Consider the following 72,089-nt stretch of genomic DNA (forward strand, 5'->3'; position numbering starts at 1 on the left):
AAAAGCGGAGGCCCGGTTCCCACGCCCGTGGCCTCGGACACCCCTGACAACTGACACATTGCCCTGGCTCATGATATATAAGATTGATGTACGTCCTATAACGACTTGATTATAATTTCTACTCTGGCGTGTCTTTATTTATTCCTACAATTAAATGAGGTATATTAGTGTTGAGAAGTGAGTTCACTACTTTATAAAGAAATAAATTATTTTTGGGATATTCTACATGGTACCCCTCAATTTTTCGACTTTCTACATGATACTCCTACACTTTTTAAAACATATATGGTACCCCTAATTGTTATCATTATCACCAAGTGTACCCCTAAACTTTATTTTCCATCAATTAAACTCGGTTTTAGGCGTTATGTAATGACTTGGACGCGTAATCAAACTTGTCATTTATTATCCCATGACATAAGGACCCTATTAGGCTCAATATGCATTTCAATCCTAATATTTATTGATATATATAGGCTAAAAAAATTTTGACGGAAAATTTATTGATTCCTTGCCAAATTATCACGTCCAAAGATGGATATTGAGCCTAATAGAGTCCTTATGTCATGGGATGATAAATGACAAGCTTGGTTATGCGTCCAAGTAATCACTTAACGCCTAAAACTGAGTTTAATTGACGGAAAATAAAGTTTAGGGGTACACTTAGTGATAAAGACAACAATTAGGGGTACCATGTATGTTTTAAAAAATGTAGAGGTACCATGTAGAAAGTCGAAAAATTGAGGGGTACCATATAGAATATCCCATTATTTTTTCTATCATCGATTGGTTTTAGGCTGAAACTTTTGTAAACTCTAATGGTCTTAAATGAGACTAAGTCATCTTGAACCTAGTGCGTAATGTGTTTTGATCTTATATTCTTAAATAACATAGCATAGAAATCTTTGCATTATGAGTTTAAGGAGGAGGGATTATTATTTAGTAGTAATAGATTTTACATGAACACATTTGTAAGGCAAATGGCATGACCCTCCCTTTATAACCAGCAAAAGATAGCTGGCTAATTAATTAGAAAACCAGACAAACACGAGGGATCTGCCCTGAGCACGCTGAATTTCAGCATACGCCTTTCCTCCATATTCCGGATCCACGGACTCACTCTGGGATCCGGATTCATTTAGCTTATCTTCAACCTCTTCCCATTTAGTGGGGCTTCTCCGTCCGGCTTCCACATAAACCTGTCATTAATTTGATGTTCATATCATCTCAAATTAACATATGTACGCAGCCAAAGTTTGGTACTCAATTCGCTATGGTCAATAGTTTACACTTTTTTATTTAAGATAAGATATATATAAGTCAATAGTTTACCCTTCTCTCTTTTCTTGTAACAACAATTCTCATTGAAAACGGGCTGTGAAATGGGCACTATCCGTGTTGAGCTTACGACGGATAGTGAAACGAATAGTGTCCGTCACAGGTAAGACACTTTGTTCTTGTAAATAAATCAACTCATGTGGGTGGACCATTACTTTCCTTCTAATTTTAAGTTGGATTTGATTTTTTTTAATAATTATAAACTTATTCATCTCTTCCTACCTAAATAATGAGTTTTTCTAATATGTGCCCAATAGAAAAACCCTAATAATAATCATGTATAATAAAACAATTGTAAACTATTGACTGGAAAGGAGAGTATATATAAGACAGAAAAATGAAGAGTATAATTAATAATTAATAGTGTTTACCTTGTCAGCAGTGCCGTCGAAGGCGAGAAGCCACTGGCGATCGGTGTTCTCTATGCCATCGGCATACACCACTCCTCCCTTGGAGCCGTTTGGGCCTTCAAGAATAAAAATGGAAGGCTGTCCTTGCCTTGAATAAACCAATGGGTTAGGGTATGCCCTGGTCAGCTCTCCTGACCAAATGTGCTGGTCAATCAACACCAAGTTCTTCTGATGCCTGTTGTTGTTCCACATTAGACCTTGTGTTATTGATTGCCCTTGAGGTAAGGACGCGTCGAAAGTCGCTTTTCCGACAGCCCCATTGATCAGTGATTTTACAGCAGCATGGTCTTCCTTGCTTAGCTTTGTTACTGATACTGATGCCATTGTTTTTGCTTAATTAATGCCTGTTAGCAATAACGTACAGTAATTGACAAGAAATTAGTTTCTTACGGAGTATTACATAAAGGTGTGTATAGTGTATTAATAAGCAACGATAAAATATTAGCTGCTACAATGGAAATGGTACTAAATATAACGATTAGCTCTATATTACAAGAACCGAAAAGGTTTTAGCTTAGTGGTTATTCAAACCGACCTATCGTGACATGTACTATTGTGTGTTACGCCTTAATGAAATTTTAGAAGGAGGACGAGTAAATTGCAAAGATGGAGTTACCTTAATGGTACTTGGTGTCGCAAAGAAATAATGGTTTAGGGCATTTAGGCCCATATTTTATAGACGGTCATGTCTCAATAGTTCAAGTTGAGATACTTTGCGTATTTTTCAGGCAGAATCTTATATATATATATATATATATATATATATATATATATATATATATATATATAGAGATTGGATTTGGTGATTTGGGTTCTTATGGTGAGTTGTGAGTTTGGAAAATCTCAGCCACTTGTGAGTTTGGAAAATCTCAGCCACTAGATTATATTAGAGATGAATGACCAAGATCTAATCTTACATGTCATATAAAATCACTGTCATTTACTTATTTTCTCTTTTTTTCTAGAATTCTAGTGTTACTCTTTTTTTTTTAAAAAAAAAAAAAATTTATCTCCTTTTGTACCTCGTGTTATTATGCTTTTTTTTTTTTACAACTTTGATTTTTTTTTTCTCTTATGTTTTTCTCTAATTTTCTCATTATGTTACCTTTTTTTCTTTTTCTTTTTGTACCAAATTTTTTTTCCTTGAATTTTTTTTACTCTTATTTTTTTTACCTCGTGTTATTATGCTGTTATTGTGCTTTTTTTACTTTGATTTTTTTTATGACTTTGATTTTTGTTCTCTTTTTTTTTTACCACATGTTATTGTTATTCCGCTGTTATTGTGATGTTATTCTGCTGTTACTTTGATTTTTTTTCCCGACTTTGATTTTTTTTTTTTTTTTTTTACCACGTGTTATTGTCTTTGTTACTCTCTTGTTATTCTCATTGTTATTGTGATGTTATTAAGGTGTCACTTTGATTTTTTTACTACTTTGATTTTTTTAACTACTTTGATTTTTTTTTACTCTTTTTTTTACTGCATGTTATTGTGTTGTTATTCCGGTGCCACTTTGATTTTTTTTACGACCTTGATTTTTTTTTTTTTTTTACCACGTGTTATTGTGCTGTTATTCTGCTGTTATTGTGATGTTATTCTGGTGTCACTTTGATTTTTTTTACGACTTTGATTTTTTTTTTCCACGTGCTATTATGCTGTTATTCTACTGTTATTGTGATGTTATTCCGGTGTTACTTTGATTTTTTTTACTACTTTGATTTTTTTTACTAATTTGATTTTTTCACTTTTTTTTTACCGCATGTTATTGTGCTGTTATTGTGATGTTATTCCGGTGTCACTTTGATTTTTTTTACTACTATTATTTTTTTTCACTCTTATAACATGGACCACTACTTAACCAGTGGACTATATCAAATTAATGTAATAATAGTTAACATGTTATTTACTTACATTCTTGAAAACTAAAATCAGTAAACAGAGCATTTAGTGCTCTTCAATCAATGAGTATATACAAGTATATATAATGTAATCAATAAACAATGAAATGACGAGTAGGAAGACAAAAGCAAGAGTAAAACCGAAAAAATCAACCTTCACCACCTATGTGATTTTCCACTTTATTTTAGTTTCAATCTCGGATGCCAACGTGTCATCAAACAGGGAAGCAGAGGAAGTTGACACGGTAGACGATATTGAGCAGATCGAGAGAGAATTTTCCGCCTCTCCCAAATGCAACTAGGCTTGGATGAACCCAATAATCAGGAAATATATGTTTGATGACAGATTCACACATCTCTGGAGGTAAAATGGGCCACTTCATCTCAGACGATGTTTTTGTAGTAGCTCAGTTTTAATAAAATGTGATAAGCTCATTCAATACTTCAATTTGATACCAAATGCACTCAACTACAGTGTCATACAACAGCAACAATTCTACATTCCTATTTCTACTTTAAAAGGCTTGGACTTAGAGGACCATCAAGCATAACAAAATGTCCTATCATTATTAGCAGAAACCTGAGCACAAATTCCGTGGGAAATTAAATTCGTTTATTTTTGGGTTTGGAATGCAATAAAATAAAGCAAGATGATTGATTTAGCTGTATGTGCTTCTAAATGTTAGGAAGTACAGAAGTAGTAGTTAGTTGATAGAGTTTCAAGGCGAGCAAAGTACGTGCTATATCAGACTACTCAATACGGATTAATGAGCAAACTGTGACAGCGTATGTCATTTGAGCATCCATCGCTTTTCTGGATATGGAACATATTTCAAAATTAAAGCATTCTTGTTTTGAAAATCAACACCACCAAAACCCCAAAAATAGTTTGAATCCCATAAAAATAAATACAGTCTTCAATCAACAACACCAATTACAACTGCACATACATCACCATCACCATTTCGTCAGCCACAACCACCAATTCACATACATCACCATCAACCCAATTTGAACTTTGTCACACCCCAACTACCATTGTCCATTAATAAAAGTCTCACATTGAATCTGAGCTCGGAACAGCAAACTCGAGCTCATCTGCTCTCCACCGTGACCAGACCCGAGCCACCAGACCACCGAATGGTTTCACGGTCAGCAACTAGACTCTGTCGTCCCTTTCCACCTACCTGCAACACTACAAAACCACCGTCGCCCGTTGATCGATGACAACGAATAGAAATTGAGGAATCGATTGTTAATTGTTGATATTGGGAAGAAATTATTGCGCTACTTATTTTCCCCCAAATTTTAGGGTTCGTCTGATGGAATTTTTGGTAATCGAACCTTGATTTCGCGAGCGAGGTAAACTCGGCTGAATTTACCCTTGCCGAGAGGTTTACCGATCTCGAAATCAGCGAGGGACCAATTGCGCTTGATGCTAGGATTTGGAGGAATTTGGGGCTTTTGTGGTTGTTGATTTTGAGGTTAGGGATCTTTGAGAAAGTTTGTAGATGTGACGCCATTTCCACTGTGATACGGAGTTTTGAGAAAACAATGGAGGAAGTGTTTTATGGCTGAGTGTTTTATGGCTGAGTTTTTTTTGTGTTTTGAGTTAATCTAAGCCGTGTATTATTCTTAATCTAATGGCCCAGATTTTCCAAACTCACAACTCACCGTAAGAACCAAACTCACGAGATCCCGCCTCTCTCTATATATATATCTATCTATCTATCTATATTAATAAAGGAAGCTTTTTTCGAGCGATTACGTAGTCTCCAACTTTTCCGAACTTCTTAAAATATTAAAAAAAAAAAAAAAGTTTATCCTAATAATCAGAGTAAATCTAGAAACATATTATATTAGAATTTTGGAAATAATAAATTTAATTGTATAAACTTAATTTTACTGTAAGTAGTATTCAACCTTCACACGGATTCCCCAATCTCACCTATATATAGAGGTCAGAAAGTTGTAGAACGTAAATCACATAAGGTGTTGGTGCAAGCTTGCTAGAGATGCTCCAACTATTATGTTTTAGTTTAAAAAATTTATTTATTTTATTATATAGATTACTTTTGTATAGGGTATATATCAATTTGTTGATAGTAGTGATTTTATTATTGGTATAAATTCCATGCATCATTGAATTAGTTTGTTGCTTTATGAATTATGATAATCTTTTGTCGTATTTAATTGCAGTAAAATTGATTGTGCATGGGTCTCTCAACACAAAATGTCATTGCATTGCTTCAGTGATAAATTTGCCGCAAAGTTAATAACAACAATAATTGTAAGGTGTGTAAATTAGAGAGATCAAAATTAAAGTATGGAGAAAGAAATATCACTTTGATAGCCGATTTCGTAATCAGCCGCCATCTCCACAACCTTATCCACCGGCCATGGAAACTTTATGGTTACAACTATGAATATGAGTACATTCATCATATTTGGTAAACAATTATTTGAACAACCTTTGGTGAACATTCATCCATTATAGCCGTCGTATATTTGTACATATAACTACTTTATTAAAAAAAATTATGGCTATACTATATAAATTTAATGTAATAGACACTTTGAGACCGTCTCACACAATTGAGTAGATTATACAACCTGTTGTATGCAGTTGTATGATGCAGAATCTGAGCTGTGTACTAAAGTTTTCGAGTTTTGTTTAGAAGAATCTGAGTTATGCGGTAAAGTTTTTGAACTCACACACTTAAACAAAAATAAATAAACTCCTACAAAACTCAGAAAAATTACATATAAACTCAGATTTGTGGTCTCACACAACTAACCCTTTAGAATTTCATATATACATACTTATGTCCATTTTGTCGTGTTTGGTTTTTGTATATATGTTTTATCTTTTGATGTTACATTTATCGACAATATTTTGGTTCGATGTTGCTTATATGACGGAAACGGTAGGCCATATTTTTTTTTTCATGTTTTTATAACTTTTATCATATTCTTTGTGACTGACGGCCTCAATATTTTAAAGTTAATTTTATTATTTCCTTTTGGAGTAAGGAAAAATAAGTTGAAGGTTTAGGAGTTGGGATGTACAATCTATCTAAATTAAACTAATACAGTAACAAAGTAAATGAGTAAGTAGAAGGTTGGGAGGATTTGACAATGATAGGAATTTTATTCAAAGCTATAATTTTTTTTATATAAAAATACTCTACTGACTCTCCGCGACATAAATAACATCATGTACGTGAGGTGAGGTTACTGAATTGCATTTGCATACATATTGAATACAAAGACACTATTTGTGATTTATAAAAGAGCATAATCTATTATAAACTACTGATGTGCAACCAAGATACCATGCATCATCATCAACAATAAGCCAAGAATATCCTATAATAAGTAATAAAAGATAATGGTCATAATTAAGAATTAATTTACATTGAGATGAAATAAATCTACTTATCTTATTTTTTTCCATCACCAAGTTTAGTGTCACAAAACCTCATTACAAGTCCAAATTTTGATAACTACTTTCAAGCAATGTGAGTCTCCAACATTCGCAATAACACACTTAAAATAAATAAATTATAAATAATGCAAAAATAAATACGGGTAGAAGATATCTTACGTACAAGCAATACATTAACTACGTTAAACTATCCTAGGTGGGAGTCAGCACTATTCAATTCACTTCAGTTTATCTTAGCTATATTCAGTTCAGCTTAATATCTTCACAAATTAACTCTTACTTCACCTTCATTAAATTCAGTTTAGGTCAGCTCCATTCAATTCAGTTCGGCTCCTATTAGCCAAAGAATTTGGACTTAATTTAAGTTCTAATAAGTCCGATCAGTCCAGTTGAGTTAACTTCAGTTCAGTTCAGATCAGTTCGGTACAATTTTGTATTGCATATAAGTTTAGTTCAGCTCCATTAAATTCATTTCAGATCAATTTAGCCAATTTCTGTCCAAAACAACATGGCCTAGAGTATTATACATCATATTAAGTTCTGTTCAATTCAGTTGAGAAAAGTTAAGCTACTACAAGTTCAATGTTAAGAAAAGTTAAGCTACTACAAGTTTAATTACTCCTATAAATTCAGTTCAAAAAAGTTAAGCTCACCAATTTCTACCCATTTTTTTATAAACTAAGTTATAAATAATGTGACAAAATAGATGATTGTGATTATATGCTCACTTAATTGTACGAAACCTGTCAAATTTGAGGAGTTTTCTACTTCTAATCGTCTACGTATTTAGTTTAATTATAGATAAATAAACCATTTGTTCCGTAATGATAAAGTATATGTTAGTAGTGATTTACGTACACATAATTGTTTGCAACCTCAAATAGGGATCGATCCCGATCCCAAAAACAATAAGGATAGAGATAACATTTGATCTTATATTTATTTGGAGATAACATATGTTGGCTTGGGTCGGATATATATGCACTTTTTCCCGATCGAACAAACGGCTAAAGGGTTTCGGGCAATAAAATGAATCAAGCTTTTGCATTTTTAAAAATGTGTTGTTCATAAAATTCTTTATTTTATTTTAGAAACTCAAACGGGTTTATTTCAATGGACAGGCGAGAGCCCTCGAACAAATAAATGGAATAAAGCATTGTTGATTGTCTGGAAAAATCGATTTGGACATGTTTGAAATAAAAAATGTATGTTCTCTTAGACAAATAAGAACATTTTCTTATATAACTTAGGTGCGATAACTTAGAAATTTAAAACGCTCAAAAATCATACACAAGCTCATCTGATATGATTGTACAATTATATTATACCTCGCATAATCCTTTTAGTTATATATCGAGGGATCAATTATATACAAGCACATAGTCTATAGAATTATACAATTAGGCCCGTGCATCGCACGGGCATTAAATCTAGTATATCTATATATATTAATAAAGGAAGCTTTTTTCGAGCGATTATAGAGTCTCCAACTTTCGTGAACTACCTAAAATTAATTAAAATTTTTAATTAAGATAGATTATACAATTTAAAACACTATCTTCTTATACATGTACGTTCCATATCAACTCAAATACAAATATGTATTTGAGTTGTTTGCAAACTAAAATTTTGTAGGAATTACACCTCTAATCAAACGCAATTACCTCCGTGTTATTAGTGTGTATATATACAATTCCTTACGTTCATCAAAACCAATGATTAGTCTGCATGTTTTTGGTTCTTTTTCTTATTTTTTTTGTTCTCTAATTACGTATTTACGTACTTATTTCGTTTATGGTATTAATTGGAATATTGTTATGTTAATCGTGTGTTTGCTTATATACGGCCATACAAATATACTGATAGTGTAATTTGGTAAAAATTTCAGGTTCAATATGAAGTTGAGTGTATTAACACGGTTTTTCAATTCGCTGCGGAACAAATCTTCTGACGATACTGTTGGAAAAGGTAAGCATTCAATAGCCATCATTTAAACTTTCATCGTCGACAATAACACGGTAATTGCAGCAAGACAGATGGAGGTTCGTTCATTAGAATCCGAATTTCAACAACTGATCCAAATGGTTATGGCAATTATATGAGAAATTAAGTAGAGATAATTCTATGCTGACAAATCCAAGAATCCTAATTTTTATCATACTCTATGATTGTGTTGGTGTACATACGGGACTGATTGCATATGATTTGTTGTGTGTACATTATTTTTCTTCGCGTCTCACAATTGGGTACTACAAAAAGTTCATTAACTTATTATTTTTTACATTGTGTCGAATTATATACGGTTGAGTTCGGTGACAACAACCTCCCTTCCTTTACTATGTGCACCATCTAAATTATTACAGTAGTTATAAGAATTTTTACAAATATAATTTGTTATGCCCAATTTATTGTATGATTTTCATAGTTGATTTGGATGAACTATCAAATACGACTTGATCAAGGTGGAACTCTTTTAAGAGTTGTAATCCAGGTAGATTTGATGCGTATTCGACATTGAGTACAAGTGACGAGAGAATTTCGACATTAATAATAGTACAACTACAACTTGAAACCTAGATAACGAATTTGAAATATTCTACCCGAGGTCGAATATAAGGATGAGTATTCCGCTAGATGTTGATTGAATAGAAACCCTAAAGTAATTATTGAGATTAAAGATAGAAATAAATAAATAGAATTTGTGGTCTATTAAAGTAATTAGACCATAATCCAAAACCCTAAAAAAAGCATCATGGAGAATAAAACTATTAGTATATATGGTATAAGATTAGATACAGATTGAATAGAAAACAGCGAATTAATGACCAATAGTCTTTGTATCATTGTAACATTACATTATGTTAATTTAAAATATATAAAGTAGGACTTAGAAAACTTTAGTTCATGCTAATTGTGTCAATAAAAATAAAGAGTTTGGCAATTCGTAATAGATTATAGTTTCTGTATTTTTGTAGGCACGCAAACAACCACATTTGCGAGTTATATTATTGCTATATACGCCCAGCCGTAAAATAATTTAAATAAGATGGAGATGAATTCGATTGCGCAATACTACGGTGTTGTCAACCTAAACGTTGATGGCTTGCCTTAATTCATTTTCTGTTTTTGATATTTTAATTTGTTTAAATTTGATTGTTATATTTATATATTTCCAGGATTGATATGTTCATTAGCGAATAGGTTTTGAAGCCTTGCGCATACTGGAGCTCATATAATGTGCCCTATCATGAGATTCGTTATAATGGCCTCGCCACTAATATTTTATCGTGACATGATTTCCGAGAATTTTGGTGAGAAAGCTTTTCGATTTATTACTTCGTTAATGGATAGGTAAATGGTTGTTGTAAGCAGTTCTAACAACCGCCGTGCTTCGGATATGTCTAGATTGTAAGGATAAAATAAGCGGAACAATTTTGCATTGATGGTGATGATAATGGTGATGGTAATGGTGTAAATTGTAATGGTGTTATGGAGTAATGGAGATATGTAGTAGACCAGTGCTATGAAGGAGATTAGGAAGTCGTAAAGAAAGAAAGAAAGAAAGGTGAACAGAGAAGAAAGGTGAGTCCAAAATAACTATAGGGGTAATATGGTAATCAATGCGAGAGATTTTATGGAAATCAAAATTTTTTGGTTATCTCATGTGTTTTGGGAAGAATTTATTCAAATTATTTAGAAAAACCTTTTAGCATGATAGAAAAACCCGGTATTTATTACTCCCTCCGTCCCCTTTATTTGTTTACTTTTTTATTTGTAGTGAGAAGTACTTTATTTAAAGGTAGACAAATGATTGAGACGGAGAGAGTAATAATAAATGAACATTTTTTTTCCATAACAATGGACCGTCCTATATCGTCAAACGATCTTACGCTATAATTTTATGTTTTTTTAATGGGATCAATAACCCCACAACTCAAAAAGCTACGTACGTCACAATTGACAATGTATGCTTTAAGACAATCATAAGTAGTCCGTAGATTGATTTACGATGGGATTAGGAGATAATAATATCAATCTAAGAAGACAATTGCACTTAGTACAACTATTCTACGCAAAAAGAAGTCAATTTGATCCTATATACGTACAAACCTTTCTTAGTGTATATATACTCCTTAATTAACCCTTGCCATCACTTATAAGTTTTTTACATTATAACAAAAGTGGTGTTGTGCATGTGTACCAATTAATGAGTAATACAACGACTTCAAGAGGTTTGAACAAAATTATCTTACTCAAAAGGTTTGAACAAAATTATCACCCATCACAGAAAATTCCTCCTCCTCCAACTAGACCTGGGTTTCCCTTAGAAGTTTAGTCGGTGTTGAGTAGAATCCGTTCATGAGTTATATTCTATTTTTTGCCTAACTGGTAAATGTATGATGTATCAAACATGCAGAAAAGGTTAAATATTCTTTACAAGAGTTTTAAATTATGCAGTATACCTTGAATGTTTTTTAAAATCTACATTATGTACGATAAAATAGTACATATAGGCCCGTGCATCGCACGGGCATTAAATCTAGTATATATATAAAACTGGGTTGGGAAGCTGTAGATTCGACATTTGGCATCTTCTAATTGGCTTGATAGAATTAAACAAATAAGTCAAAATAAAAATTATCTCGAAAATATATGTACAGTGTACAAATACATTGAGTATGAGCTTTTTTTTTTTTGAAAATCGTATATATCTATCAAAAGTTCAAATATTTTTGTTTTTTGTTGAACATTGGAAATGTATACAAAATTTCAAAGCACAACTTTCAAATCAAAACAAATCATAATTGAAGAGTAGCCCAACTATTTTTTGACCGAGAACAACATTTATGCAAGCATGCATACCATACGTTGTATTGTATTATGTGTATTATTAATGCTATTTTATAGAATTACATATAAATATTTGATTTGAAATGCTATTTGATGTGCCACTAAACTCATTTCCTCAACAAGTTTTTTTCCATCTAATTTCTTTTTTATATCATGCGAAGAAATATCTTGCGGGATTCAACAACACTTGAAGACAAAATGACAAACTAAATTTGATGGTAAACATATTATACTTATATATACTTATAATTTTTTTTGAACCTTTTTTTCTAAAAAAACACTCCTACGTTGTTTAATAGCAGGTGGTCGCGGATAAAGGAACAATTTCATAACGGTGAATCAATATTATTGAAGCCATAAAACACAAAGGATGAACTTAAGTAGCCAAAACAAACTATATGTTGCAATTAGACCTGTCAGACGGGTCGGGCGGGTCGGGTCCCGGGTCGGGTCATACGGGTCGGGTCAGAATACGGGTCGGGTCAAATACGGGTCGGGTCAGATACGGGTCGGGTCATACGGGTCACGGGTCGGGTTATGGTCAGAATACGGGTCAAGAAATAATTTTTAACGCCTTTTTTAAACGATTTTTTTAATTTAAAAAATATATTTTTAAAAATTAAAATATGTTTAAAATTATTATTTTAGTCATATTCATCATATACAATAATTATATTCATATAATTATTAAAATAAAGTTTTTTTAATAATTATTTTATTATTAAATATTATAAAAGTTATATAAAATTGACTTTTTAGTTGAATTTTTAATTTTAAGTAATAAAAAAATAATTTTTTAACTATATTTTCAAATATAATAAATAAATAATAATATTTTTAATAAAATTCATGATTTTCCCTTGACCCAACGGGTCGACCCGTTTGGGTCGGGTCTCGACCCTAAAATAACGGGTCATTTCGGGTTCGGGTCAAACGGGTCGCGGGTCGAAAAAACCGGGTTTGTAACCCTAAGAAAACGGGTCGGGTCGGGTCGGGTTTACGGGTCGGGTCGAGTTTTGACAGGTCTAGTTGCAATTGTTAAGGAGTTCATTCATTGTAATGTACGGTAAAATAGATTTGCTTTATTTTGTCAATAGAATAATGAAATTCTATTACTTATAATTATGATTAATGCAGTTAGTATGTTTTTTTATAAATGATTATCAATGAATGGAGTTTTATAGATTAACATAAAGAGTTATTTTGTTACATGTACCGATGTAATAATTTTAGGAAGCTAAGAAAAGTTATTAAAAAGAGGGAAAAAAACTATTTTTACATACTCCGTATTATTTTTTTTACTATCAGACTTACCACGTTAGCCTAAAGAATTTTGTATAGAACTAAATGTTTCATTTGTGAACTGGTCAAAGGTAGATTTTTGAATAAAGGTATACTTTTTGCTTAATCTGCCTACAAATCTTTGTTTACAATAGCAGATTGCTTTCCACACATGGATAAAGACGCAAAATTAACCGCTGATAATCATAAATCGTAGATACAAAAAATTAATAACATAAAAAACGCTAGGTTTCAAAATTTTATAAATCAGTGGAAAAGAAAAGAGCTTTTAATAACAAAACTTCTACTTCAAAGGGTTTAACTATACAAAAAAAATACATTAAAACGTTTTGGAAACAAGTGGATCTTAATCTTAATGTCCATTACCAATATGAAATTGTGAAAGAAATTACCTTTAATGAACTGGGGGAGCAACGATGGTGGCTAGCTCCTGTCGGAGTTGATGGCGGAGTTGGTATGGAAATTAACATTTTAGATCTACAGTTTAGCGTCGATCTAACAGAATTGAAATGGAGTTTTAAATAATCTAAAGTTGATGCGGCGCTCTAATTTATCTAATGCCAAGCTTATGGGCGGTTGGTCTAACAATGGTGGTGTTTGTGGTTGTGCTGGTGATGTGGTCGTGGAGTGAGCGTGGTGATTGTGTGAATGGCTGGGATTGCTGGTCGTCAGCGCTGGCGTCGGTAGCCGTCGACGACGGTTGTAGATCTGGGTTTTTTGTTTCCGGGGTTGAGTTTACTATGTTTTACGGTGGTTAATTGTGGTGGTGAAGATCCGATGTGAAGCGTTGTGGGTTTTGTGGTGGGTGCTGCTACAGAGGCAAGTGTTGAGGTGTGAGATGGTGGTGGTCGGTTATGGTGCGTGGTGGTGGCTGTGTGGGGTGAGACAGTGGTGGTGGTGGTGCTGGCAGTAGATGTGGTCGTGGTAGTGTTGGGTGGGGCTGGTGGTGGTTGTGGTGGCAGGTTATGTACGGTGTTGGATACACAAAATACCTGCCCGGATACGTCCGGTATTACTACCGGATACGCATGGTAATGGTGGTTCATTAGTTTGTTGATGTCATAGTGGTGTTTGTAGGCTCGCGGTGGTCATGGCGGTGGTCATGGCGGTGGTCGGGTGTGGTGGTCATGGTGGTGACAGCAGCAGTGGTGGTTGGTGGTGGATTGTAGTGGAGCAGTAGATACCTAAATAGCAGCTTAGATACACATGTTATTGCTACGGGATACACATGGTATTACGGGATACATGTGTATCCGGTAGTAATACAATGTGTATCCGGAAGTATGAACTTGTGTATCCAGAAGTGTATAAAATGTATCCCAAAAAAATTAGTATTTAAAAAGTTAAAAGTGGCCGTAAAATTTTAGTGTGGAAAAAATGTATCTACTTGTGTTATAAAATGTATATGAATAATAAGTGTATCTGGTAAAGGAAAATAATGTATCTGAAAAAAAAAAAGTGTAATTAAGCTAGTTCGTACGGTTCGTACGATAACTCGATTCGTACTTGAACCCGCCCCTATATATATATATATATATATATATATATATATATATATATATATATATATATATATATATATATATATATATATATATATATAGAATCGGGATCCGTACGAACCAAATTACGGTGCGAACCGTACGAACTCTTTAACAACCACTAGATTAGAACAACAAGCGGCTGAGATTTCATCACAAATATAACAACATCCCGTTGCTTATGCTAAATCCCAAACCCAACCTTCTTTATCCTCTCTCACCTCAATTATTTCTTTTCGTCTTCTCTATCCTCTCCCTTCCAACCAACAACTATCTAAAACCACCTTTCGCTTCTTAGACGCAGCAGAATATCCAAGTTCTACACCTTTCTCCAGTTCTCTTTCTATGAACAGATCACTGTTTCCTTCATCTTCTGCTTCCAGAACCTTATTTTTAGCAGACTTTATACGCTTTGCCTTCTCAAACGCCCCTCTAAGGCGGCTAACATCAAGTTTGCTAGCATCATCGACTTGAGTTTTCATAGAGCTTATATGAGCAGTCTCATTGTCCATAAGACTACAAATTTCACTGCAGTCACTTGATTGATACTCTGATGCTTTCAAAGTATCTGAACTATTCCCTGAGTATCCCATTCACAGGTTTGTTTCCCTGAATTCATCCTTGTTCCGTCTTAAACCAATCTGAAACATGTTATTTCCGAGTAAAGAATTTATGAGAACGGTGTCTAATTAATTTGCTGATCTTTCAGGTTTTCGGGGGAAACTCAACCAGGCCAGGTTTTCGGTGGTGATGTTAGTTGTTGGTGGTCAGCGACAGTCGGAAGTGCGGGAAGATTAGGTTGTGGTGGGGTGTTGCGGGTTGGCTTTGGTGAGTTGAGTCGTGGTGTTGCAGATCTGGGTTGGGGTGGTTTTGGGTGCCTGGGTTGAGTAGTCGATTCATAGGGGGTGGTTACTGATGTCGTGAGCGAGGTCTTGGGATGCGATATAGGCGGCGATGACGGACCAGGCTCTCACCGGCGTCGTTAGGTGTGTTCGGATCTGGCATTTTTAGATCTGAAATTTGAAAAACGCATGACGGGAAACGCGATGTCGGTGCTTCACGGTGGTGATAATGGAGGTTGGGTTAATAGTGTTTGTTGTATGAGTGTGGGTGTAGTGGTAGGTGCGACATTGAAAGTTCTCAAATGTAGGAAGTTCTGGAGTGAATTTTTTTGGAAGTGCTTATATCCCCACGGTGGTGATAATGGAGGTTGGCCAGTTGAGCGGATTAGATTGTGTGCAGAATTATAATCCTCATAGGGTGGCTCTCCAATTCGGGTTTGATCAGGACATTCCGGAGTCTGTTGATATATCTAACCTTGGAAATAGGATGAATTTGAAGGGTTTGAAACTGTACATTTCTCCTCAATTGCAGGAAGGAGATATTACATATCGGTACTTTGATCCAAGACGTTTTTTGTTTTAATTTTGAAAGTTTAATGAAAATTGAAGAATGAGGTGATATTGAGAGAAGCTGTGAGACGAATGAGTGTGGGATGGTAGTGTGTAGTCGGGTCAGTTTGGTAGTGGTGGCGGTGGTGGGAGTGGTGGTGGTGGTGGTGTTGTTGGTGGGTGTGGTTGGTAGTGGCGGCGGTGGTGATAGTGGGCAGTGGATACACAAGATATCGACCCAGATACACACGGTATTGATACCGGATACATGTGTATCCGGCCGTATAACCATGTGTATCTGGTATTAATACGATGTGTATCCGAAAAAATGAACTTGCGTATCCAGAAGTATTATAATGTGTATCTGCCTTTAATGTCATGTGTATCCGCAAAAAATATAAAATGTATCCGCAAAAAATATAAAACGTATCCGAGAGTTGGTGTTAAAACTTGTAACAATTTCCATAAAGTGTATCCGCTAATATTATAAAATGTATCCGCAAATAGTATAAAATGTATCCCGGAGTTAGTCTTAAGACTCCCAAAAAATTAGTGTTAAAAAAGTCTAAATGTTAGTTTGGAAAAAATGTATCTACATATGTTATAAAATGTATGTGAATAAGAGGTGTACCTAGTAAGGAAACAAAGTGTATCTGAAAAAAAAAAAAAAAAAAAAAAAAAAACTGGATTGAAGCTAGTTAAATACGGTTCGCACCGTAACTCGTTCGTACACGAACCCGCCCCCATATATATATATATATATATATATATATATATATATATATATATATATATATATATATATATATATATATGACAAACATTAATTACAGCTAATCATTTAATATGAGCATAATAAATGATGTATAAATCTCAACAAAATATTAATTATAGTTTAATAATTTTATTATAAAATTACATTAAATATGTATGCGTCAAGTATAAACGCCATGAAAAAGTAGAAAATAAGTTACATTTTTCTTTAATATCTCCAATTAAATATGTATGTGTCAATTATAAACTATTGATTATGACTTGCTAAATATTACTTTAGTTAAATATTTTATATGTTATCTTTTAAATTATTTGAAGTTAACATAAAAAAAAAAATTGAGAAAGTTCAACCTATTTTATTTACAGGTAATTTATTGAAAATCATTGTATAAAAATAATAATATAATTGACAGTTGTTTAAAAAACAAAAGGTGTAAATTTCTTATAGATATGTTTAACACATATCACTTGCAGCAGCACACAATCAAAAGAATTGAATAAGTTGAGTTTGGACATTATATGTTTGATATATAAATATCACACGTTATACATAAAAATATAAATTACATAAAATTTTATTCACATCATTTTGAACAAATCTTAACTGATTCGAGACATAATGTATTGTTAAATAATATAATGTGAGAACTCAATGTTCATCGTTGCATTATTCAAGTCTAATTAGGTCCACTAATAAACAATTAGGACTCTCTCCATTTCATTTTCTCCATTTCCTCTCACAAATTCATTTAATAATATTTTCCCCTCTACACCAAGTTAAATCTTTATTTCCTTTTACAAATCTTGAACCTTACGATATTAGCATAATGAAATCCGATCCGTTGATAGGAAATGGCCTCTCCATTTCTTTTTAGGAAATGGAGAGGATATTGACTCACTAATAAATGGCAATTTTTGTAAAATGAAAAAAATAGACAAGGACAATATGGTAATTTCACAACTAAAAACTTACTAAAAATGGAAAGGGGATAGAAAATCCGACTAGCTTCGAAAATGAAAGAGGGAAGAAATAAGCGACTAGGAGGGAGTATGATATTAGATAAGTAACAAATTTATTTATAAAATGTTTATCATGCATAACTAATTATCACTTATTAGTTTTAATAATTAAACTTGTATGTATTTTATTTTAAAAACATTGAAGTTAAACCTAAAAAAAAATTAAATTTGAGAAAAATTAATTTATTTTTATTTCTAAGTAAAAATATTAAAAATAATATATGAATTAAATAATATTTCTTCAACTAAAATAATAAAATTTTAAAACAGGCTGTGCGAAGCGTGGGATACTACCTAGTATTTTATATAAAATAGCCTTATATACAAGAATATTGTACAACAAATCTTAATTATCCATATTTACATTTTTTTTTTAAGTTTCTCCATCCTTCAATTTTATTCGTTATTGTAGAATCTTATACTTCTATTCAATTAAATTTTTTGAGGTAGAGTCATAATATGCTTAGATGTAGAATCTTGAAACAAGGTAAACTCCAAACTTTGTGCTAATTAGTTTTAAAACACGTTCATATAGTGATACTAAAACGTAATTTATTTTCGCAGTAGGTTTTTTTGTAATACCCGTTCTTTTAGGCTCCCGTTGACCGACGTTGATTGACCTTAGACACTGATCTTGACCTTGGGAAACCTTATGGGTTATATCTTGTGACGATGTGAGCTATGTTCTGCGTGGGACTCGATCTAGCCGAGGCTACTCGATCGAGTAGCTTGGGAGCTCGATCGAGTAGGTGTCACTCGATCGAGTAAGTTAGTTACTCGATCGAGTAACGGGTTTGCAGCGGGGAATTATAAATCGTGTTTTGTGAAACCACAAATCATTTCCGCCTCTCTTTCCTAAACCTAGATGTCGTCTCTCCTTCTCTCTTTCACCATAGTTCCTTCCATATGAGTCCTTGAAGATGGTTATGCCATAGGGATGGGTTGCTTGAGTCGGGTAGCGGTCTTGACGCCGGATTGCTATGCGTAGGTATGTCATCGTAATCATCATTGTTGTTGTTGTTGTTGTTGTTGTTGTTGTTGTTGTTGTTGTTGTTGTTGTTGTTGTTGTTGTTGTTGTTGTTGTTGTTGTTGTTGTTGTTGTTGTTGTTGTTGTTGTTGTTGTTGTTGTTGTTGTTGTTGTTGTTTTCGGTTAGGTTTGTAGTGGTAGTGATAGATGATTGTACTGTTTGTATAGGTGTGTTGTGTGGTTGATTGATAACATATGGTCGGATGTGGAATCGTTGCGGTTGGTTAAAAGTAGGTTCGCCTACTCAGTACTGTTGGTCGTCTAGAGTGTCTTTTGATGTGGTGTGGTTGTTGTAGTGTCGGTGTGGCTGATCGATTGTGATAATTGGTTGTTGTTGCGTTATTTCATTTATCATTGTTTTGGTGCACCTGATTGTGATTGTTTGTCTATGGTTCGCGAGGCGCGTCCTCGGCTGAGTGGAGTCACTTGCGGGAGTGGCTTCACGCCCGTTGTTTGCCCTCCGTGTAACCCGCCACGGGAGGGGATGTGTACATTAATGGACATGGGTTTATCGCTCGGTATGATGAGTGGGGATTTGGTGGATACGGCTGCGGTCTCCCACTGGCAGGGGTGGTCCAGTGGACAGTCGGTGACAGAGATTGGTTGGAGGAGATGTGATGTGTGTATGTTCGGTTGTGCATGTGTTGTATCTGTGGTTGTTGGTGTGTTTCTTCAATTGCTGACCTTGTGTGGTTTGTCTTGTTGTTTGTTTTTGTTGTGTCTGTCGTGATCCCTTATGGTGAGCAGTCGGTCTTAGCAGGTGTTGACCTGGAGGTTAGCTGGGTGCTTGGCAGGATGAGACTTTCACGAGTCACGACAGAAGTAGTCCACATCGCTGACAGTAGCTTGAGTTGTACCTTTATATATATGTATCTTAGTTTTGTTAATTACTATAATGTAACTAAATTGTTCTTTTATCGACATTTGATTATTACTGTCCTCGGGCAACCGAGATAGTGACGTCCTTATATGCTAGGGAAGGTCTTGTTAAGGTTCCTTGGTATATGGGGGTGTCACAAAGTGATATCAGAGCGACGATTTTGGAACTTGTAACAAATGAGCCTAATGAACGTAGGGAGTCTAATAAAATGAACCTGGTGTATGTATATTGGGAGCCCCAGCTGATGCTAGATATTGGGTGAGTAGGCGCCCTCATTTCAAAATCACGGCCCCATTATGCTTAAGCTAGTCACCGGTTATGGGATGTTAAGTCGGGAACTATGTGCCTAGTGTGTATAATGGTTATGTTAGAAATATTCGTGATGGAGTCTTTTGGATGCTAGCATGTGTAACTGTCATGAGAAACTGTGAATAATCTGTGATTGAGTAAAATGTTTATGAAAGTAGTGGAAGTGTTGGAATGGTTATAATACATGACAGTGTGGTGTGATGTAGTGATGGTAATGCTTTCTAAATCGTCCTGTGTGCGTTAGTATAAAAGAATTGTGAGTCTTGTATGTGGTGATAGTTGTAAGTAGTAAGTTTTGAATCAGTTGTAACGTTTGTCAAAGTAGTACTTGGTAAGTGTGATGGATGAATGGTTGAACGCTTCTGTGATATGACATAGTTAAGACAGTAATTTAGTGGATAATTGTTGTGATATGGTTAGATTATTAGCGAGCTTGGGTGATAAATAATGGTATGATGTCAGATGAATGTTTAGAGTAATATAACTATTAGTTGTATTGTTGAAATTACAAATGCATGATTGGAGTGGAATCAAATGTTGGATGTATGCATGAGAAAACTAATAGTGAAGTCAACTGGTTGCGTAATGTTTGTCCTAGAATGAATTAAAATGTGTTGAACAAAGTGATATGTTTGTTAGATCGATACATTGCATTAGTATAGTGGTAATATGTCGTGAATGAGTATAATAATCGGTGACGATTCCCGAATTCATTTTGGAATCGACACACATTGCTATTTTGCAGGAACCGTTACTTGATTTTGTAACTTTTGACCTCGTTCTCATTTTTTCCCGACCGAGTAAGAGTATCTACTCCATCGAGTAGACCTCATTCGATCTAGTTAGGAAGTTAACGTCGAAAAAGTTGGATATGTCAGCGGAAACTCGACCGAGTAGCTCCAACTCGATCGAGTAGAGGCCACACGATCGAGTAACCTACTTACTCGATCGAGTAAGTGAACAGTACCCGGGGAAAATACGGGATTGTTATACCCTTTCCCATCTTCTTTCTTTCTTTCTTATTCTTTCATTTAACAAAAACCCCAATTCCTAAAACTCACTCAAAGTGCTCTCAACCTTGTGATTTTTGTGCTTAAATCTTGTGTTTTCCTTGCACTAATTCGTTCTCTTTTCTTGCCAATCAATCAAGGTAAGATTGTTTATCCTATTTCTATGTTTTTAATTGATTAGAGGCATGTAGGATGTTATTGTATGCTGAAAAATCGATTTATATGTGCCAAATATGCTTATAATTGTTGTCACATGGTCTATTTGCTTAAATTTGTTGATTATTGATGTTAGTTATGCAAAAATCGAATCAGTTGTATGTCTCGAAATTTTTAGGGTTTGAGATTTTGAATTGAATTTTGGTTGTCTTTTGTATATAAAAGGGGAAAAATTGAGTAATGTATGTTGTGGGTATCATATTTGGAGTTGATTTTGATGAATTTTGCTCAAATTTTGCCTTAAAACTCCGTCTTAAAAATGCCCCAAACTGAAATTCGTCTTACATTCTTGAGAAGTTTGTCTATTAGTGAAGCTAATTTGAAGTTTTAATTCTCAAAATTAATGGTTGTATTGATAATTGATGTCATATTTGTTATAAAATTCTACAGCTGTGAGATCGTCTGATGATAAATTTGAGAGTTATAATTATAAATTCTGGATTGTTTGGTGAAAGTGTGTACGTAGTAACTCATTTCCATGATCATACATGAATGTCTTACATGTTTTCAAGTATATGTGATATGTGAATCTAAGTTTGTGTCACAAAACAGATGCCGAGACCAACTGTGGGAACCCGTCAGAGCAAGAGGAGGAGGGCTTCTGAGCTCGAGGTAGGAGAGGGGAGTGGGGGACCTACCGTCCCAGCAGTACCCGAGTACCCGTCTGTTGTCTTTGTGGACTTTACACAAAGGGATAATTTTGTTGTCTTATAGAGACGAAAGATGAGATCCACCCGTTGTATTGACACAACCCTCTTGACTGACTTGGGGATTGAGACCGATGTTAGGTATATTTTCGAGATTTTAGGGATGACTGGGTTGTACCGCCTCTGGAAGCACTCTTATGCTTTTCTGACCCTTGAGTTCATGAGTTCCATTAAGTATGATGCGGTGGAACAAACCGTTGAGTTTCGCCTCATGAACACCAGTTTCTTCCTTACCATGGATATGTTTGCCACCCACCTCAGCTTGGCTAAACCTGCAAAGGGAGCTCTTAGGAGCATCCCGAGTGAGTGTGGGGCTAGTAGCCTGATGCCTTATTTTACGGGCAAACCCGCCCCGACCTCCAGCAACATGTTAATTAATGATGTTCAACATGTCACCTTAAAGATCTTTCTCCGTGCTTTGACTTGTCTGCTTTACGAGAGGAAGGATGTGAGTAAGTTAAACTCACATGAGGTGATGTTGCTTGCGGCCTACCTTAACCCCACCCGATCTCAGAAAGTCACCTTTAGTGCCCCGGATATAGTGTGTGCCAGCTTAGCCTTGATGGCCTCTTCCGACACCCGTTTTCTGAGTTGTGGTGCCATCGCCACTCGGTTGGCAGAGAAGCTGACTACCTTTGAGGCCTCCTCGGCCTATACCCCTTTGACCCCTATGGTGCCTACCTTGGACCGAGAGTATTTCCTCGACCAGAAATGGTTGAGAACTTTGGAGGGTGGTGGGTTAGCTTGGAGGCTTTGGGGAATGAGCTGGATAAAGATACCCGATCCTGAGCACCTCCCAGTGACCGAGCCTTTGCCGGCGGCAGTAGTGGCTGCCGATTCTAATGATGATGAGGAGGAGGTTCCTGAGAGGTAGGTGTACCTCATTGACCCAGATATCTTGGAGGTGATGCCCAAGCCGAGGAAGGGGGATCATGTGAGACCTGAGGATGTCCAGCCTAGAGTGGGGAGGGGACCACGACGAGTGAGGGAGAGGGTGGCTGCGACTCAGCCAGAGCAGCCTATACTCCCACAGTACCAGTTTCCCGGTTATCCTCCTTTCTACAGCCCTGAGATGAGAGTGAGTGAGCTCACAGAGAGGGTGTTTGCGACCTTGACACTCCGAAACCTACACGAGATGGCGTATGTGCAAGGGATCGGAACAGAGGCAGCGCAGCCGGTGTGGTGGAGAGGCGTTGGGGACGACAACGAAGTTTTTCACTCCTTTGGCGTGGAGAGGTCCACTTGGGGAGAGCCTTCGTCATATCCTTATGGTTTCTTGGCCCCTTGGCGCATGGGAGCAGATGCGGGTGTTGGTGGTGTCGCGGGACATGATGCAGCTAGAGCGGGCACATCTGGTGGTGATGAGGTCATGGATGAGCAGGATGCGGACTGATGAACTCCTTCTCTTTCTTTTATATATCGTTTCATGGATTTATAGTGGATAGTATTTGTTTTGTTGGTAGTACTTTATTAGACTTTGGTATGTATGTTGGCCATAAGGTTGTATTTTGGATACTCTAAACAGTATATGCAGGAGATTGGAGTCGGGAAGGCGTTTCGACTCGTGTTTATATAGTTGTTTGGTTTTAACATAGTTTTTGGAGGCTTTTCGATCTGTGGCTACTCGATCGAGTGCCCCTCACTCGATCGAGTAACTGCAGGTGTGACACTTGAGAGGTGTTCTGATCTCAGCATACTCGATCGAGTAGCTGATGGACTCGATCGAGTAAGTGCAGCTCGATCTAATGCCATACAAGCTCGATCGAGTAGCACTGTTACAGCTTAGTTCCGTTTTAGAATTTGGTAGAATCATCATGTTTTTGGATATTATTACGTTAATTCTTATTCAGGGTGTCTTATATCATTGATAAGTGTCTACGGTGCTTATATTATTACATGCGGTGCTGCGATTTATACGAGTTTCGATGTGTTATGTCTATATGTTGAAAATGCCAAATCAAATTAATTCAGGTAACGTAATATTTGACGATTGTAACTATTGTTGCATTATGGTATGGTCACATATATATATATATACATATACATATATATATATATATATATATATATATATATATATATATATATATATATATATGAAGGATGCTAGTCCCCCGGTTAGGGTCCTTTTCCCGAAAGATGGATTTAATGATCGTACTTTGATTCCAGAAAGCATGTAAGTAGCCAGGCTTGTCTGAGACGACTCCCCGACCTTTCCTACTTCTCTTCTAATGAATGATTCTCTCATTTTATGACCTCTTTTGATAGGCCAATTACGATGTAAACAAAAAGAAAGAAGGGATACGTGATTAAGCAAGAAAGGCCTAGATGGAAAATTTAGGAGCGTTCTGGAATAATTCTCGCCATGTTTGATAGGCGGAGGAAAATGCCGGTGGTGTTGTTCAAATTGATAATGGGTGTATATGTATATTTATTTCATGTGAGTTATGGTTACGTAATGTCAAGGAAGTGTCGTGGCCGTCATGAGTCGAACATGCATATTGGTTAATTTATACAACTTTCAGTGGTATTTATATAATTTTGTATTCTATATCAAGCTACCTTAGAGAAATAGTGTACAATGGTTATAAATTTATCGCATAATTTCTATGATCGTATGATAAACTAATTGATGACATGACTCCTAGTTGGTAATAGTATATCTTGGGGGGGGGGGGGGAGGGGGAGATACACGCTTTCGGTGGTTTTATATTTATGTTAGTCAAATTGAGTAATGTCAAGAAGTATATTGGTTTTCATGAGTCAAGGTTTGCATTGTGGTTCGTATGTAATGTCAATGTGGTATAATATGTATCGGTTTGAGGGACGGGAAAAATGTTTGACGGCGAACATCGGGGACAAAGTTCCTTTTAAGAGGGGAAGAGTAATGTCGCAAAGGAAAAATGACGTAATTATAACAATTTTACAGTATTTTTGTGATATTTTAAAGTATATGAATAATTGTTTGAATAGTTTTATAGTGGTTATTGTGCAGTTGAGTAAGAGTTTATAATTGTTGAATAAAATAGCATATTGTATACTTTATTTTCATTAATTATCCGTTATGTGGGCTTGAGAATTAGATGTTATTAGCAATAGTGGTATATTTGGTAGAATTGTTGTGTGGTTAAAGTGGTAGGGTGGAATAAATCGTGTATGGTTGTGAATCAATGGTGGGACCGTTGTTTTGTATGTTTTGTAATTGGTAATTGTTGATGAGTGATGAACAAAAGTATAGTCTGATAATTGTGTTGGTATACGCTTGGATAATATTGTGTAGTAAGTGCAAGTGATAGTCGAGTTAGTCGTTCTTGTGGTTAGTATGTGTTCAGTGATTAAAAAAGGAAGTTAGCGATTTGTTGAGAAACGTGTTGTGTATTGTGTGTTAAGGTGGATGATGATGATGCCTGATGAACATACGTAGGGGATGGTATTTCTAAACAGATATGTTGACCTGTGTCGGGTAAACGGTGGTGATGACCTTGGTTCTTTGTCGTGTGTCGCGGGAGAGGATGAGTCGAACTTCGGGTAAGAAGTTCCTTTTAAGGGGGGAAAATTGTAATACCCATCCTTTTAGGGACCCGTTGACCAACGTTGACTGACTTTAGACACTGATCTTGACCTTGGAAAACCTTATGGGTTATATCTTGTGACGATGTGAGCTATGTTATGCGTGGGACTCGATATAGCTAAGGCTACTCGATCGAGTAGATTGGGAGCTCGATCGAGTAGGTGTCACTCGATCGAGTAAGTTAGTTACTCAATCGAGTAACGGGTTTGCAGCGGGGAATTATAAATTGTGTTTTGTGATACCGCAAATCATTTCCGCCTCTCTTTCCTAAACCTAGATCCCGTCTCTCCTTCTCCCTTTCACCATAGTTCCTTCCATAGGAGTCCTTGAAGATACTTATGCCATAGGGATGGGTTGCTTGAGTCGGGTAGCGATCTTGACGCCGGATTGCTATGCGTAGGTATGTCATCGTCATCATCATTGTTGTTGTTGTTTCCGGTTAGGTTTGTAGTGGCAGTGATAGATGATTGTACTGTTTGTATAGATGAGTTGCGTGGTTGATTGATATAATATGGTCGGACGTGGAATCGCTGCGGATGGCTAAAGGTAGGTTCGCCTACTCAGTCCTGTTGGTCGTCTAGAGTGTCTTTTGATGTGGTTTGGTCGTTGTAGTGTTGGTGTGGCTGATCGATTGTGATAACTGGTTGTTGTTACGTTGTTTAATTAATCGTTGTTGTGGTGCAGCTGATTGTGATTGTTTGTCTATGGTTCTCGAGGTGCGTCCTCGGCTGAGTGGAGTCACTTGCGGGAGTGGCTTCACGCCCGTTGTTCGCCCTCCGTGGAACCCGCCATGGGAGGGGATGTGCACATTAATGGATATGGGTTTATCGCTCGGTATGATGAGCGGGGATTTGGTGGGTACGGCTGCGGTCCCCCACTAACAGGGCTGGTCCAGTGGACAGTCGGTGACGGAGATTGGTTGTAGGAGATGTGATGTGTGTATGTTCTGTTGTGCATGTGTTGTATATGTGGTTGTTGGTGTGTTTCTTCAGTTGCTGACCTTGTATGGTATGTCTTGTTGTTTATTTCTGTTGTGTCTGCCGTGATCCCTTATGGTGAGCAGTCGGTCTTAGCAGGTTGTGACCTGGAGGTTAGCTGGGTGCTTGGCGGGATTAGACTTTCATGAGTCACGACAGAAATAGTCCACATAGCTGACAGTATTTTGAGTTGTACCTTTATATATATGTATCTTAGTTTTGTTAATTACTATAATGTAACTTAATTGTTCTTTTATCGACATTTGATTATTACTGTCCTCGGAAAACCGAGATAGTGACGCCCTTATATGCTAGGGAAGGTCTTGTTAAGGCTCCATGGTATATGGGGGTGTCACATTTTTACTTATTTCAGTACATTTTCTCTCAAAAATTCCATTTGTTACCCCTGTGTTGAAAAAACCCAAAACTTACTCTCTCTCTCAAGCGATTTCAATGCACATTTCAAGTTGATTCAACTTTTTCAATCATGGATCACAATTCAACGATAAAACACGATTTTGATCATCATTAGAGTAATTCTTATCAGAAATTGCTCGTTGTTCTGGAATTTTGTAAAATTTTAGGGTTTTGAATTTTATAATTGGTTTGGGCATTTAGGATGGTTAAGTAGTCGGCAACGAGGTAACGGACGACAGTATACACAACTTAGTTCGAGTGTATTGGGGGTGGGGTTTTGCCGGCGGATTTCGGTTGGGGACGTGGGAGAGCGCGCATAGCAGAGGATGGATTGATAGAGTGTGCGCGCAGCTTTGCGGCAGTGGTCGGCCTGAAAATGGCAAGCCGGTCGGCTGACCGACGGTTGATAATGCCATGGGGGATGTGGTCTCGGCGGTGAGGGGAAAGAGGGCACAACGACATCAGAGGATGTTGAGTGAGATGGTGCGGTGACATCGGGGTCGGGGTATAGGAGTTTGAGTAAGGGTGGCAATGGTAGATTAGTGAGAGGGTGCGGTGATATCGGAGGGAGTCGTGGCAAGATGGGTAGCAGAAGGAACGGTGGAACGGTGGTTGGGGCCTGGGGCAGTGGAATGATGGTCAAGGACTCAAGGTTGAAGGAAGTCACATTTCTTGTTTTTTCTCCAGGCAGTACACAACTACACAACATGCGAGGAAATATAAAGGGTAATTTGAGAACAAGTGTACTACACAACATGCGGGGAAATGTAAAGGGTAATTTGGGAATAAGTGTACTGTACTGAGTAAAAGTTGTACTACGAAAATCAATACCCAACTAAAATTATTAGTAATTAACACTTTGTGGATAAAAAATACGGAGCATTAGTGAAAAAAATGAACAGTGTGTTTGAGAAAGAATGGGGGGAGTAATTGTTCAGATGTATTTTTTACCCATATTTTATACTTAGGATTCACGAATTTGTATTAACCTGACAGTTTTTTTCACCAATTCGCATAGAAGCCTGCCACTAGTACGGTGTTCTATTTAGTAGATCTAATAGATCTAATAATATTAACTTGCTCTCTGAAAAAAAAAACTCTCTAAAAACCCTAGCCTCTACCGGTTATATGCGGAGGTTCCATTGATTATCAGTCGATGGTAAGCCCAAAATTATTTCATATTTCAATTAATAGTATGCAAGTCTATTTTATATTCAATAAAAGTCTCTCTTTTGGTGAGAATCGTTTTTCTATCCCTTATTTCAGGGTATTTCCATTTATTCATGGGTTTAGTCTCACAAGTAATATACTTAAGAGTAGTTATGGTTCGTAGCGTGTTCTTTCAAATGGCACAAGTGTTTTGTCAACAATTTTTAGAACTAGTCAGAGGTAAATTTTATCTCATAAATCAAACGAAGGATCCCCTCAAAAGATACATGAAGATAGCGATAATAGGACGACCCGAATTATTAGCTGTTTTGAGATCCCTAGTTTATAAGAAAATTATTTTTCTTTGGTTTCCATCAGATTTGTTTTCGATTATACCTGTACGTTGTAATTGGCGTATGACGTTTTATTAATGAATTGTTCTTTTCTTTAAAAAATAATAATACGATCCATTGCTTGTTGCAATACGATCTACAAATGCATAGCCAAGTGCCTTTGTAACAGATTAAGTCTGGTACTTCCTAGTATTATTAGCTCTAATCAAAGTGCCTTTGTTAAAGGAAGGGATATTGTGGAAAATATACTGGTGTGCCAAGATTTAGTTAAACTGTATGGGAGGAAAGCCTGTTCTCCCAGAATTTTAATGAAGCTTGATTTGCAGAAGGCCTATGATAGTATTGAATGGAGCTTTGTGAAGGACATGCTTGTGGCTCTTAACTTCCCTGATGAGTTTGTCCAATTAATTGTTGAATGTATTTCAACCCCTTCTTTTTCTTTGGCTCTTAATGGCGAGGTTTTTGGGTTCTTTAAAGCTAGAAGAGGGATTAGACAGGGGGATCCTCTTTCTCCTCTCCTCTTTACAATATGCATGGAATACCTTAGTCGAATTATTCAAGTTGTGCAAGACTATGAAGGGTTTAAATATCATCCATTGTGTAGACCTCTGAAGCTATCCCACCTTTGTTTTGCTGATGACCTCCTCTTATTCTGCAAAGGGGAAAAGAGGTCAGTAACTATTCTTTTAAGAGCCTTTGAGACTTTTTCTTGTGCATCAGGACTTGCCATGAATAAAAGCAAGTCTTGTATGTATGGGAATGGACTTAGTGGAGGAGCTCTTGAGGAGCTTTGTCAGTTAGCTGGAATTAATATGGGCACTCTTCCTTTCAAGTATCTGGGAGTTCCCATAATTTCTAAACGTTTAGCTGCAAGTGATTGTGCAAAGTTGGTGGAGAGAGTTGTGGAGAGGATACGAGCAATTGGAGCAAGGAAATTGTCTTATGCAGGGAGGCTTGTTTTGATAAAGGCTGTGCTTAGTACTCTCCATTGTTACTGGGCACGCATCTTTGTCCTTCCTGTGAGTATACTTAACAAAATTGAGGCTATTTGCAGAAGTTTTTTGTGGCAAGGTAAAGATATTACAGATTCCCCTGCTCTAGTTGCATGGGATAAGTGTTGTGCACCTAAAACTGAGGGTGGTTTGGGCATTAAGGATCTCAGATGTTGGAATACTGCAGCTCTAGGTAAGTATATATGGTGGATTGCACAAAAAGAAGACCACTTGTGGGTAAAGTGGATACATGCAGTCTATATGAAAAATGAGGACTGGCAGACATATATTCCTAAGGTTGGTGCTAGCTGGGCCTGGAAGAAACTGTGTGGAATTAAAGAGAAACTAAAAGAGGGATATGCAGAGGAGTGGTGGGTAACATCAGGGAATTGTTACACTGTGCAGCAAGGGTACCAGTGGCTAAGAGGTCAAGGACTTAAGGTTAATTGGGTACCTTTTGTTTGGAACAATGTCAGTTTGCCTAAGCATTGCTTCCTTGGATGGCTTGCTGTTCATGGTAGGTTGCTCACTAGGGATAGACTAAAAAAGATGAAAATTTGTGAAGATATGGGATGTATTCTGTGTGGACAAGCTGATGAGAGCCACAAGCATTTATTTTTTGAGTGTGAGTATAGCAAAATATGCTTGGGACTGCTGAATGACATGCTACAGGTTAGCATTCCACTGAATGATTTTGTTCATTGGTGGATTAAGAAGCGTTTCAAAAGGTTGCTAAGGAAGAAAATGGTGGCAGCTGGGATGCAGGCTCTAATTTATCGAATCTGGGAACAAAGAAATAAATGCAGGTTGGAAGTGAGATTGGTAAGGCCTGAAGTATTACTCAGATTAGTGAAGGAAGATATAATGGTTCGAATGCAGGTGATACAACGACAGAGACCAACCAATGAAGATTATATGGTGTGGATGAATTAGTTTATTCACTGTATGGTAGTTGTTGTATATTTTCTGATTCTCAAAACAGTTGATGTAATTTGGTGATGGTTCATTTGGTATAATATTACTTACATTTTACCAAAAAAAAAAAAAAAAAAAAAAAAAAAAAAAAAATAATAATATTAACTTACTAAAACAAACCATACCCCAAGTTTAACTCATTCTTCAATTATAGTCAAGAGTAAATTAGGATGTTGACACATAAATAACATGGATTAATATTAACTTACTATAACAAACCATATCCCGTGTATTTATGAGTACCACCCTTTATGTATGTGTAATCAGATATTTGGTTGGGTATCCACAAATATTATATATCTGAAATATGGGTTGATATTCACATGGATACCCCATTATTTTCAAATCTTGGTTATTGTGGAGAGATTTTGATTAGGCTTAGAGGAGGAAAATTGAATCCCTCCAAATCACCCCCTCCATTTCCCTCCACCATCATTTACTATTCTAATAAGGAATTTTAAATCTCCTATTCTCCCTCCCTTTCTTTTCCCTCAAAATCCCCAATCCAAACACACCCTAAATATCGAATTCTCTTCCATCCCGGGAGCCACCATCATATCTAGTAAGGTTTAGGTCGGCCGATAAACATACAGAATATTATTAGATTTATGTGAAAGGATCACATTTCCATAATTTTGATGGTGAGAAAAGAATCTAATGATTCAGTTTTGATAAGAAAAAAATTCACACATTTTAGAATCCTATACTTTTAAGAGTGACATTTTCTTTATTTGCCATTATTGCAGGCAGAATAAGTTCCTACTTTTATACATTATTGTCAATTTCACTAGATTGATTCTAATAAACTTATCTATTTTCCCTAAAATAAAAAGAATAATTTTCACTTTTTGGCAACGGATCGACTTTAACATATTCAAATCGTCGATATTATCGTACTCCTTTTATTAAATAATAATCAAACTATTTAAATTGTGTTACATACTAACCCAATTGTATTATCCTTTTTCGTAGTTCATCAATCCTAAAAATACTTTTCCATTTCCAAATATAGTAACTAAAAATAGTAATTGATCATCTTTTTTTGATCATCTAGTCCATTGTTAAATAAATATTTTATTATCATTACTAAATAGTAGCTAGTTCATACAAAGGCTGTGTATGATATTCAATAGATTATTATTTGCGGAAGTGGATTGATATAGGAGATTATAAATGAGGAATTTAATTGAGAGGTATGACTTATTAAGGCTAAAACCGAGTCAACAATACCTTCAACAAACTCGAGTCCTAGCTAAAGTCCACCACCTTAACTTCCTCCTTGTTTTTCTCTTCTCTTGTTTAGTCAATGTATCCTATTTTCATGTTTATAGTTAGCTTAAGTTTAGGAACCCTTGTTGCTATTGTAACTATATATACATGTACCTATACACCCTTCTAATTATCAATATAACTTTTATCAATCATACGTATACTTTACATGGTATCACGAGTCTAAATGATCCTCACGATCAACACGATACAAAGCTTCCTCTGTGAGCTCCGAGTCATATACACGGTCCTTCTTCCCCTTCGTCCTTCCCCTTTCCTTTCATCAATGGCTAACCAACTTCAACTTTCTAGTGCCGCTGAACCCAACTCCCCTCTTACCCTTGTCAATTTCTCGAACTGCATTCAACTCAAGTACACCATGACTTTTCGTCAATGGCGTTTCCAAATCCGAGCTATCATGACTTCAATTGTTTTCGTTTCTTGATGGTACAAACCCGCCACCAGCCAAAACAATTACCCAAGAACCCGTTGCCCCTACCACTGCCTCCACCACGGTTGCCAATCCCGCCTATAACACATGGTATCGTCAAGATGAGCTTGTCCTTGGTGCTCTCACGGGCACCCTCTCTTCCCCCATTGCGGGCCTCATTGTCAATGACAATACGTCTCATGAGTCTTAGTCCACTCTACTCCGCACCTTTGCCAATTCGTCCCGTGGCCATCGTCTCCAAATCAAAGATCGCCTTGAGAATATTTCTCACACAGACGATATGTCCATCACTGACTATATGCCATTAAGGCTTGTACTGATGATCTTGCTCAACTCGAACATCCCATGGATGTTGCCGACATCACCAACAAGATCCTCAATGGTCTTAATCGGGAGAAATATCGCTCCGTCATTGATGTTGTTCGTGCGAGAGAAAACCCGATCTCCTTTGAGTCTCTCCATGAAAAGCTCATTCAACACGAGCTTCGCCTCAAACACACCACTCCTGCCGTCACCTATTCCCCGTCTGCCAATGCTGCCTCTTATCGCTCCAACAACCAAAATCGCTCCACTTATCAACCCCATTATCAAAACAACCAAAATCGCCAATCATATACTCCCAAACCCGCCATAACCTCTACACCCAACTCCGGTCAATCCAACTACAAAAATCCGTATAAAGGTCGTTGTCATTTCTGTGACGTTGTTGGCCATGTAGCGTCTGACTGTCCCGACCTCAAACGCCTCTATCCGGATGTTGTCTTTTCAACTCGTCAACCTCGTGGCTCCCGTCCTCAGGCCCACACTGCCGCTGCTTCCTCCTCTGTCCGACCTCGGTCATGGGTTGTTGATAGCGGGGCTTCTCATCATATTACGGATGACTTGAATACCCTTTCTCTTCATACATAATATGATGGCCCAGATGACCTTTATATTGGTGACGGGTCTCCGCTGCACATCACTCACACGGGTTCTTTCACTATCCCTTCTTCTTCCTCTCAATCTCTTGTTTTCAATAACGTTCTTGTCGTTCATAAAATTTCTCGAAAATTATTTTCCGTTCACTCAATTTTGTTTCGACAATAATGCTTATGTCGTATTCTCACATTCTTCTTTTTTCATTAAGGACATTCAGGCAGGTCGGCTTATTCTTCACGGTCCACTCATTGACGGGATGTATGTGTGGACCCCTCCCTCGCCTCAAGCGACTCTAACTATAGCACCGGGACAATCATCGTGGCATCGTCGTCTCGGTCATCCTTCCAACAAAATTCTTCGAGTTCTTAGCTCTAGATTCAAATTTCGCATTTCCTTTTCTGATGATTGTGTTGCTTGTCATATTAATAAAAGCCACCGTCTCCCATTTTCCGATTCTTCACTCGTCTCTAATGCTCCTCTTGACCTTATTTTTCTGACCTATGGCAATCCCCCGTCCCCTAATCCGATTCATATAAATACTATGTTGTCTTTGTTGATCATTTTACACATTATATATGGATTTATCCAACTATATTTAATAACCGGAAAATCCTAGAGAGATAAAATCCTAGAGAGATAAAATCCTCCCTTTTCTTTTTGAATGCTCGAACCTACTACTGGTCTCCCGCCGGAGACCACAATACCCAACACCCTTATCATTCCAAACCCTACCGTCCACCAGCCTATTATCCCTGAGATTGCTACCCCAACAAACCCTCCAACTCACAAAAATGCCAAAAGGAAAACCATGCATATTGAATCTTTCAATGCCCTGAACTCAAACAACCAGCACCACATTGAGACTCCTCTTCCAAAGTCCACTCATGTCAACGGAGCAAATACAGGTCTTCCGTCGTATAAATCGATGGTTCAAGGCTTTGACGGTGGTCCGGGTTCAATGAATGATTTATCTCTTGACGAGATAGATCTAGACTCTGATTCTGACATCGATGATGGTGACCAGGAAGAGGATGAATTATGCCCTAGGATATGCCTCACTAAAATGGAGAAAGCAATCATTCAAAAACCATGGCGACATGCCATCATCATTAAAATGTTTGATAAAAATATCGGCTACCTCTCGTTAATGAGGAAACTCCAAGCGAAATGGTCGATTAAGGAAAACTCACCCTAACTGATCTAACGGGGTCATATTATGTGGCCAGATTCTCGTCTAAACAGGATTACGATTTTGTTATGACACAAGGGCCTTGGATGATCGATGATCACTACCTTACCATTCGGAAATGGGTACCAAATTTCGTCCCATCGGAGGATAATATCACTAAGTTAACCGCGTGGGTGAGAATTCCGAATCTACCAGTAGAGTATTTTAATGAAACATTCCTGAAGAAGATAGGTTCTAAGATTGGTGACGTTATTCGTATTGATAATAATACAGCTACAGCGCAAAGAGGGCAATTCACTAGGCTGAGTATCGAGGTGGACATTTCCAAGCCTCTACTCTCTAAGTTCTGTCTCTATGGTAAAGTATATGGCATTCAATATGAAGGTTTGCGGATGATATGTTTCAAATGCGGTAAACTAGGGCACACAATGGACGACTGTGGGAAAGAAAAGGCAGCTCATTCTAATATGGAAGTGAACGAACAAGAAGGACAATGTGATGTCATCCCTACACATCGTCCTGAAAATGCTCTAGAAGCAGGACTCCGTCCAGAAGAGAAAGATAATTTCGGAGATTGGATGGTTGTCAAGAAACCACCTAGAAGAAAACCTCCTACCACCTCGGGGAAGCAACCACCAGTACAGGGGAAGGACAATCCTACCTCCGGCAAACCGTCTACTTCGTCTGGGTCAAGATTTGGAGTCCTAGAGAATAATCAAGAGGATACGAATCTGGTACAGAATCCGCTCACAATTACGAACAATCCCGTGTTTCAGGCTACTGCAATCCCTCGAAATATGAAAAAGAATCCTATTATTAGGCAAAGGATCAATACTTTGAACAAGCAAACCAATAGACTCCTTTCTAGCCATATTTCAAACAAATATACCCAACATGTTACCAAAAAAAATCCAAAAGATCAATCAAACAATATTGCCCCTATTAAAAATACCATAACTAATATTCCTAGTCTATCTTCTAATTCTCCTACCCAAAATACAATTCTAAAAGATATTACTAATATCTCCATTCCCTTAAAATCCAATAATAAAATCGTATCTCCTAATCCCCTCAACGCTCAACCAATTACTGCAAATCAACCCCAGTCAAACAACGTTTTGAGCACCAGAGATGAACCCGCACCCATACTTCTCCTACCTGGATCGTCCACTTCCACAACCGCGATGCCTCCCACAAAACCCCCAGATAGAAGTCATTCCCCCCACACAGAAGGTGAAGATTTCGACATGGCCGGAGATGGCGGCACCGTACCTGGGAATAATGGTGGCGGAATGCCCATTGATGGATGTCAGAATCGAACAGGTGAAGGACAGCCCTTCGAGTCTAACAATGGAATTATTGATACCATGGAGTGTTGATAATTTACTCAAACTAGTAAGTAGAGCTTATCTATCATCTTTACCTTATTTACCGGATTTTATGAATACAAGAATACCAAACTTGTGCCCCAACCTCCCCCATATTACCTTCATGGTATGGAATGTACAAGGAACAGGAAATAAGCGCAAAATTAGTGCAATTAAGGAAGTAGTCCGAACCTATAAACCGACGGTGCTAGCTCTCGTTGAAACTCATATGGGGGACGATCATGCCTCTAAACTAGGAGATATCTTGGGATACAAAGGACAGTCGAAAGTGAGTGCAATAGGCTTTAGCGGAGGAATTTGGGTTTATTGGAATTTGGAGGTCGTATCTGTCACTCCGATAACCCATCATCAACAGTACATCACTCTCGAGGTTGCTAGACAGGGGGAGCTCCCTTGGTTTTTCACAGCTGTGTATGCTAGCCCCGACCCAACTAATAGACGCGTATTATGGTCAGAATTAGAAGAATTTGCCAGGGCAAATAATAGACCTTGGTTATTAGCAGGTGACTTTAATGAGACGAGATCTTTAAGTGAACGACACGGAGGAGACTACAACATGGCAAGGCGATGTGCCTTTTTCAACAATTGGATAGAAAACTGTGAGCTTATTGAACTAGCTTTCTCGGGCTCAGCTCATACCTGGGCAAGGGGAAATTCGACAAAGACAAGGCAAAGCGCAAGACTAGACAGGGCACTCTGCAACGGTGACTGGGGTGCCTTATTTGAGGACACAATGGTCCGGCATTTACCGGCGTTCCAATCTGACCACTGCCCTATCTTAATATCCCCAAACGGCTTTGCTCCAATTAAAGCAGTAAATAGACCGTTTCGATTTCAAGCATGCTGGTTGATACATGAAAATTTCAAGGAATTTGTCGATCAAAACTGGCCATCAAGCGGTGAGTTCCCGGTTAGATTGGACGAATTATCAGAAAAATTACAAAACTGGAACTCTGAAATTTTCGGGAATATATACAAACGCAAGAAATCACTTATAGCTCGAATTGGAGGGTGCCAAAGAGAGCTATCGATCGCAAGAAGAACAAATTACATTAAGTTAGAAGCTAAATTAAGAAAAGAATTGGATGAAGTTCTAGCACAAGAAGAGCTCCTGTGATACCAAAAATCGAGACTCGATTTTATTAAAGATGGCGATCGTAACACTTCATATTTTCATGTCAGCACTTTGGTTCGGAGATGGAGAAATAAAATTTCAACGCTTAAAGATGATTCGGGGCAATGGCAAGACGATCCAAGTAAAGTTAAACAAATCGTGGTTGAGTATTACAAAGCTTTATATACTGATGAGCACAATCCCGGATTCAATAATGCAATTCCGTGGGATATTTTCCAAGATTTTAATAACGAAGATTGGGAATGGCTTACTAGACCTTATAGTATAGCTGAAATTGAAAGGGTTATTAGCAATATGGGTTCCTTGAAGGCTCCAGGACCGGACGGGTTTCAAGCTTTATTCTATCAAAAACACTGGCCCTTGATCGAGCAGTCTCTTTGCGAGATGGTTTTGAAAGCACTCGAAGGTAAAGGCATGCCGGCTGGACTAAACGATACGCATCTCGTTTTAATACCCAAGGTCGACACTCCAGAATACATTACACAATTTCGCCCTATAAGCTTGTGCAATGTAGCCTATAAAATCATAAGCAAGACGCTCGCTAATCGCATAAAAAAGGTTCTACCTCGGCTCATATCCGAAACCCAGAGTGGTTTTGTGCCTGGTAGACAAATTACTGACAACATAGTGGTTTTTCAAGAAGTCATTCATTCTATGAGAAAGAAGAAAGGGTCGAAGGGTATAATGGCAATCAAAATTGACCTTGAGAAAGCGTATGACCGTCTTAGATGGAGCTTCATATACGACACATTGAGCGACATGGGTTTTCCTAGACTAATTATTGACGTAGTGATGGAATGTGTATCCTCGGCAAGGATGCAAATTTTATGGAACGGGGAGCCAACGGAACAATTCACACCAACCAGGGGAGTGCGTCAAGGGGACCCGTTATCCTCATATCTATTCGTCATGTGCTTGGAAAAGCTGCAACAGGCCATTGATCAGGAAGTCCGGAACAACAACTGGAAGCCCATTATTATTTGTAGAAACGGTCCTCAAATTACCAATCTATTCTTTGCAGACGATATGGTCTTATTCGGCGAAGCAACAGAGGAACAGGCGGTGGTCATGAAACATGTGCTCGACAACTTCTGTTTGGCCTCAGGAGAGAAAATTAGTAACGCCAAATCTCGAGTCTTCTTTTCTAACAACACGGAGCAAATAAACCGTGAGGAGGTGTGTGCAGCCCTTGGGTTTGAAGAAACGGATGATCTAGGGACCTACCTAGGTATGCCGACTATCAATGGACGGGTTACCCGTCAAACCTTCAGTCATCTTGAGGAGAAAATTAATCGAAGGTTAGCAGGGTGGGCCACCAAACGATTGTCGCTTGCGGGAAGGACCACTCTTGTTCAATCAACTCTTACTACTATCGCAAACTATAGCATGCAAACGGCAAAGATTCCTAGGACTGTCTGTGATTCAATAGACAGGAAAGCAAGAAGATTTCTTTGGGGTGGTGATGATTTAAAAAAACCGATACATTTAATATCATGGGAGAACCTACAAAAGCCCAAGTCACTTGGGGGACTCGGCCTTCCATCAGCTAGGCAATCAAACGCCGCTTTTCTAACTAAGCTAGGATGTAGAGCATTAGTGGAACCGACTAGCCTTTGGTCAAGAGTTCTACGAGCAAAGTATTGCAATAATAGATGCGACATCGACATCTTTCAAGCTAAGAGGAGCATGTCTAATGTATGGGCTGGTATCTCGTCACAAGCAAGAACTATCGTAAGGGGTACGGCTACTGTTGTGGGGAACGGACGAAGGACACTATTTTGGGACCATGCTTGGGTAGACGGAATTTGCCCAAGTGATCACGCCCTAGCTCCAATTCCGGAAGCAATACTTGGAAATACAGTGAGTGAAATGTGGAGCGAAAATTCGGGTTGGAATTGGGATTGCTTCGCTAATTTTTTACCACAAGAAATTCTTCAAAAAATCTCTTCTATTTTGTTAACAGATGACCCCGAGATGGAAGATTCGTTATACTGGAACGGAACGTCGTCGGGAAAATTCTCTCTAAAGTCTGCATTGGGCTTTCTTCGAGGACATGATTATTCTAACGAGCCCGAGACCATCATGTGGAGGACGATTTGGCGGTTACCAGTCCAGCAACGGGTTCGCATGTTTATCTGGTTGGCGGCCCATGGTAGGGTCATGGTGAATGTGAACAGGGTTATTAGGAACATGGGGGATGACCCCCGATGTCCACGTTGTGATGGAGACGAAGAAACAACGGAGCACCTCCTTCGCTCCTGCCCAGTTTCGAAACAAATTTGGAATCTCATAGGTATTGATTCCTCCAATATATACTTTTTTAACTCTCCCTTTAGTGAATGGATAACAAGATGTGCGAGTAATGACGTCTCTACAAATGAAGCGAATTGGCCCATGATGTTCGCGATTACCTGTTGGTGGATTTGGAGATGGCGTAATAATGTGGTTTTTGGTAGCGAGAACGAAAACCCAACTGAACCTCGTCAATTTCTTTTCCAACAGTTCGAAATGAATAAAAAAGCCTTCGACAGATTCGACTTATTCATTCCTCAACCAAAACCAGCCAATATTGAGGTTTTTATTCGCTGGGTGCCACCGCCTCACTCTTGGGTCTTGCTTAATACGGATGGAGCATCGAAGGGAAACCCGGGTCCAGCTGGGGGAGGAGGAATATTCAGAGACGAAACGGGTGATTTTCTACATGCTTATTACTTCTCCTGTGGGTCATGTTCATCAATGAAGGCCGAACTCTTAGCTCTTCAAACCGGCCTGAAATGGGCGAAAGATATGGGAATAAGAAGACTTCTCGTACACATGGACAACTCTCCGTGTGTAGATATCGTCAAAGAGAATCAGCTGCTGAGCAATAACTTGAAATTCATAGTTCAAAATTGCCAAGATATGATCCGGGATAACTCATGGATGGTCAAAGTGGAGCATACGTATCGAGAGGCAAATCGAGCTGCCGACTTGTTAGCAAATAAGGGTGTGAATGCTAGTAATACGCCTGTCTATTTAGATGCTCCTCTAGTCGAGCTTCGTCCTATCCTAAGGGAGGACATATTTGGGGTGGCTATTCCCCGTGTAATAGCGAACAATTAGTTAAAGGGGTTTATCCCCTCATTAGTACCAAAAAAAAAAATATGAATTTATCCACTTAAATAAAAATCCCACACCGCTTCTACCTTTCTCAAATTTCGAGCTATAGTCGAAAAATATTTTAATAAACCAATTCGACAATTTTATTCCGATAATGGCGGTGAATTCAGAAAGATGACGAATTAGCTACATATTAAGGGAATAATAATTGATCATCTTTTTTTGATCATCTAGTCCATTGTTAAATAAATATTTTATTATCATTACTAAATAGTAGCTAGTTCATACAAAGGCTGTGTATGATATTCAATAGATTATTATTTGCGGAAGTGGATTGGTATAGGAGATTATAAATGAGGAATTTAATTGAGAGGTATGACTTATTAAGGATAAAACCAAGTCAACAATACCTTCAACAAACTCGAGTCCTAGCTCGAGTCCACCACCTTAACTTCCTCCTTGTTTTTCTCTTCTCTTGTTTAGTCAATGTATCCTATTTTCATGTTTATAGTTAGCTTAAGTTTAGGAACCTTTGTTGCTATTGTAACTATATATACATGTACCTATACTAGAGCTGTCAAAACCTGACCCGACCCGAAAACCGACCGTAACCCGACCCGTAAATAACCCGCAAATAACCCGGTGTTTTCAACCCGAACCCGAAAAGTACCCGAACCCGTTTTGACCCGTAAATAGCGGGTCGAAACCCGACCAGAACGGGTTGACCGTTGGAGTCAAGGAATATATCTTCCTTAAAATTGATAATGTCAAATAGGTATTGACTTATAAAATTTTAAGGAAAGATATGTATATATACGGAATGTCACGTCATCACCTTGAACCATATGCCACGTCATCACATCAAAGTGTGTGTCACACCGTCACTTTCACCATATTACGTCGATCTGTATTCTTCGTCAGCACTGCCATGTTATCATTTCAGGCAACATGTCATGTCATCACCTTGAAGCGTGTGTCACGCCATTACTTTCATCGTGTTACATCAAACCGCATTCCATGTCGGCACTGCCACGTCATCACCTTGATCACATGCCACGTTATCACTTCGAAGTGTGTACCACACCGTCACTTTTATCGTATTATGTGGAACCACACTCCACGTCAGCACAACCACCTCATCACCTCTGGTCACATGCCACGTCATCATTGTCATCTTATTTGAGTCTCATTGTCGTACTTATAGAGTTAGTGAGGGTAATGATGATGATGATGACGGGGTGGTGGCGGCGAGAATGGTGACAATTAAGTCAACTAAGACGAGCAAGATGAGAAAAAACGTATAAATGGTAGGAATTACGATATAAAAGAAATTTTAAAAAATGACAGAAAAAGATGTTGATCGGCCCGTTGTTTACCCGAACCCGACCCAAAACCCGTGTCGAACCGTTCGTATAATGGTGTGATATTGAAAATATTAAGCAAAAAATATTTAATCTTACTAATATCATATATTAAACTAGATAATAATAAAACTTTAAGAATAATTATGTGTTTATAGGTAGAATTAAAGAAAATGGAATTTTTAAAAAAGGCGTTAGTGGGACCCGTTCTGACCCTAAACTCGACCCGAAACCCGTATAAACCCGACCCGTATAAACCCGTATTTTTCAAACCCGAGATAGACCCGACCCGTATTTTACCCGAACCCGAAATGACCGAACCCGTAACCCGTCCGTTTGACCCGTTTGACAGGTCTAACCTATACACCCTTCTAATTATCAATATAACTTTTATCAATCATACGTATACTTTACATGACTGGAATAGTTCAATCAATATATTTTTTAAAGTGTTTTGTAATCACCATATATAATTAATTTGATAATTTTTTCTATCTATGTATGGTGTTTTTTTTTTGTCTAACGAATTGCACACTTTGTCGCATTACAATAGAGGGGAGAGGAGATTAAATCCTGGGACCTATTGTCTACAATACTTCCGTCTTAACCACTAAACTACGTATACGACATCTTCGGTATATATGGTGGATTGTGGAACCAACATATTGAATAGACTTGATTAAAGCTCAATCTAGTATTTTAATATGTTATTTTTTTGAGGGGAATTTTAATATGTTATTTACTAGGCACTTAAATTAGTAATGTAGTATGGTCAGTCAGACATACATACTATATACACTAAAAGTCTCTGTTTTTGCAGCAACAACAAAAGGCCTACTTCTCAACATGTATAGAGCTCACTCAGCTTCTTTACCTTCCGTTTCTTTCCGAGTTACATCAAAAAAATTATCTTCTATTCTGGCCTCAACAAAGCCAGTACCAATGGAATTGCGCCACTCTTTGTGCACAATTCGTAGTTACCTTCGTATGTATGTTCACTCACCAGTTAACCTGGCTACTGGCTGATATTTTACATGTAATCAACTCTTCTTTATTTATTTGTTATTTAATATATAAATTTCATTATTGTCAAAAAAAAAAAAAAAATATACTAAAAGTCTCGAACCTGCCAAAAATTTCTCAGCATTGTGTCGTTTACCAATTGTGAATCTTGAATTAAGGTCTGTTTGATTTGTACTAAATTTAAATTGGTCAAGGGTTCCACTAAATTTAACAAAGCGTCTTGCTTGTGACGGGCTAATCCCGTCACAAGCTTGTGACATCTCACAAAAAGGGTGAGGTGACAAGGTGGGGCACCCCCTATGTGCTTCCCCAGTCATCTCTCATGGGTATTTTTTAAGAGGAAATGGTATCCGTCACAAGCTTGTAACGGATTTCGCCGTCACAAATGAGATTTTGTAAAAATTTAAACCTGATACTTTGATAAAGAGGAAAATTAAAAATGAGACGAAGAGACTTTACAAAAATGAGACTTTACGAAAATTTATCAAACTAAAACCAAAGACCCAAAACCCGAGATTATACAAAATGTACTAGATTAATCAGTGTTATATACTAAAATCCTTCAGGCTAATCCATCCAATTCGGGGCTCCTATTGATAATGAATCGATGGTAAGCCCCAAAACTGTTTCATCTTTTAATTAATAGTATGCGTATTTGTCAGCTAATCAACAACAGTCTCTCTTTTTGGGAGAATTGTTTTTCAGTTTTTTTTGTCCTTTATTTCGGGGAGTTTTCCAGTTAATCCTGGATTTAATTTCAATCAAAATATAGACAAGAGTAATTCGTTGATGGTTCGTCGCATATTACTTCAATGGATATAATTTGTCAACGATCTATAGAACTAGTAAGAGGTCTTTTTCCTTTTACAATTTATCATACGAAGGATCTCTCATCAAAAGCTGCATGAAGATAGCGATACGAGGCCGAGCCGAATTGTCAGATCATGGTTTGAGATCCCTAATTTACAAGAAATTTATTTTTCTTTGGTTTCTAATAGATTCGTTTTCGATTATAGTTATTCTTTGTACAGTAGGTCTCATGAGAGACCGTCTCCCACTAATTTAGTGGGAGACATAATAGGGAAAAAGAAAATTTAGTGGGTCCCTCACCCCATCATGTGAGAGGTCTCTCAATAACGCTATTGAGAGACCGTCTCTCCGGAGTTTTTGTGTTCTTTGTAAGTGTCGTATGCCGTTCAATTAATGAAATTATTCTTCTATTTCAAAAAAAAAAAATATAAGCGTATAAAACGGATAAATTTAAACACAGATTATTTAGTGGATACATATCCTTTTAATTGAAAAAATATATTCCTTACTACTTTTTTTTTAGAAAATCTTTCTTACTTCATCATTTATCATTCAGTTATGGACAAAGAAGATTATTTCCATAGTTAGATGCAGATTTTGAGGAGCTTATTGTAATTGATTGCACATTGGTTTCCATTTTTTCAAATATATGAATCTTTACATAAATTTTTTTTTTATTTTTTTTATTTACCTGTTAAAATTTCTAGTAAATGACACATGGCATATTATTAGGCTAATGATACGTGGCGAAAACTTAGGTTGACAGCTTCAGCTTTAATATAATATATAATTCAATGTTAAAATAGAAAGGACAACAATTGACAGGTGTAGATACTTTATTTCTACACCTCCCGCCAACCACCCAGTGATGATTGGGCCGCATGTTTGATACGCGGAACGATTTATGACAGCCCGTAAGTTCATCGACAAGTGATAGCTCAAACACTCAAGTCAATCCCTTGGTCGTTATCTACGCACCGATACGGTCGTTTTGACAGTAATTAGAGTTCATTTGGAGTCCGGGTCAAAAAACGCTTCATTTTCTAAAAACCGTTTAAATGCCGAGTTGAAATATTTCGGAAAGAATTCTCTGGATATTTATTCATAAATTAAAGTTAATATTTTAAGTAAATATCGACCGTAATATTGTGTTTTATGGAATAAGGAAGTGTATATCTACCAAAATTGCATAATAAAACGAGGAAACCTTTGTTGCTGAGGAGGAAATCTCTGGGGAAATTACATAGCAGGTGCTGCGCCTCTTTCAACGATCGCAACGGCTGTTGCGCCTCTTCTCCAGCCCTTTTTTCGTGCTTTTCAGAATATTTCCGTGATTTGTTTCCAAATCCGTGTCATTCCTAAACTCTTCCATATGTTAGTATAAATAAAGGCCTTCGGCCTCCATATTTGGCACGCGAGTGTTCCGCCCCTTCTCTCTCTCTATCTCTCTCTCTCTCTCCTCTCTCTTTGCATTCTAGACTATGGTATTGCTTTCGACTCTTACGTGCTTGATCAATCGACCACGTAAGCTCAGATCATTCTGAGTCCCAGTCACGTTGCATAGACCGACAAATTTGACCAACTCCACCTTTAATCAACTTAATAAATCTATTAAATCCTCTAACGAGAGCACTTTCCACACATATTTGAGTCGAGCAATCACTAAACGATAACTTTAGTCAATCTCGTTTCGTCAAACATCTAAGTCTAAGGGTGTAAATACCATTTTATTATTGTACTTTTACTTTGTATCAATTAATGTAGATCTATATCAAAAACACGTTTGAAAACCGATTTAAAATCCATCTTTTATAACCGTTTTTACGAAATAGCAGAGGTTAGACGTCGAGAAGAAACGCAGCAGCAGCCGCGCCTCTTCGAAGGATCGCAGCCTTGTTGCGCCTCTTCCAGAGGTTGCTTGCTGCTCCTGCTCTTCTTCTTCTTCCTCGAATTCCTACAAGTTTCTCTTTTTCTTTTTCTTTCGTCTTTCTTTGTGTTCTTTGTTGTTTCAGTATATAAATCATGTTTTTAACAATTTCCTTTTATTTACAATGCTTAATTCGCCCTTAATCCCGAGTAATTCAATACTTGCGGTTTTTCGCCGTTTTAATTGAAATCGATTCTTCTGGGTTTCGACTTGTTCATGTCGAGATTCTGGAATCCTAATTTGATACATAAGGTTTCTTCCGAATCTTATTTTTCCAGTTTTGTCTTAATCTAACCTCAAGTTTCGCCTTTTTGTATTTCCGACACGAGTTCATCATAATCATTTAAACCGCTGTAATTTCTCGTTTTAATTCGTTTTATGACCTACCCAGGTACATATAATTGATTAAAACACTTCAGCTCGAGTCTAATATCAATAATCGATCTTAAATATACCAAGGAACGATAACGATGTTGCGGTTCTGACTTCACAGCCAGAACCCAGCTCTAGAACAGACGCATGAAGTGCTGCGCCTTTTCCAGAGGACGCAGCAGATGCTGTGCCTGTTCTGGGTTGGTTACTGTCTCTAAACACTTTCTCGCTTTGACGTAGCTCCTAATTACGGTTCAAATCAACTATAATTCGTATTATCACCTCTAATCTGACGTATTTTCGTATTTTAATTAAGTTTTATTTTCCTTTTATTTTCTTCATCGAAATCCCGTCTTCGAGCTTGCTTTTGACGTAGATCAAATAAACCTTGTAATGTTTGTAATTTTAATTGTTGTAATTTATTTATCGTAATTATTATTTATGTATGATTAAATTGTATGGCATTCACATGTATTGAATCTAACATTTACTTCATCCAATTGGTTTGCTAAATCACGTGTTAACCGACAGAGTCTAATTTCACATGCTAGGATTAATCTATGTTTGTTGCATTGCATGCATTACATCGACGACATATCAAATATGAACAATTTCCCTAATCATTAGTAGAGTCCTCTATCGAGACGGGCGGGATTATGTGTTCGAATTAAAGAACTTCCTAATACGTACCCTCACCTCTTACTGCAGTTATCTCTGGACATCCGTGTCCATTGGCATCTCGAGAGTCATTCTAGACATGGAATGCTAAGGGTAACGAGTTCTTAGTGTTCATGTCACTACTTTGTGTCTTGACATGATGCAAAGTATTCGAACGGTTTTCAATTTTTCCACAATAAATTGGTGGCGTCTCCACAAATGAAAGCTTATTCAACCTTTCACCGATTTCAATGCCTCACCAATCGGTACCGTGGGAGAAGTGTCGCCGCCTCAAAACGCAGACGAACGCGCGAGTGCGCGCGACGCTGGTGGCCCATGGCCACAGTTTGGCGACTTCGCTGGGGATGATACACATACGTGTTACCTAGGGTGAAACTTAAACAAGGTTAGGGAATAGTTTATACGAGACAGTTGTCGATTTTCATTACTCGACCTTCTTAGGTCGTTTTATTTGGTCTTCTTAGGCCCTAAACCAACCGATTCGACCAATCGTCCCGTCCGGACAGTCCACATTCCTATCTGGGCCTAAAGATGGATAACGATTGACGTCAACCATACTGCGGTACATACTCATGTTTGTATCGAGAGCTTTCATTACTCGAGGAAATAGACTAGGAATCGACCTTACTCATGTTTGGCACGGACCTCTCCACAGACCAGGGTTTGATTGCTTGGTATAGCAACCCACCTTTTTAAGCCAAAACCCTTTAAATGTACTGAGCATACCGTTATAATGCCCATATGTATGTTTGTATCATATACGTTATTACCATTTGTAAACAAAACTATGACGAAATTTTGAAAAATAAAATCCATTTCAAAATGTAAACCTTTTCAAAAATGGCCTAAAACAACGCAGAATAAGCCGAAACTCTGTCCAAATGTCGAGTCAAACTTCGGGCCTCAAACCTATTTCAAAACTCACATCGAGTCACCACTCCTACAACTACACTACAGTTGTCTAGGACAAACATTTCAAAATTTGTCATTTTCAAATCCCACTTGACACAGTGGCACACACCCACTTCACGAGTCAAGTCTTTTTTTGAGTAAGTGTGCAAAAATGGTCGATCGTGTTTTGATTCATCGTCGATCTCTTATCCTCAGTCCAAAATAGTGGGAACTAGTCAAGGAAGCGTTAATGGTCGATCCGAACAACCCGCAAATGGTAATGATCAAATACTAGCTGCACTCCTTCGTATCCAGACAAGCCAAGACCAAGCTTACGCTCGCCTTAACGCTATCGAAGGCCGTATTGTCGCTGTAGAAGCCAGATTTCCTCCTGTAGAAGGTCCCATTCCCTACACGCTCATACAGGATAATCTTCCACCCTTTGAACAACCAGAAGTCAATCTTCCACCAGGCCCTACTGAAGCTAAAAAGCGACTCCAGTATTTGGAAGAGCAACTAATGTACCTCAAGGGAGATGACATCTATAGGGAAAACAGTCGCAAATACGAGGCAGTAAATGCTCAACTGCCAACTAACTTCAATATGACTGACATCCCGAAGTTTACGGGGCATGAAAACCCTTTGAACCATATTCTTTCATTCAAAGATTATATGTCTATCAAAGGTATTAAGCCAGAGATGTTCTTAAGGATCTTTCCTTCATCTCTTGATACTTTTCCTAGGCAATGGCTCTACTCTTTGGATCATAAGAAAATTGCTACTTTGGACGATGCTGCAATCATTGTTGTCAGAATCGCGATTCGATCCAACGATTCTACGACTTTACGATCTAAAAATGCTTGACCAATCCTGGATCCTACGATTCTATCATAGTTGTAGAATCTTACGATCCTATTAATATGAAAATTTCTAGAGATGGGATCATAATACGGTCCTACGATCCGATTCCATAATAAAAAAAATTAATATATATTTTTATAAAATGACACCGTAAAACCCAAATTTCGTGTAAGTTGTTAATACAATGATACTAAAATCATTAATTACCAATATTTTATGAATAAATTAATAAATAAGTGTTTTGATTTTCAATTATATGTTTTTAACAAATAAAAAATAATATTTAGTGAGTTTGTAGAATCTTGCGATTCTACGATCCGATTCTACCGATTCGATCCTACCCTCCCCATCGATCCAAAGTAGAATCCCGATTCTGACAACATTGGCTACAATTGAGTTCACGAAATAGTATGCAGATAATGCTGAAATTAAAGCCAATATGCGCACTCTAGAGGTTCTTACCCAAAATGAGAAAGAAGGTTTCACCGACTTCTTAAGTAGGTGGAGAAAGATTAGCACACAACTCGTTGAACGCCCAGACGAAGCTACTCTTGTTGAAAAGTTTGTGGACAATTTAAGGTCAATTTACGCGAACCATCTAAGGTACCAAAACATAAAATCTTTCAAGGACTTAACTATGCTAGGAACAAGAATTGAAGACGACATCCGTAAAGGACTCTTATCCAAAACGATAGGTCGCGGATATCAAGGCACAACGAGTTGTTCTTATGGCTCCACTAGCAAGACCGACGAGGTCAACCTTGTCGAATCGTCTACTAAGAAGAATAATCCGCAAAGGAAGTTCACCAATGTTGGTGACTCGTACTCCAATGCTCTAAAAATATTGATGAAACAACGCAAACTTCAACCCATAGGACCTACACCTGATCCAGAGAAGAAGTCTAGGTTCTGGGATGAGAATGCCTACTGCTAGTACCATAGAGGCAAAGGGCATGATACAGAGAATTGCTTCATATTGAAGCATGCCATTCAGGATATGATTGAAGATGGGCGCTTGCCTATACCTCCTGCAAGCAAGCCTAACAATACTCAGAATCCTCTTGGAATCTTAATGATCACAGAGGAGGAATCCGCCTTGGATTGTTCATACCTCATTTCTCCAGCTGAAGATGAGATCAATGCACTAGAAAATGAGGAGAATTATTCCACCATCTCCCCTACTATTGCTGATTTTGTCGCACGGGCAAATGGTGTAAGTAGACAAGTTTCAGAGCTAGAAGTTGCAGTGGCATCCCTACGCAATCCAAGCACTATACCTAGGGGAGAAATGCCAGTGATTCCAATCTTATCTCAAGGATCCATAATGCAAGAAGTGATCGCAGTGAGCGATAATCTAGTCGAGCAAATAATCAGCCTAGAGGCTGAAATCATAAGCTTGAGAGAGATCGGTATCGTCAATGGAATATGGGTGGATGATGATGAAGATGTTTACCTGAAAGAACATCCTCTAGTCAAGGCTAGTGAAGATCAAGATGTATACCACCTTACTCGCTCAGGACGTCCATATCAAAAGGGCACTCAAGGACAAGCAAATGGTCCAGTTGCTAATGGTCCAACTACTAACACCAATGTCATCACACCGAATGATGGCGAGGATAAATCTGTTAACCATTTATTGAAGAAACTTCAAAAGACAAAGGCTGATCTTTCAGTCTGACAACTAGTTACAAGTTCATTTCCTCATCGCCAGGCTTTACTGCAAGCATTGGCTAAATTGAACGTAGCACACGACTCTACACCCGATGACGTCGTCAACCTAGTCTTCCAAGACTCAGTCAAGCTAAGTAACCCAGTTACATTCTCAGATGAGGACTTGCCTCCCTTTGGCGTCACTCATAACCTCGCTCTATACATCATAGTCATATTCTTGAAGAAAAACGTGCCAATGACTTTGGTGGATGACGGCTCCGCAGTCAATGTCATACCACTAAAGACGGCATACAAGTTAGGCATGAAAGAATCAGACTGGACTCCTACTAATCAAGGCGTTCGGGCATACAATGGAACGCAGCGTAAAGTACTGGGGCTAATTAACTTTACTGTGGCCACTTCGCCAATCGAGCGAAAGGTTAATTTTCAGATAGTTGACATCGAGGAATCTTTCAATATACTTCTAGGTAGGCCCTGGATTCACGCATCTAAAGCCGTGACATCCACCTTACACCAAAAGATCAAGATCCCTCTAGATGACAAGATAGTGACGATCACTTCGTCACCTATCAAGGCCGTGATAGAGAAAATGTCAAGCAACCAAGTAGTTACAGAACCAGTTTACGAGCTTGGAGGATTTCAAATCATAAACCTTATAGAGAGTGAGCTGGCTCCCCTGTACTTCAACCCATACTCCAACTTAGTGGTCAACCACAAACTCAAATCCCAGGGATACTTCTTAGGAATGTCACTAAACCCTATCAGAGAGAGTACCTTTGCACCTTTTAAGGAAGGTAACTCCCAAAAGATACCACTAGGCTTGGGGTAAAAGCCCATGAAGGACGAAACCCTTGAAATGCGTACTCAAGTTCAGAATCACAAAAGTAAAGGAGTCCAAATGCAACCCTATCTCCCTACACCAAATGGGTACTTCGTCAGGTAAGGGGATTGTGAATATTTTCATGGATTTCCCGAACCTTGGTGGTACAGAGGCATTCAACTAGCTGGAATCGAGGTCTCCCACGACTGCTACTTCATTCCTTCAGAGACGGTTCCTACCGTCAAAACTCGCCAGACACCTTGTCTCGATGAACAGGCTGTTAGCCTTCTATTTGGAGATGATTGATTCGTCAAGGCGGCGCAGGATGAGATCATTACCATGATACTTCAAGACGACCATTTCAACCCTACAGCACTGATCACTGACACCAGCTCAAATCAGCAGAAAGGATGGAGAAAGTTGATCAAGTGGACCCGAAGACGATGAATTAGAGTAAGAGTCAGAATCAGAATCGAAGTCTAAATCTAAGTCTAGAGAATTCGCTAAAGATCTCCTCCTATCGTCACTCACCACCCTTTTATTTCTCCTGGCATAGTATCGCCTAGTAATAGTAGCTTGGGGAATGTCCCAGCAACTGTCCCTTTACCGCCACTGACTACTGCGTAGATGGCTTCTTTGTTTTAGCTATTTTCAAACATTAATATGAATAAATCTGATTCTGCTTACTCCTTGTGTTATTCTGAATTCAATTCTCTTTACGATGATAATGAGGATGATCCTGACCCAGACTCAATCGAATTACCTCCATATTTAATTAAAGAAATCCTAGAAGAAGGGGAAGGGGCACCAGTTATAGAAAACATCAAACCTATCAACATAGGAACGAAATTAGAACCTCAAGAACTTAGGATAGGGACGACCCTAGACCCAACTAAAAGGGCCAATTTCATCGACATCTACACGAGTTCAAAGACGTCTTCGCTTGGTCTTACAAGGACATGCCATGGATCGACAGGGATATTACAGAACATCGCATTCCAATCAAGCCAGGTTTCAAACCTGTAAAATAGAAGTTTCGTCGGATGAGGACAGAGTGAGCTCTAAAGATTAAAGAAGAAGTCGATAAGTAATTCAAAGCCAGATTCATCAAAGTCTCCGAGTATTCAGACTGGGTGGCTAATATAGTCCCCGTACCCAAAAAGGATGGGCGAATCCGGGTTTATGTTGATTTCAAAGACTTGAACAAAGCGAGTCCTAAAGACGGCTTCCATCTACCACACATCGATATATTGGTAGATAATACAGCAGATGACGCGTTGTTATCCTTCATGGACGGGTATGCATGGTATAACCAAATCAAAATGGCCAAAGAAGATATGCACAAGACAGCTTTTGTCACTCAGTAGGGCACATAATGCTATACTGTTATGCCATTCGGGCTAATCAATGTTGGGGATACGTACCAATGCACTGCGACTACTTTGTTGCATGATATGATGCATAAAGAGGTGGAGGTGTACGTGGACGATATAATCGTTAAATCTAAGGATAGAAAAGGGCACATCGCTAACCTTCACAAATTCTTCCTCAGATTGCGCAAGTACAACATGAGGCTCAATCCTCAGAAATCTGCATTCGGAGTAACGCCAGGCAAGCTTCTGGGATACGTTGTCAGGCAGAGGGGGATAGAAATTGATCCATCCAAGATTAAGGCCATAATCGAGATGCCACAACCCCAAACAAGAAAAGAGGTTAGAGGATTCCTGGGCAAAGTACAGTACATAAGCCAATTCATATCGAAACTCACTATGATTTGCGAATCTATATTCAAAAAGCTCAAGAAAATGGACCATACCATATGGGACGAAGACTGTCAAAAGGCATTCGACAGGATAAAGGAGATATTGGCCAAGCCACCAGTGCTAATGCATCCTCAACAAGATCAAACTCTTGGTTTATATCTCACAGTTACTGAAACAGCCATGGGGGCTATGCTCGCACAGACTGTTGGAAAGGAAGAAGGAGCTATCTATCACCTAGTAAGAAGTTCTTAGAGTACGAAAGTAAATATACACCTCTCGAGAAGACACGCCTCGCTCTTGTGTGGGCAACAAAGAAGTTACGCCATTACATGCTTAGCTACTCGGTCAAAGTGTATTATAAAATGGATCCCGTCAAATACCTCTTCGAGAAACCCGTCCTCAATGGACGCTTGGCAAGATGGACATTAATGCTCTAGTTCGATCTCAAATACGTACCTTTGAAAGTCATAAAGGGACGTGTCGTGGATGAATTCTTCGCAGATAATCGTATCACCAAGTGCTAATCTCAGATATCATCGCATCGTTGCGCAATTGAAGTGAAGAGGGGATATACACTTTTTCTTCCTTCGAACAAACACAAAAGACTTTTCTTATATTACGGGTACTTTCAAAGCCAAACCTTTTATTTGAGTATTTGAAAAGGTGCCTAAACAATTAGGTTTTTTAGGAGAGAGGTTTCGAGCTTTACATTACAATAACAATAAGGTAAAAGAGCTATTGAAAAAAATAAAGAGTCTGCTGCCCCTTCTTTCTAGTACAAACCAGTACAGATTCTTGAGATCTTTACTTTGATGGGGCATCCAATTTGAGAGGATTTGGAATATGAGTGTTGCTCATTTCTCCTGAAGGCGAGCATACACCACTTTCAATCAAACTTGACTTCGAGGTGACAAATAATGCAGCAGAGTATGAAGCTTGCCTCATTGGTCTACAAGCAGCAGTGAGTTTAGGCATCAAGAACCTTCGAGGTCACGGGGACTACTCTTTAATAATTAACCAAATCACTGGGTCTTGGAAAATCCGAAGTGAAAGTCTAGCACCCTATCAGGCTAGGATAGATCAGGTTGCTTAATTCTTCGATCAGGTTACTTATTTACACCTGCCTCGCGAAGAAAATTTGTTTGCGGATGCTCTTGCAAAACTCGCATCCTTGATTAATATAACAGACAACATGATTGAAATGCCTTTATACATCGAACAACGATCAGAGCCAACCTATGTACACTTCCTTACAAATGAAGAGGAAAAGCATGGGGAACCTTGGTTTCAGGCCATTTTAAATATCAAGCTCAATGGTACATATCCACCAGATATGGATAAGATGGGACAACGCGCCATACGCCTACTTGCCTCCCAATACCTCCTCATGCAGGGAGTGTTGTACAAAAGAACACCACTTGGTGTCTTCTTACATTGCCTTGATCATTTACAGGCACAAAAAGTAATGGAAGAAGTTCACGACGGAGAATACGGCCCTTACATGAGTGCACCTATGATGGCAAAGAAAATTACGTGTCTAGGGTATTACTGGACCAAAATAGAGTCAGATTGCATCAAATACGTCAGACATTGTCATAATTGCCAGATCTTCGGGAATGTGCAACATGTTCCTCCCTTAATGCTATATACCATGACATCTCCCATAATGTTATATCCCTTAATTCTTGGGGAATAGACATCATCGTGAAAATCACTCCAGCTGGGACAGGAGGCCATTGCTACATGTTAGTAGATATCGACTATTTTACTAAATGGGTCGAGGCAGCATCTTAGACTAGCCTTATAGCCAAACATGTGGCAAAGTTCATACAAACCAATATCATCTATCGATATGGTTGCCCATATGAAATCATCAGTGACAACGGGTCACATTTTCAGGCCAAAGCTGAATAGTTGCTAGCCAAATATAAGATCAAGCATCACCATTCCTCGCCATATAGACCTCAAACTAATGGCACGGGAGAGGCAGCTAACAAAAATGTCGTCACAATCCTCAAGAAAATGATCGACAATTATCGCGATTGGCCTAGCAAAATACCCTTTGCGTTATGGGGATAACGCACGTCAGTTAGGACGCCCACTGGGGCTACTCCTTTCTTTTTGACTTACGACATGGAAGTTGTGCAACTAGTAGAGCTAGAGATCCCATCCCTACGCATTTTACTGGAAAGTCAAATTCCAGAAAATGAATGAAATAGAGATAGGTATGATGAACTCGTCCTCTTGGACGAACGGAGACTACGCGCATTACATAATGTGCAGACATATCAGGCACCTATCAAACGAGCCTTTAATTAAAGGGTCAAACCCAGAAATATAAAGGAAGGGGATTTAGTACTCAAGTCAGTCAGAGCTCTCTTACCTGTCGATCCATGGGGAAAATTTAAACCTAATTGGGCAAGACCATTTTTTGTCAAGTCCATACTTTCAGGGAGTGCGGCTAAGATCACAGACCTAGATGGGAATAAGTTTTCTAATCCGACTAACCTAGACAAAATTGAAACAGTACTACCCTTAGAAATAGGATAAAATGCACCTCGCGTGACACATGTGCCGCTTTTGCGACACGAAATAAAACGGCCCCTGGCCCGCTAAAACGCTTATGACATTTCGCTCTTGCGTTTTGACATTTTGACATCCTCATATCATCAAATTGAATTGCATTTCCTTAGTATTAAGTAAAGCACACGCTTATTTTTCTAAGTTCATTACAAGCTCTTGCTTCGAACATTTATTCTTTTACATTTTTTCGAATTACGTACAGGATTTGATTTCATTTTTTCTAATGAATACGTAGGCAATCCTTTACAGGATACAACCCGTCATTTCATGATGTAAATAGAGGACTTTTGCATGTTGTATTTGAAATTCGACAAGAATAAATAAAGAAAATTTATAAAAGTTTCTTAACTAATAAATCATTTATTCATTATTCCTTAAATAATAGTAGTACGCCAAATACATATAAATTAAAAATGCTGACAATTAAAATGCTAGGTTAGGATTCTAAAAACCCCGTCATTTATTAAAACTCAAATAATAATAAATAATATTATTAAAAATGACTAAGGCTACTATTCCATTTTCCCCTTGCCTTTATCGCATTTGTCACATTTCTTGTCTCGACCAAGAGCAGGACGCTCTTGCGTTACTTCTAACCTAATCACCAATGGCCGTTCTCGGGGTCTAACTTTTCCATTTCGATCCACCACCATCTTCTCGGCAGGAGCATTCTTTGGTTTCTTCGACGGACGGACGACCCGATATCCGGCCTCTTATTCCTCCTCAGTTAAGTACTTTTGGTTCTCCTTCGCCACTTCGCAGTTATTATATTCTACGGGCTCGTGTTTCCTTAGCTTTCCACGCTCCTCGGGAGTGCTAGCTTTCCTCCACTGCAGATATGAGTCAGATACCCATAACGAGCCAATCGGAATAGGTATGAACCACATATTCCTTAGGGCCCAGCGAATAGCCCACTCTTGACAAGACTCTCAAGTATGCGCCAAAGCAGTTTGAGGGGCAGTGTCTAGCTTCACGATTTTCTGTTTTAAGCCCACTTGCCTCATCAATCTCTCCGGAAAGGTATGGACCATGAATTCCAAGACGGGAACGCGAATGGACCGTGTCAGATCCAAAAATGATACTCCAGTCACTGCTCTAATATGCCACCATAGCACGATCCATCTAATCAAAGGCCCGCCTTCACTCTTCAATTTATTTTCCAATAATCGCATACTCGAGTGAAGTCCACCATGTATAGCCTCGTTCTCATCGCAATTGATCGGGAGCGATATCCTGTCACGTCAACTGGGGGCTCGATCAACCGCAGCCTTTCCATCAGCCAAATATGCAAAAAGGGGATGGGAGTTAGTATCCAAAGCCGGCGAAAAAAAAACGGCCGAACAAGAAAACGGGTTCTTACCTGTAAAATAATAGGACTCCCAAGATAAGGATGCTCATGGTTCGCCTTCTTGTTGTCCAATCCTAGAATGGTCTCCCCTAGAACTAAGTATGCTGGGCTTCTGCGTAGTTCCATTTGCTCCACTATGCCTAAAAATCGAGGGTCACCCCTCATCTCTTTGTCCACATGCCCTCGCAGGACATAGCAATGAAGAAGGCAAAATCCATAACCTCTGCGCTCGCCACATAAGAGATAGTAGGGTCCTCCCTACTTATAAATCCATCGACGAATTCAAACATACGTACACCTATTGAGGTCACAAGATGGTCTACCTCAGCCTTGTTCAATCCAAGCAAATCCCTAAATTTATTTTTATAGCCTTGAGAGCTAAGGGGTATAGCCGGAAATCTTTCTGCATCCCATCCTCCAACCGCAACAACTTCTTCAGAAAAGGTTTAAATTTCGCCTCCCGGAAAGGCAAATACATGAAAATCCGGGTCCCAATATTCAAGACAGGCATCCAAAAAGGACCTAATTACCTTCACCAGCTTCAAACTTAAGATTGATCCTAAGTTAAAAGCACTCATGTCATGTTTCTCCACATTCGTAAATTCATTCGTCCACTCCTTAATGCGATTTTCAAAGGCATCCATATTTTGTTGGAAACATTTGAGAGGATATATGAGGTTTTATAAAATAGACGAAGTCATGGAAGGGAGAATTGTGAGAATAGAAGCTCAATCAAGGTCTCTATTTACAATATTCGACGTTTCCTAATTTCTGTCGTGAACAGACTAGCTGGAGAGAAGACGCAGGAGCAGCTGCGCCTCTTCGATGGATCGCAGCTCCTCCCGGGCCTTTTCCCCAGGCTCTCTTCCTCATTTGACAGCCGTGGATCTTGCCTAATCTATTTTAGTTAAAATTTTCTATTCATATAGGGAATTAATTCGGTAATTTCGATTAATTACCAAACTTATGTTTCCTAATCTTTTATGGGTTCTCTCTTCGAGGCAAATGAACATTTTTGCCAAATACACACACTTACTCGTTCTTGTTTTCTTTTTTTTTTTCATGGGGAATCATTTCACTCCCTCTTTTCAAAATGTTTCTAATATACTTAGACATTTCTTTTAAATTCTTTTTTAGGGGGTAGCCCTCCCTACCGCCCGGTCGCGTCATTTTGTCCATTTTCGGGCACTTTTTTTTCATTTTCATCATTTTGTCAATTTTCGGGCACTTATTTTCATTTTCGTCACTTTGTCCATTTTCGGGCACTTTTTTCATTTTCGTCATTTTGTCCATTTTCGGGCACTTTTTTTTCATTTTCTTCTCTTTTTCGCGCTAGTTTAGGCCATTTTAATTTTATACGTTAATTTTTCTTGCTATATGTTTTGCTTGTGATTTCCTACGTGAATTTCGGCAGCATGACGGCGCAAACCGTCACATGCCAAACCTGTTTTTTTTTCAAAGCTAACCTACAAATACAACAAACACCCAACATCAAAGGCACATAGGCCGTCATATATACAACCAAAATGCAAAATGCACATCAAAAGACGGGCTTCTGCCCAAAATGACATCCAAAATGTACAAATGTACAAACATAAGGTCAGCAAACTAATCCCGACGACCCCTCAGCTCAGCCACTGTCGCCTCAAGGGCAGCGATCTCAGCATCTATGGCCTCGATCTCTCTCAACAAAAGGGTCGTCTCCTCCTGGGACTACGCCAACTCACGCTACAAGTCACGCTCCCTCTACACAGAAAAATGGAGTGATACTTCACTTCACAAAATTGGAGATAATAAAAATAAAGACGGTTACAAAAGGTTCATACCTGCCGCCTCGAGCCACATGTAAGGGCCTCAATGGCTGTAGCTCACAGCCGGTTGGCCATCCTCCACAACTCCACGTCCGGGACGGTGTCACCTTCATTCAAATACGAAGAAGGTTCAAGAAAATACATTCTTATGTAATAAAACATAAAATACTAAAGACAGCCAAAGCTGGGAGCTTACCCTCCTCACGACATGTTGCCACTCATCCAAGCCGACGTCAGTCACCGCCTCGCTAAAATCACGGATCTCCGAGATCACCGTCATACCCGCCGAGTCAAGGTACTCCAACGTCTCTGAAAAAGCTGGGGGCTTGACGCCCGCTACCTCAATCTCCTGCAAAACTCAAGTGGTTCATTATTTGCTAATCATTCGTCATTTATCAGATTTATCAAAGACAAGTAAATGGTAATTATGCTTACCACGATCGGCCAGTACGCTAGCCTCCGATGAACAAACTCAGCGTACTCCTCACCAGGGAAAAGGAGGGCATCACCACTCGCACCAGCCAGGTCAGCTGTCCTATCAGTCTCTGAAGGCTCCTTAAACATCATCCTTGGAGGGTCGATGGGAACCGTAAAAGTGTCACGGGAGCACTTCCGAGTCAAACGCTCACCTAAGTACCACACATGCCCCATGAGCGTCGTCAACAGCAACCTACCCGAACTCCGGGGATGGAGTGAAAGGATTCTATAACTCTCTAATTAAACTCTTTTAATTATTAATCTAATTTACTCTTTAAAAAGATGTTGATCTTATGCATGCATAACAAATTATAAATAGAAGCTAAGAAAAATGATCCTTACAATATATAAAATGGGCTTTTAGGGTATAAGTAAGAACACCTTTCTTACTTGTTCTTGAGCTCAAGATAAATGGATGATTCCTTTTGTCCCAAAAGTATGAGCACCTCCTTTCAATTGCTCCAAGACTATCCCAAAATCCTACTTATATTATTAACTAGATAAAATAAGTAGTTTACCTTAAATTTAATTCTAATATTATTATTACTACGACTCTAGTAATGTAATTTGTATATTAGATTTTATAGAACAAATTCTAGCATAAAACTCTTTTATGTGTGAGAGGTTTTTATGGGAGATAAGCATCAAAAGATTAGATGAAAAAAAGAAAACATTACATGTTCTTAATGGGAAGGGGGCACCGGTTTTGAAGCATGGGGTAGTCCAATTTTTCTTCCCAATTTTGCTTTTGTTTTTCACAAGAAAAGCTAGGTGTGTAAGGGCTACTAGTAGGTGTCTTCATGATGTTCCAATTAGCATAAAATAATCACCCACTAACCCCTTACATCAACCGGTTTTTGCCACTTAAAATGGACGTCCATTTTATCTTTGTAATTTGTCATTTGTAATATATGTGACATGTGACATGTAATATGTCATTAGGCATAATAATGCATATTTAAATAATTAAATATCATTATGTATTAAATAAATTATAAATAATAAATTAACATGTAATTCTCAATTACATATATATAAAATGGGTCACATTAAGTCTAGTTAATATAATCTATAACATTTTGTAATTACAGCTAACTAATTTGTCTTATCTCAAATGTTTCATAAATATTAACCAATTTTAGTAATATAACATATTAATCACTAAATTGAATCTTATTTAATCAAATTACAATAACATATAATATTCTCTCTTATAAATATCAATTTGTTCAATTTAAGGATTTAATCAATATGTATCGTCATACAATCGATTAACTTTATAATTGAGGGAATTGTCCTTTAAGAGTGACCTTAAGGGATCAACTGATCACCACCGTGTAAACGACAGTAATGTCAAACTCTAGTCAGGCAATCATTACCGATTTATGTTGACCAGTTGACTTATAAAATGAATCATCCCTTTACGTATTCTTATTATGAGTTTCAATAATGTGATCGCACTATTGTTGAGGACACATACTCCAACAATCTCCCACTTGTCCGAGACAAGTGTGCGTCACCGATTCTCTTGTCCTATTACTATCTCTCACTCAATGCAAGGTGTCTTGCAGGTCGTTCTTGCAAGTGATCGTATCAAGAGTGGTTTCCTCGGTCTGGAGAGTAACTGTCTGACCGGAACTATCTACCAAAGATACTCCGAGCGTGGCCACGCATTTTCAGTTCACTACCCCTCGAGTGGCCCTGAGATTTTTAAATAACCCTGACAAGGGTGTGGACAATTCCTATCGCACTATTCCTTTTGTTTAGCCACAGCTCATCATGACCCAAGAGATGCCCATTTGACCTCATTTACAAAAGTCGTAGAGCATAACTAAAAGTCACTCAGAAACTGTGCCAACTTGGGCGAACAGTCTTTAATCAAAGAATTGACTTAAAAGAATATTATAGTAGCTCTTGCCACGACCAGGCTATATATGAATTACCAGAACTCTATAAGCGGTCACTGCTCGACAGAGTGTCCCATACAGTCTGCCTATGTGATCGACTAGTCATTCCTTATGACCCTATGACACTTGAACTTGTCATCAATCACATCACACTCTAGTCACTTGGAGACTTCACCTCATATAAGTGACTAGGGGCAAATACTATGTTAATCCATTTCACTTAAATAGGGTTCAATATTGTCTCGACAACCTATTTAGAAAACAAAGTATTTAAGAAAAGAGTTTTGAATAAAACTCAAACGATGAATGTATTATCACATAAGTAAAATTGATACAATTCAATATCAATTACTACATAATCTATAATTCATTTTTAATCTTGTATATAGTTAATCATCTCAATTCAATTGAAATGGCATGACACATTATGGTAACCCTATGAGAAGGCTTTGGTTAGTAAGTCGTAGCAACATTTTGCACTTTCCCTAACCTTATTATATACTTTTCCTTTGTTATGTATAATCTTTATTATAAAACTTTTGAGTACGTGTCTAAATCCAATCTAGACATAGGCTTTCGAGCCTTGAATAGCTCCCACTGATCTCACAATGAGTAGTGATAGGACCTTCGGTTATTGGAATGAACTACCATAGTTTTTCCAATTCACAAAACCGAATCCTAATAGCATCCCTTCCTTCTTGCATATCTCATTACTGCAAGTGTACTCAATTTCTGTTGTGTATATCTCACTGTTCAACTACCTAGGATGTTTCTAGCATATATCCTCCTTAAATAATATAGCCAAGATGGTTCTCCAACCATCCTTATGTGTTTATAATATGGGTTTTGTGTAACTTATTGCACATAAATCCAATGATTATTTCTACACACTTATCCTCTCTTATATATCATTATAATAACATATTATTATGTAGATAACATAATAATATGTTATCTACATATGAGACATAGAAGACATATCATTAGTGCTTCTTGAGTACTAATGGATAGACTATATGGCTATATAGTGACTTTCACATAAATTCGATTTATAACCTTTCGTCATACTCTAAGTATACGAATTATAAGAATGGCGATACATCTTAGCTAAATGAATTAATCCCGCAGCGGAAGAAAGTGGATTCAATTTCTATACGTTCAATACCTTTGAACATGTCTAGACTCTTATCAATATAAGAATATTCATTTAACGTTAATATCCTCTTAGAACTATCTTTATAGGTCTGGATACCTTAGAGATGTATTATTCCTCTCCGAAGTTTTTCATCATTCACAATGATCAATATGTCGTTTACATATAAGACTATTAACACCACCTTACGCCCACTAAACTCCATATATAAACAGAACTACACGACAATTCGAGACAAGTTTATCACATGATCAAAATATACAATTCAACTCCTTAACTTCTACTTAAGATTTCTTCTTAAGTTTGTATCCTACCTTAGGATAGTTGCGATTTACAAAACTCGTGCGAGATGATTTTAAAATCCAACTATATCAAATTATATCCGAATACAAAGAAGCGTTATTGTTCCGTGCAAAACCCTTTTCCACCAACCATCCAAGCTAAATAAACATTTTCATGTTTATGCTTGCTTCGGACTTTTGCGGAGTTGAAACTAGATAAAGCATCTTAATAAGTTACAGGTTTGTTACTTTCAAAAATAACATGACTCCTGTCCACTTAGATTTCGAAGGAACAAGAAGGAACTTTTTCCTAAAAAATATTTACTGATTTTGACCAAGAAGGAACATCTTCCTTATGTCTTATTCTCAGTTTGTAGCTCTTGAACATTTTCTCCCACTCTTTCTATAATAAATAATCCTCCTTTCTTTAATAGACAGCATCACGAGCCACAAACCCTTTGTTCTCGTGATCATGTAGGAAGAGAGAGCACATGTTTATATTCAAAACAAGCTACAATTTAGGTACCATGCCTAACCATATCTTATATGAAATGTAGATGATTGTTTTTATTATGTTTTGTTTTGGTGGAAATTTAAATGCGAGACAAATTTTTATAACAGAAACTTCCTCCAACTTTATTGTAAAGATTCAATCATATCATAATGAAAGTGAACTTGTGATACCATATCACACTCCTTTTAGTGCATGTGAAAGTCTTCACTTTATTGTTCCCTATTTTAACCAAGTACTAATACTTTGGTTTCATAATCTCTAGGTTTTGATACTTTTAAACATTCATTGAACTCATTCAAAGAATTTCTCTTCTTACCTCATTAAGTGGATACTAAGTATCTACCTAGTTTGTTGGTAAAAGAGATGAAAAGGTAATAACCTTCTTTGATTGAAATTGTATTCGACTATACACTTTAAAGTGTAAATAGGGCGAATATCTTGCTTTATTTATCATCCTTTTCTAGAAAGAAGTCATGAATTAATTTTGCTTTGAATACAAGATTCGCACACACTAGGAGATTCTCAATCAAATGGTTTGGGACACTAGTAAAAACTAGTTTATAACTGCAATTTTCAGTCAAGAATTGAGAAATGATTGGGGTCACTAACTTGAGTTTTATAAAAATATATATGACATTTAATTTTTTTAGTTTGAATACATTACCTTGATTTGTATGGTATCACCATAAACTTAATTATGGTGTATAAGGGCACAACACTTATTTTAATTGTATGAAACCCTTTGCGTTTTTCTATAAAAACTTGAATTATATTCTTATTTAGAGTTGGTGTATATCATAACAATTATTGAGATACATTTCTAAATACGAAACTAAAATGAGTACACTACATCATTCATATGTTCATGGATATAATGGCAACTACCCTAGTTCCATTCATGTAAATTTCTGAACTTATTCTTGCTAGTCGTCATACGATTATCCAATGTTAGGATTTTAAGGATTTAAAAAACCCTCGGATTATGTTATGAACACATCCTTCTCTAAATACCCATTTAGAAAGGTGGGTTTGACATCCTTTTGTCATATTTCATAATCACGAAATGTGGCAATTTCTAACATGATTCACAGATTTGTATCAAATACTCATGACGTGATGATTGACAAGAATGTAATGCCAATGTCATAGATATTCAGGAAGGAATATGTTGGAGTCACACGACCAACTTCTTAGATCTTTACTTATTTGGGATTTGTCTCTATTTTAGTGTCTAACACCTTCTCTTTCGAGCCTAGTTCTATCCTTAATAATTAAGATAGGTACTTACTTCTTATTGCCCCCACTAACTATAAGAAATTTCATTTGATGAAGACTTATCTTCATATAAATTCCTAGTTAATCCTTCACAAGGATGAACTTTATTGTGGTATTTGGTCAATCAAAATTTCTAACAAATTAATTTACCAATTTTACATTGTCATGTGCTTAACAACTTAAGTGCTTGATTGACAAGTGTTTAGTTTGAGCAATAAGACTTTTGAACCGTGGATGCATAGAAGACATTATCAAAACATATTTTGACTAATCATTACTTCTGTTCATATTTCTTCATAAAAAATCATAGGTATGTAAGGAATTTTAAGATGCTAATCTTATATTTGCATAGGACGATTCCTATCGAGTTCTATACAATAGAACGATTCCTATGGAGCTACTCCACAACCTATGATATGGTTCTTTTGAGGATTTAGAAGGAGATTCTTTTTATCGTTAGTAATAGTGGTTTAGCGGAGACTCGTGTTAAAATCGAATGATATCGTATATGAGTAGGAGCGATAATAAAGAACAATATAAATCAACAAAATAATGGGAAAAATAATATTCATCGTAAATTATGAAAACATTTTAGCATGTTTTAGCATTTATATAATGACCTCCACCCAATTATATAAATGATTCCGAGATCCAAATCCATATTAACTCGGGAACGGGAAACCGATTCATCCCTCACTAATATAACTCGGTGGGTTAACTCCTTTACCGATTCTACAATTAGAACTGTCGGTCGATGAAATTATGTTAAGTTCATCTCTAGCCTCGGAACATAAGACTAGTCTTCATCTCCCGTTGAGACCAACCAAATTTCGCGTGTAATAACTTGTTATTACCCCACTTACCCGATGAAAAATGAAAGTACCACGGGAAACCGAATCTACCCCAAATGTCAAAGGGATTCATGGGTCCTACTATTTGGCAAGGCTAATCTCAATTTTAAATATGTGAGAGGTCTTGTCGATTTATTATCTATCACCTTTTATGTGAACTATATTAGTGAACTACGATAATTATAATCGACACGGTCGAAAAACTATATATATATATATATATATATATATATATATATATATATTAAAATGCATGTGATGTTATGGCGATTTGGCAATGCATGCAAACATATAAAGCAAGCAAATAAAGTAAAGTAAATTTCCTAGTATGGCCTTTCCTAAAATGGAAAATCTTATATTCTATTACATATTCAGAAACCAACTCCTCTGGTCCCTTAGCTTGAATCTTCATTTGACACGCCTCCTAAGGACAAACACTGTCTTGATCGGAACTCCTTTCCGAATGGCACCGTCTTTAGGAAACTCCGGGATTACAAATAATTAAATAATAAAATGTACATTGTACTTCCTATTATACATTTGTAAAATAAAATCTAATGAAATAAAATAAAAGTGATACGAGATCACAATAAATTACAACCGAATCAATATTCCCTTTCATTACGGGTAATATCGATTAAAACTAAGGCCATACTAAGATTAAATTACATAATTCCAAAATTATATAAATAAACTATGACATTCATCAAGGAAATATGCAGCATTATAATATGTATATAACATGCCAAATTAATGTGCCAAATCGTCCTACTAAAATCTTATATCGTATATAATCTGGTTTTATGCAAATTTGCGATTTTTAACTTATTAAAATCACAAAATAATACTAAAATATAATTTTAGTCTAAGTTAATTACCCTAACATTTTAGGACTCAAAAATTAGTCATTACTCAATTTTTGATTTTTGACAATAATTAATATGTGATTAGTTTACGACATTTCACTTCCCGTTTCTCATGCATTTTGCCCTCTTTAGCACGTTCTTAGCTCACTCTCGCTCATGTTTTGCCCTTTATTCCATGTACCTCGATATTATGACTCCCCGTACTCTTTTGTAGGGGATTAACCTTGAAAAAGGGGAGACGGAATGAAAGCCGAGTGAAGGAGCTAGCCAGTGTTAGCTTGAGAAGAAAAAGGGCCGAAAAAGGCTGAGAAGCGTGTTCTGCAGTCGGTCTGGCCACCGAAAGAACACCCCCCCCAGACAATGTCAAGAGTAGAACGAAGGAAGCTGAAGGTTGTGTTCTGCCGGTAGGCCGGCAGCCGGTCCACTGGCAGAGCACACCAGTACAAGTCCAATTGGAATTAGAAAAAATTAAGCATTTGGCCTCGCTACCGGTAGGCACACCGGCAGCCGGCCAACCGGTAGAGCACACCACAAGGAAGAATTTGAAGAAGTTGAAGACCGTGTTCTGCCGGCAGGCCGGTCCACCGGTAGAACGAACTTGCCAGCTATTTCCCAAAATTTCCAACTTCAAATTAATTGACCTCGCTACCGGTAGGCGGACCGGTAGCCGGTCCACCGGCAGGACGCAACAGGCTGCGAGATTTGGGCTTTTCTTCTCTTCTTTTCTAAATCCAATGAAAGAGTATAAATACCCCCTCCCTTAACCATTTGTACACACAACCCTAGATCTAATTTAATTTCCTTTTCCAAGTTTGAACTTTGTTAATTACATTGCTAATCTTTCCCTAATTAGAGGAAGTTCTTCAATAATTACATCATATTTAGTACTAGAAATTGGGTTGTAAGAAGATTGAAGGTTTCTCCTTCCTTACTTTTCAATCCAAGTTCCTTTCTTTGCTATTGAGTTGGTATAATTTCTCTTTCTAATTTCATTTGTTTACATTTTGCTTTTCTCTTTAGTTTTGTTAAGTTGTTTATGTTAGAATTCTACTCTTGTTGTTTGGTTGATGTTATTGTCTCTCTTGTTCATCCTTTCTTTGTTCACTATTGTTGTTTACACCCAAAGATTGAGTCTTTGATTTTCTTGGGTTAAAGATTGAATCTTTGAGTGACTTGTGTTAAAGGTTGTGTCTTTTAGTTTAATCCTCATCATTTCTTAGATTAAATTGCCTTTCTTCATAATTTGTGTTGGATTATTGCATGATTAGTAGTAGAATTTATTCTTCCACCATGTTTATGCTTAAAGATCCCATCTTTGTTGTTTCTCTTGCTTTTAGAGACATGATTAGTGAGTAGTCTTCTACTAGGACTCGGTTTGACCCGACATGAGTAACTTCACTAATTGAATCTCATAAAGGCTAATTATTTGAGGAAATTGGTGAGGGTAGTTTAGAGGAATGACATGGTTTATGGAATTATTTCGGGTAGTGTCGACTTGTAAACCTTGTTCACCAACGAGAGTTGGTTAGGTTGTAATTTGGATACCCGGGAGTTGGTCTTATCGCTAACCTAGGTTGAGACCGAAAGGGAGAACCAAGGGAGGGCACCTGTAGACTAGCGTTTGAAATCGACCTCCGAGAGGAGGAGTGGTATGACCCGGAATACGATGAGTACTTAATGACCTTGACCAAGTTCTTGACCTCCTCGGAAATATGCATGTTTTTGGGATTGTTGGGTGTTGAGTTAGGGATTCCGACCTTCGAACCCGAGAGGGGGGTTGGTGGGTAGTGCTAGTGTCCTACTTCGAACCCGAGAGGGGGGTCTTAGGCGAATTAGAGCCATCTTCACCTCACCATTCTACCCTTATGATTAGCCTAGGGAATTAATTGTGTGAAGTTACGAATTTTTGTGGGAGAACCGAGTTCTAGGCTTTTTAATCATTTGATTTACAACTTATCCTTCCTTCTTGCTCATTTACCTTTCTTTTGTTAAGTTTGCATTTCATTTTGTTTTAGGTAGCATTAGTGTAGCAATCTCATCCTCTATTGTCGGCTTAACTAAACAATAGAATTTAAACAATTAGTATTCTCCTAGCTCCTTGTGGGATCGACCCTCAATAGTGTACAACGACAATCGTGCACTTGCGAGGTATTATTTGATAACCATCAATAATTCAGCTTGATTTAATATTTATGCTCACATAAACCTTAAAAATCATAACCTTTTATGAATTAAACCCAAATTAAATTACAATAATTTTAAATTTTAAATTTTAAAATTTTGAACATTCTGCAATAATTCCATGACACTCATAATATCAAAAACCAAGGTTAAAGTTTTCGAATTTAAATCGAGAAAATTATAATTGCTATTTATCGGTTTTATCAAATAAAACATCTAAAGCATACGAAAATTAATCCAATCAATGTTCCAACTTTAGATGTGATATTTGGAATAAAAATGAAACTGAAAATAATTTTCTCATGCAATGTAATTCGTTATAGCTATTTTTGCTAAAATAGTCACTATTTATGTCATTTTTACACTAAAAATTCATAAATCATGAAAAATGAATCAAGTTCATCTCAAATTTTATACAAAGTGAATAAGAAATGCATGTGATAACATATTAAAATTTCATGGCATGTTTTGAAGTTTAATTATTTTTAACCATTTTACCTCCATTTATTCCATTTTTATCTCATAAAAATCATAAATCATGCAAAATAAATCAAATTTATACGAAATTTTACATACAATAATTAACATATTCATGTGAGGTCATATAAAAATTTCAAGGTCAGAAACTAAGTCTAACTAATTTTAGCATTTTAAATACCATTTTACTCACTAAAATGTAATAAAATCGCTAAAAATTATTTAAAATAAGCAAAAATTACCATAAATTATCAAAATGACATAAATATATTTTAGAACGAAAATGTATTACATGGAAAAAAATTTGTGGCTTTATCTTCATAAATCACAAATTTTAGTTTTAATTAAGTTACAAATAACTCGGAAAAACCAAACCGATTATGCATGCAACAACCAAATGCTCTGATACCACTTGAAAGGATTCTATAACCCTCTAATTAAACTCTTTTAATTATTAATATAATTTCCTCTTTAAAAAGATGTTGATCTTATACATGCATAACAAATTATAAATAGAAGGTAAGAAAAATGATCCTTACAATATATAAAATCGGCTTTTAGGGCATAAGTACGAAACCTTTCTTACTTGTTCTTGAGCTCAAGATAAATGGATGATTTCTTTTGTCCCGAAAATATGATAACCTCCTTTCAATTGCTCCAAGACTATCCCAAAATCCTACTTATATTATTAAAGAGATAAAATAAGTATTTTACCTTAAATTTAATTCTAATATTATTATTATTACTACTCTAGTAATGTAATTTGTATATTAGATTTTATAGAACAAATTCTAGCATAAAAATCTTTTATGTGTGAGAGGTTTTTATGGGAGATAAACATCAAAAGATTAGATGAAAAAAGAGAACATCACATGTTCTTAATGGGAAGGGAGGCACCGGTTTTGAAGCATGGGGTAGTCCAATTTTTCTTTCCAATTTTGCTTTTATTTTTCACAAGAAAAGCTAGGTGTGTAAGGGGTAGTAGTAGGTGTCTTCATGATGTTCCAATTAGCATAAAATAATCACCCACTAACCCCTTACATCAACCGGTTTTTGCCACTTAAAATGGACGTCCATTTTATCTTTGTAATTTGTCATTTGTAATATATATGTGTGACATGTGACATGTAATATGTCATTAGGCATAATAATGCATATTTAACTAATTAAATATCATTATGTATTTAATAAATTACAAATAACAAATAAACTAGTAATTCACAATTACATGTATATAAAATGGGTCACATTAAGTCTAGTTAATATAATCTACAATATTTTGTAATTATAGCTAACTAATTTCTCTTATCTCATCTCAAATGTTTCATAAACATTAATCAATTTTAGTAATAGAACATATTAATCACTAAATTGAATCTTATTAATCAAATTACAATAAAATATAATATTCTCTCTTATAAATATCAATTTGTTCAATTTAAGGACTTACTCAATCTGTATCGTCATACAATCGATTAACTTTATAATTGAGGGAATCGTCCTTTAAGAGTGACCTTAAGGGATCAACTGATCACCACCGTGTAAACGACAGTAATGTCAAACTCTAGTCAGCCAATCATTACCGATTTATGTTGACCAGTTGACTTATAAAATGAATCATCCATTTACGTATTCTTATTATGAGTTTCAATAATGTGATCGCACTATTGTCGAGGACACATACTCCAACACCGAGAACCTCAGCCACAAAGGCTGGAGCCCCTGAGAAGCTCTCCAAGGCCGGGACACCCACTAAAGCAAGAAAACGAGGGGTCATTCCTATGATCATCTCTAAATAAAGAAAAGATAAAATGAATATCAAAGACACTTACGCTGTCTAAACTTAGGGCATTCACGCTCCTCCAACAAACATCGTAAGAAGACCGCTGGCTCTTCTGATGACACACTATCCTGTCCCTCACGACGAGGTACGCTCTTGGTACGTCAGCTGCCCTCGTGGGCGCAAAGCCAGGGAAGTAAGAGTACACCCACACCTGCAGGCAAAATAATAATGATTACAAATCGCTTTCTACAAAAAATCATCTTTCATATTTTCAAGAAAGTTCATACCTCCAAGAGAAGTCCAGGACCGACAGTGGCAGGAGAGGTCCCCCAGGACCGACAGTGGCAGGAGAAGTCCCCTTCTCCATCAGATCCGGACGAATCATGGCCCTCATGTAGCGCGTGAGGACCGTAAAACTAGTAGTAACTCAGTCCCAGTGACCTAGGCTACTCAATTCAGAAAGAAACAGAAGAAGCTTCGTCGATAGCCTCTCCCTCTTGTCTCCGAGGTAAATCGAAGACAAGAACCACCACAACCACAAACAGGCCTGCTGCTCGGCAGTACAAGGTGGTGGAGGCCCCATGCGTCCATCCATCCTCACTCTCGCCGGAACCCTGCCACCGAAGTAGTCCCTAACGTAGTTACTCGGCAGCAAACCAGGAACCTGGGCCGTACACGTAGCCAGGTTCTAGCCAATCAGACTCCTCGCCTCAGCCGAGTATACTCTCATGGCCGCTAACGGCCACACCAATGGCTCCTCTCCACACGGCAGACCCGAGATCATGCCGTTGTCCTCCAAGGTGACCCAGATCTCCCCAAAAGGCATATGAAAAGTCGAAGTCGTGTCCCAGAAACGATCAAGAAAGGCTCGAATCAGGCTGAGGTTAGCCCGAATCTTCCTCTCCTTGATTTTCCTCCAGCCTCGTACCAAGGCACCAAAGGCTCCCCGCTCGATGATAGCCTTCTCCTCCTCCGACAGCTCCCCAAAGACGTCCATCATCATCGTGTAACCAGAGAAGGATCTCATATTCCCAGCCTCCCGCGTCAATTCAAAAGAAAGCTTTCTTAAGCATAAAATGTGAGAGAAATAAATAAATAAGGGAATGACAAGCTGAAGGCTTACCATGCTCCTCATCGTGCTATACGACAGGTGGCTCTCCGCCGCCTAAATGAGATGTCTACCATCCCATTTCTCGGCCCACTCAGGCGCTCCTGCAAGCTGGCGGTCGCCTCGTCCTACATTGGCCCTCAGCACGGCCTTCTCCTCTATATCCTCCTCCATCTCCTGGGTCGCTCCCAGAGCGGTAGAAGGGTCAACATCGGTGACCATGGGGTCTCTCCCCGACGTAGAAGGAAAATCCTCTGCAAATCGAAGTCAACAAAGCAATGTTACACACATTTTCAAGCATTTTCAAGCGTTTCAAGCATTTAAAGCGGCCTTTCTAGTCATCTTTGGCCAGAATTTTCCAAGCCCGACCACACGTGTTTGAGTAAAAAATTCAGCAGCATTTCGCTACAATAGCAATTATGCCATACAAAAGTGTCCCTTAGGACCTATCTCAAATTGAAAATGCGGCATGATATTATGTTTAACCATCACTCAAGGGTTCTAAAACATCAAATTTCATCAAAAATGGGCTAGTATAGGGCCATTTTCGAAGGTTTTTACGGTTTAGCAAGAAACCATCACATTTCGCGCTCAAATCCTTTATACTTAACGAAAATTCGAAAGAGATATATAGTAGCGTTCCTAACATGATCAATTACTCATTTCCAATGTCAATTTCATGAGACAAATCCATTTGGGACGAAAGCCCCAAATTTTCGAAATAAATGGGTATGTAAACCCTAATTTTCGACCCAAAATCAAAGCTCAAATGCAAAATAAAGCAAGTACAAGACACATACCTCGATTAGTCATCGTTTATGGCAAGTTTGATCAAGTTTTGACGGAATTTGGTTGGGATTTGGTTGAGTTTTGAAATAGTTTTGTGTTTTGAAATGAAAACAAAACACGGCTTAAGTCGGGTTTTTACCCAGACATGGGTGAGCTCGGGAGAAGACACAGCACTTGCTGCGCCTCTTCCAAGGGTCGCAGCTTTTGCCGCGCCTCTTCTTAAGCGAGTTTCCTCAAAATTTTGTTAAACTTCATTATAAGTTCGTTATTTGTGGGCCCGGGCTTCATGCGCCTCTTCCTCAACATATGACTCCTTTTTGGGTGTTCTCTTCGTCCAAATCGGCATTTTGTATTCGGCAGACTACAAACAACAACGACATTTTTTTTCCCAGCGAGAATTCATGATCACTAAATACAGTTCATGGGTTTCTCCTCTTTATCACAATTTCGCTTGCGACGACCCGAGCGGATTTTCTCCTCAGCGGTGCCAAAGACGCATTGTTGT

The 72,089-nt window shown here is 37.6% G+C and overlaps 2 protein-coding genes across 2 annotated transcripts; one reads left to right on the forward strand and one right to left on the reverse strand.

Annotated features, from left to right (window-relative positions):
* Positions 1-910: 910 nt before the first annotated feature.
* On the reverse strand, positions 911-2,454 carry LOC141647996 (uncharacterized). The gene is made up of 3 exons (XM_074456406.1): positions 2,365-2,454; positions 1,710-2,092; positions 911-1,199 (listed from the first exon to the last, which is right to left on the reverse strand). The coding sequence occupies exons 2-3, from the start codon at positions 2,070-2,072 to the stop codon at positions 1,026-1,028; spliced, it is 537 nt and encodes a 178-aa protein (XP_074312507.1). The 5' UTR covers positions 2,073-2,092; positions 2,365-2,454; the 3' UTR covers positions 911-1,025.
* A 33,418-nt stretch (positions 2,455-35,872) lies between these two features.
* Positions 35,873-47,929, forward strand: LOC141649645 (uncharacterized). The gene is made up of 4 exons (XM_074458330.1): positions 35,873-36,882; positions 36,952-39,988; positions 47,381-47,586; positions 47,809-47,929. Exons 1-4 carry the CDS (start codon positions 35,873-35,875, stop codon positions 47,927-47,929), a joined length of 4,374 nt encoding a protein of 1,457 aa, XP_074314431.1.
* The last annotated feature ends 24,160 nt before the right edge of the window (positions 47,930-72,089 follow it).

This window comes from Silene latifolia, chromosome 3 (assembly GCF_048544455.1).
Source record: "Silene latifolia isolate original U9 population chromosome 3, ASM4854445v1, whole genome shotgun sequence".
NCBI classification, from domain to species: Eukaryota; Viridiplantae; Streptophyta; class Magnoliopsida; order Caryophyllales; family Caryophyllaceae; genus Silene; species Silene latifolia.

Bases quoted from the DNA above. Each gene is read 5' to 3' on its own strand.
- LOC141647996 (XM_074456406.1), bottom strand. From the start codon at position 2,072: ATGGCATCAGTATCAGTAACAAAGCTAAGCAAGGAAGACCATGCTGCT. The intron at 1,200-1,709 runs GTAAACACTATT...AATTAATGACAG, and splicing joins TCGACGGCACTGCTGACAAG to GTTTATGTGGAAGCCGGACG.
- LOC141649645 (XM_074458330.1), top strand. From the start codon at position 35,873: ATGGTATGGAATGTACAAGGAACAGGAAATAAGCGCAAAATTAGTGCA. The intron at 36,883-36,951 runs GTGATACCAAAA...TTTTCATGTCAG, and splicing joins CTAGCACAAGAAGAGCTCCT to CACTTTGGTTCGGAGATGGA. The intron at 39,989-47,380 runs GTAATAGCGAAC...CTTCGTATCCAG, and splicing joins TTGGGGTGGCTATTCCCCGT to ACAAGCCAAGACCAAGCTTA.